The sequence below is a fragment of the Rhinopithecus roxellana genome, chromosome 6, assembly GCF_007565055.1.
Source record: "Rhinopithecus roxellana isolate Shanxi Qingling chromosome 6, ASM756505v1, whole genome shotgun sequence".
In the NCBI taxonomy this organism is placed as follows: domain Eukaryota; kingdom Metazoa; phylum Chordata; class Mammalia; order Primates; family Cercopithecidae; genus Rhinopithecus; species Rhinopithecus roxellana.
Window position 1 is genome coordinate 88,511,771 of NC_044554.1, and position 72,089 is coordinate 88,583,859.

Below are 72,089 nucleotides of genomic sequence, written 5' to 3' on the forward strand. Positions count from 1 at the left end.
AAATGCAAAAAAAAAAACTAGCCGGGCGAGGGCGGGCACCTGTAATCCCAGCTACTCCGGAGGCTGAGGCAGGAGAATGGCGTGAACCCGGGGGGCGGAGCTTGCAGTGAGCTGAGATCCGGCCACTGCACTCCAGCCTGGGCGACAGAGCGAGACTCCATCTCAGAAAGGCCCAGGGAGGGGAAATTTCTACCCCTTGGTTTCCATGACTCAGGTGACTCTGATGAAGTTAAGCTCTATTTCACTTGTGCTTCTTTTCTGTGGTTCGGATAATACTTAAAAATATACATCCAATTTAGATTTTAGGTCTGACTAGTCTTTGTTTTCTCTAAGCACTCTTATTTATAGTCTTATATTGCTTAATCACAAAATAAAATTATGAAGTCAGGAAATACTAGTGTAAAACTATATTTAACAAAAACACACAAATCTCTTTGAGACACACAGATTGGCAGAAATGTCAAAACAGTATGTATTAAAACAATCTTTTCATCCTGTTTGAAAATAAAATTCAGACACAGATTTCACCTTAGTAGACCAGTAAGTTATCAGGGTATTGAGTAGCATTATGTAAAACAGCATCTTTTGTTATTCCTGCTTTAAGCAGCAGTACTCTATATTCAAAGGAGCACTGGCAACAGGCCAGCTATTAAATAGTAAACCCCTATCCGAGCTCTTTGGATAGTTTAAACATTACTCATAACTGCTTTTTAAAGAAATGACACCTGTACTTTGTTTGAAAACAAACTACCTGTGGATACTACTACAGCATAACATGCAACAAGTTAAAAATTAGCCCACAGTGTTTGCTGTAGGATCGTGAGACGCTTTGTTAACACAGCCTATGCTTTTCTGTAAGTAAACTTTGGAGTATAGTGGAGAATAGCAAGTGCAAAATCCAACAACAGCATCACCTAGACAGGCTGTGCCATGATACCTTGTTTCATAGGCTGGAAGTGCCCAGAAAAGCATGTGATATGGAAAAGGCTAACATTACAACCACCAAATAAAATTCCACGGGAGTCTGATGTGACAAGTATATTGCATTTCTCCCAAAATACACTTCTACTGTCAGTAGAAATATTTCCTATCTCTTTTAACAGATTCAATACTTTTGTAGCAAGAAGAGTAGAATGAATATTACATACAAAAAATTAAATTAGAGTTTTGGAGAAATTTGCTAAGATGACAGGTTACATCCTGTAGTTGAAGTGCATTAAATCTGAAGTTGAAAAACTATTCATTTCATTAAATCTATGTTATTAGGGAAATAAATTGTTGCAAAATGCCGAATGTGTTACCCTGACTGTAAATGCTTATATATATATATCTATATATGCTGTTCAAAAACAATATATAGGTCATATATAACTAAAATATAATTTGTTGCTATTATAAACATTAAAGGAAGGTTTAAGAAGATAGCAAAAGTTGAAAATAAAGTGGAAGAATGCTTTAGTTGACTTAGAAGAACTGCCAACATTTCAGTTATGAAGCCATTATGTTATCAAGCAATTTAAGATTACAGACCTAGCAAAATGGTAAAGGAGTCACTAAATGTAACACAGTAAGGAAAAAGGCCAAATTAGATGTATGGACACATTTCCACTCAGGAGCACAGGTTAAATCATGTCTATCCTGGCATTTAGAATGGTCATTCTCAAATCCTTGTCAATCAGTGGCAGCAACAACAAGGCAGATTTACTGAAAATGAGAATTTGTCCAGATGCATTTTAACATCCACAAAGTCTCCCAAAACTAAAGGAAAATGAAGGGACCTCTGGCACCAATGGCAGAGAAATCCTTTTGGAATAGAATCACCATCCTTCTGTTGCAGCTGTAAGTGAAAGCAAGCCTCACATAACATCATGCCTAGGCTTTGGAGTGTTCCTCAGTGAATTAGTCAGTAGTGTGTTTAGAACGCAGCCCAGAAAAATCAAACTTTAGTTTTACCATGTAATATAGAGAGGCTCTTGCTTCAAAACTGTACATGGAAGATTTTTCCTCCATAACCCTAGCCCCAACCCTAACTCTGGCAAGTATTTGCAATAAAGAAAACTAAGAAAGAAGACTGTGAAAACCCAGCTTGTTGATTACTGGCCCTTCAGTATTACAAACAGAACTTTGTGAGGTCATTACCATGTATTCATCCACAAAACAGGATGCATCAGCATTATCTCAGCTCCTTCCCCAGCAGACTAACACAAAAGAAAACTAAACATGCTTATGCTACAGCACTACAAGTATTTCTCTACTGGCTCCCATTTTCTACAGGGATAAATTGACTTCAGTTAGTCATGATGGTCAGTATGCTATATAGTATGGCCTCTTTGAAGATTCTTTTATCCTGTGAAAAGCAGAAAGAAACCCTATACACAATGATTTTATACATTACCACATCAACACAGCGTTTTAACCACGAGGAATAATGCACTTCAAGATTCATCAGCCTTGTATTATTAAACTTTCAGGCTGGCTGAGAACTTTACATGGATTCTCTCCTGAACCCAAGAGCTGTCCCTCAACTACAGATGAATCCTGGTCCGTGGTACATTCCCTCAGTGGTAGGTTTTATTGTGAGTCCAGCTCTCCTCTTTGATAGGTCCTGTGTCTCCTGGAAAGCCCCTGCTCCAATACCCCACATCCCACCCGCCCAGCCCTGTCCTATATTTCCATACCCATTTGCACATTCTGGGTCTCCATTTTTAGAAGAGTCATACAAATGGCGTCATCACAGCAGAGGAATGGCGTAGTCCTTGAATGGCAGCATAGGGCCCCTGCTGAAAATAGTGATGGTATCGTGGCATGTGGAATGAAGGGAATGTGGGGCCACTCCCTTGCATGGAGCTGGCAATGGCCGATGGGGTCAGAGGCATTCCCAGTCGGCTATATGGTGGCAGAGAACCCTGGATGGGGTGAGGAATGGGTGTTGCTATGGATGCTGTGCTGGTGCCAAGAGCAGTCAGGGACTGTGGGTGCTGAAACCCAGGAAAACTGGAAGAAGATGATACCCAGGAGCTGAGAGACAAATTATCAGATGTTGTAAAGGCTGACCCTGTAAGGAAAAACACTCATTAGACTGGAAACACTGTGTCAATGTACAGATCAAGAATTAAATTATCTGTAAAGATCAATTTGTGTTTAAGAATATTTAATACATCTGTAATTTAGAAAGACAAACACACATGAGATCTGTCATGAGGCAAATCTACCTTTCTAGATAAGAAGATGTTATTTACACCTGCATGGAATAGAGAATTTACTAAATGGAAAAAGACAACTCATTGGATAGCCTGCAGACTCCCACAGAGTGGCCAAAACATTAATACCCTGCCTGCATGTAATGACCCGATTCTCTTAAAAGAAACTGCAAATACCTGATATCTGTTCTGACCTCTGTAATGTCATAAGAAAGACTGAATGTATTAAATCTCTTCCAAGCTGTCTGGTTTCCAAAACTGTTGTGAGAACCTAAGAAAGTAAGTTTTCTTACCACAGCAGCCAGAAATGTAGAATACAGTTGACACTGAATTTTCTGACTGTACACAGTTGACCCTTGAACAACAGGGGTTAGAACTGCACGGGTCCACTTATATGCAGATATTTTTAAATACAATTTACACTGAGTGTGCCTGACCCCTCTTACCTCACTTTCACCTCCTCCACCTCTTCAGCCTCTACAGCCTCCGAGACAGCAAGACCAACCCCTCTTCTTCCTCCTCTGCCAACTCAGTGTGAAGATGAGGATGAAGACCTTTATGGTAATCCACTTCCACTTAAGGAATAGTAAATATATTTCCTTTCTATGATTTTCTTAATAACTTTTTCTCTAGCTTGATTTATTATTAGAATACAGAATGTAATACATGTAACACACAGGATATGTGTGAATTGACTGTTAATGTTACAGGTAAGGCTTCTGATCAACGGTAGGCTATTAGTAGTTAAGTTTTAGGAAGTCAAAAGTTATATGCACATTTTGGACCACACAGGAGTTGGTTTCCCAACCACTGTGTTGTTCAAACGTCAACTGTAATACTAGTGGTTCACTTGGACTGAGTAATAAGAAATGTCCTATGTTTTCACAGATTATATAATTTCATATTAAGGACATAAAACAATGACAGAGGACTCTCTCCCCACACGAACTTCCCTGTTCCCAGAATGGAGCACCTCTGAGCTCTTTTCTCTGGACTCTCTTCCCAGATGCAGAGGGCTGCTCTCTAAGCCTTGGGAACAGAGAAACTTTGTTCACTTCCTGCTGTCAACATTGGAGCCACTGCCTCTATGTAATATCCTTCATTAGGAAAATCCTCTTTTAAAAGTGTTTTCTATTTTGGTATTTGATTCTAACAAATTATTCCTGACATAGATGGAACAGATATATTCCCTGATTTTCAGATTATGAAACTGAGGTTCAGAAGGACTTGGGGACTGCCCCCAAAGTTCAACACCTCTTATGTACTAAATCATGGACAAGTAACTCCTGATCCCTGACTCAAAGGCTCAGTTTCTTTCACTAAAAACAACCACAGGAAACCTGCAGGCAGCATCATCGCCTATGATTCAAAGGCAAAATAATGAGATGTGTGAGAATCAGTGTAGGGGCTCTTCCTTCCCAGGGAGGCTCCTGAAATCCTTTCCGGGCATCATGTACTCTGAGGACCGGCCGTGTCATCAACGACCTGCCCCCATTCTCCTTTAGGTGCTCTGGCTCCCAGCAATTGCATGGCCTTGGAAGCTACCTTACCTCGATTTGGGGTTGTCTGACTCTCATCCCCCAAGACATCTTCTTCTCCTCCGTAGGTACGGATGGGTGAGCGCGCATAGGAATGCTTTTGAATCAGGCTCTCCACACTTTCCCTAGGTTAGAGTGACACATCACAGGTTAACTAAAATGTAAAGGACTCAGAGATAGAAAGAGGTCTTAGAGGTAACTCACTAATCAGTAAAGCCATTTTCTCAGCCAAAAAGCAACCACTGCACAGAAAGATGAAATTCAAAACATGTACATTTATTCTATTGTACAGTGACTCCTCAGAGACATGACCTCAGGTGTATGACTGCAAGCAAACATGACTGACTAGGACATGGACAATCCCCTGAAATACTTTAAAATGAAGGACAAAGGGGTGAACAGGAGCTATGAAACCTGACCACAGGAATATGGAATTCCATGATGTGAAAAATAATGAGTGAATGAATTTACTACAAGGAGCTGCAATGACTCTTCTTACTGACTTCATGAGCTAACAAATACAAAACAAATACTCAGTTGATACAAATTGCACTGATCCAATAACCGATGAAATGTTGGCAAAAAGTTCAAATTATCATTAGTCATCAAAAGACTCTAATACTCACCAAGAAATCAAACAAATTCATAGATTATAGTAAAATATGGATAGTTTGGATAATGAACACTAAGATCCTTGTTGCTGTAAGACTGAAAATTACAAAAAACCCATGAAGAAAACACAAATGGCCAATTAGGAGTTTTAGCCTCTAGGTAAATTGGTACATTGTCTTGTAGATGGTCTTCCTCCTGTAACATAGTCTATCAACCAAAGAGTGAGGTTAACTTTAAAAAATAAAAAATTATTTTGGCATTGGACAATTTGACCTTCTGCTTTAAAAAAACAAAAAGCCAGTACAATTTTAGCTAATTTGTTGGCCAAAACTGCATACTGATAGCAGATTAGTCTGCATGGCACACATTTCTGGAACAGCTGTGGCCCAAAGACCAATGCCAAATTGACCACCGAAGGACAAAAGAGGACTTATACATGTTAAATAAGGAAGGACAAACAAAATACCACATTTCATATTGAGGTAAGCACAGCAAATAAAATGTCATAATAACTTTTTAAAATGTTAACACTTGTCAGTATTTCACATAAATATGCAAACTTTACCTGTGAAAAATTACTACCTAATTCATAGTAAATTTGGTGTTGTAGAAAGCTTGTATACCCACATAGATGAAGGCATTTTATAATATATAGTATGACTACTAGGACTTAAGGGTATGCCTAAAAGGAAAATTAATTCTGCAACTATGTAAGTTATATCTCTATTCTCAAATGGTTTTAGAGTAAGAAGAAAGCACCACCTTATATTGTCAAAATAACATAGCATTAACACATAGGTGTCAAAAAGAATGAGGTCATTCCATAGGTACAGATATGGAGTAATTTTCAAGATGCAGTAAGTGAAAAAAGTAAAATACAGAATGATATGTAAAGTATGCTACCATTTGTGAAGTTAGAACACAGGATATGTATGTTCACATATGCCTGCATGTGCATAGGATTTCTAGAATGTTCCAGTTTCCAGAACAAGAAACTGCCTAGAAGAGGTTGCCTCTGCAGGGTGAAACCAGGAACCTGAAGGATTGGAGTAGTGATTCTCAAATTTGTGTATATGTTTGAATTAACTAGGGATCTTGAAACAAACAAAAAAAACTATATTGAGATATGATTAAAATACAGAAAGTGGCACATATTTAAAGTGTACGGGGCCGGGGCCAGTGGCTCACACCTGTAATACCAGCACTTGGGCAGGCCCAGGCGGGCAGATCACCCAAGGTCAGGAGTTCAAGACCAGCCTGGCCAACATGGCAAAACCCTGTCTCTATTAAAAATACAAAAATCAGCTGGGCATGGTGGTGGGCACCTATAAACCCAGCTACTCAGGAAGCTGAGGCAGGAGAATTGCTTGAACCTGAAGGCAGAGGTTGCAGTGAGTCGAGATCATGCCACTTCACTCCAGCCTGGACAAAAGAGCGAAACTCCATCTTAAAAAAATAAAATAAAATAAAATTAAAGTGTATAGTTTGATCAGTTTGGACATATGTACGCACCAGTGACAGCATTGCCACAAGTAAAATAACGAAAATATCTAACACTTACGAAAGCTTCCTCAGGCTCCTATGCTCCATGGTCCCCATCACAACAAACCTTTCCAAGGAAACCACTAATATAATTTCTGGTCAGGCTGGTCTTGAACTCCTGACCTCAGGTGATCCGCCTGCCTTGGTCTCCCAAAGTGTTGGGAGCCACTGTGCCCAGCCCATTCTTACCACTGCTAATTCAACATTGTACAGGTAGGTGTAGCCATTGCAATAAGTCAGGAAAAATCAAAGTCATCGTGATTGGAAAGACAGAAGTAAAACTATCTTTGTGTATAGGCATCATGATTATCTATACAAAAGCCCCAAATCTCCAAAATCCACTAGAACAAATAAGTGTTTGGCAAGTTCACAGAATCCGAGATCAATATAAAAGATAAATTGTATTTCTATCTATTATAAATGAATATCAGAAATTGAAGTTAAAAAGCAGTATTTACTATAATACAAAGTAGGGGTAAATCTGGCAAAGGATATGCAAGATGTATATACTTAAAACTACAAAAACATTGCTGGGAGAAATTAAAGAAGACCTAATGAAATGGAAGGATATACTGGTTCATAATTTGAAGGATGCAATATTAAGATGTCAGTTATGCACAAATTGATATGTAGATCTAAAATAATCCTGATCAAACTCACAGGAGTCTTCTTTGTAGAGATTGACAAAGTAATATTAAATTTCATATGGAAGTGCAAAGAACTAGAATAGCCAAAACAACTTTGGAAAAAAAAGATAGAGTACTAATTCTAATGTCAAAAGTACTCATACTTTTATTCAGCTAGGATAGTCGAGACAGTATAGTTTTGGTGTCAAGTTCCACAAACACATCAATAGAGTAGAGAGTCCAAGAGCAGACCCACATGTATGTGATGGAGAAGGGACAGTCTTCTCAACAAGTAATGTTGAAATAATGGGATATTCATAAGCACAAAAATGAACAATTGATAACTCATTCATATATAAAATTAACTCAAGATGAATCATAGACACAAACATAAAACCTCACACTATAACACTTTCAGAAAAAAATTAGGAGAAACCTTTTGTGGTCTTGGGTTAGGCAAAGATCTTAAAATATGGCACCAAAAGCATGATCCATAGAATTATAAATGGATACATTGCACTTCATCAAAATTAAAAACTCTGCTTTTAGAAAGAAACTGTTTAGGAAAGAGAAAAGACAAGCCACAGCCTAGAAGAAAATATTTGCAAATCATATATTCTATAAACACCAGTGGCCAGAATAGAAAAAGAAATCTCAAAACTCAGAAAACAACCTGATTTTTTAAATGAACAGAATATTAACAGCTAGAGATATGGAAGCAAATAAGCACAGAAAAAGATGTTCAACATTATAGTCATTGGGGGAACACAATTAAAAGTATGATGGAATACCAGCATATGCATATTACAATAGCTAAAATTAAATGTTGACCATATCAACATTTGTATAACTTGAACTCGGGAGTTGGAGGTTGCGGTGAGCCAAGATCGAGCCATTGCACTTCAGCCTGGGCAACAAGAGAGAAATTCCGTCTCAAAAAAAAAAAAAAAAAAAAAGAATGGACTTATTCTTACAGAAAGCATTCAATTTTAAAGGTCAAAAATAACCTTTACCAGACTAAAGGTTCTCTTCTATTCCTAGTTTGCTGAGAGTTTTCAAGAATTGAGGTTGAATTTTGTTAAACGCTTTTTCTGTGTCTGCTGAGATAATCATATAGTTTTTAGTTTGTCAGTATGATCATTACATCCATTGAATTTCAACTGTTAAATCGACCTTGCACTCCTGAATTAGGCCCTAGTTATTTATGTCATATATTATCGTTTTTTAAATTCAATTTCCTAAAATTCTCTTCAGAATTTTTCCATGTATATTCATGAAGAATATTGATCTTTCTTTAGTTTTAGTATCAAGATAAGGCTAGTCTCATAGAATTAGTTAAAACTCTTCCCTCCTCTTCAATTTTCTAGAAGATTTCGGGTAGAATTGTCATTATTTCTTCCTTAAATGTTTGGTATCATTCACTAGTGAAACCATGTGGACATAGAGTTTTCTTTGTAAAAGGTTTTTAACTACAAATTCAAAATCATCAGAGTATCTGTTTTCTCTTGAATGAGCTTTGGTAGATTCTGTCTACAAGAAATTTGTCCATTTTGTTTAAATTGTTAAAATTTTAAGCGTACATGTTCACAATATTCCTTTATTATCTTTCCTTTTAATACCTGTAGAATCTGTAGTGATATTACTCTTTTCATTCTTGATTATGGTAATTTATATATTCTTTCCTTATTTTCTGGTCAGTTTGGCCAGCAAACGGTCAATTTTATTAATCTCTGCTTTTTGTTTCATGGATTTTTCTCTACTGCTTCCCTGTTTTCTAGTCCATCCATTTCTACTCTGATATTTATTATTTTCTTTTTTCTACTTGCTTTGGGTTTCATTCACTCTTGTCCTAGTTTCTTGAGATGGAAGATGAGGTTATTGATTTAGGACTTTTCATTTCTAAAGTAGAGATGTAGCACTATAAATTTCCTGGAAGTAATGTTTCAGCAGAATCCTGCAAGTTTTTATATGTTGTATTTTCATTTTTATTCAGTTCAAAATATTTTCTAATTTCCCTCTTGATATCTTCCTTCCCGCAAGGGATGTTTAGACATGTGTTATTTGACTTTCAAATATTTGAGGACTTTCGAGATATCTTCCTGTTATTTTTTCTAATATAATTCTATTACGGTCAGAGAGCACACTTTGTATAACTTGAATGCCTTTAAATTTATTGAGACTTCTTTTGCGTAGAGTGTATGATCTTTATAAACATTCTGTGTATACTTGCAAAGAAGGCATATTCTGCTAATTTTAGATAAATTTTCTTTTTTTTTGAGATGGAGTCTCGCTCTGTCGCCCAAGCTGGAGTGCAGTGGCACGATCTTGGCTCACTGCAAGCTCTGCCTCCCTGGTTCATGCCATTCTGCTGCCTCAGCCTCCTGAGTAGCTGGGACTACAGGAGCCTGTCACCACACCTGGCTAGTTTTTTTGTATTTTTAGTAGAGACAGGGTTTCACCATGTTAGCCAAGATGGTCTTGATCTCCTGACCTCGTGATCTGCCTGCCTCAGCCTCCCCAAGTGCTGGGATTACAGCCGCGAGCCACTGCACCTGGCCTAATTTTAGATAATATTTTCTAAACATCAATTGGGTCAAGTTAGTTGATACTGTTGTTCAGATCTTCTGTGTCTCTACTCATTTTCTCTCTACTTGCTCTATCAATTATTAAGAAAGGGATATTAAAATTTCCAACTATGATTGTATATTTGTGTTTTTTCTTATACTTCTGCCAGACATAAAGATGTAGGACTGTATATTACCTTGAAGAATTGAGCCCTTTATTAGTATTAAATTATCTACTTTATACCTAGTAACATTCTTTGCTCTGAAATCTACTTTGATATTAACACAATAACTCTTAATTTTTTCAAAATTATTGTTAATATGCTACTTTTTATCATTGCTTTACTTTCAACTTACGTCTTTACACAGAAAGCACATTTGTTACAGGCAGCATATAATCAGGTCTTACTTTTTAATTCAAACTAACAATCTCTGCTTTCTGAGATATTTAGTGCATTTATATTTAATGTGATTATTGATATAGTTAAGTTGAAGTCTGGCTATTTGTTTTCTATTTGTCCCATCTGTTTGTTCTATCTTTCCTCTTTCTTGCTTTCTTTTGGGTTTTCTTTAAATGATTTCGTTTCATATCCTTTGTTGGTTTATTAGATATAACTTTGTTTTATTATTTTCGTAAATGACTTAGGATTTATAGTATCTTTAAGTTGTCACAATCTGCCTTCAAGTGATATTAAACCTTTCAAGTTAGTATAAGACCCTCAAAATAATATATTTTCATTTCTCCCTTACAGCCATTGTGCCATTCTTGTCAAACATTTTATTTTTTACATAAACTGTATTCTAATTGTTATCATATTTGTTTAAAAGGTTAACTATCTTTTAAAAATATTTAATAATAAAAAATTAATCTACTTATCCATGTAGTTCTTATTTCTGTGCTCTTCATGCCTTTGCTTACGTCCAGATTGACATCTGCTATAATTTTCTTTCTGGTTGAGGGACTTCCTTTAACATATCTGTACTGCAGTTTGCTGGTGGTGAATTCTTTGCCTTTTGTATGTCTGAAAAAATCTTTATTTTGCTTTTGTTTTCTTGAAAGATATTCTTGCTGGGTAAAGAATTCTAGTTAACAGAGTTGATTTCTCTTTCAGTACAGATGATCCCCAACTTGCAATGGTTCAGCTTACAAATTTTCAGCTTCACAATGGTGCAAAAGCAGTAGGCATTCAATACAGTCCTTGGCTTATGATGGTGTTATATCTGGACTTAGACACTTTTGACTTACGATATTTTCAATTTATGATGGGTTTATCCAACCATAACCCCATTGTTAGTCACACAGCACCTGTTCTTTAAAAATGTTGCTTCACTGTCTCCTCATTTACTTTGTTTCTGATGAGAAATCTGTTCTCATCCTTATCTTTGTTCCTCTTATGTAATATGTCTATCATTCTCTGGCTCTTTTAATATTTTCTTTATATCACTAGTTTTGTGCAATTTGACTATAACATAATTTGGTATTATTTCTTCTTGCTTTTTAGCTTGGGTTTGTTGGGCTATTTTGGATTGTGTTTACAATTGTCATTAAATTTGAAAAAGTTTTAGATTTTTTGGGGGGGTATATTTTTTGTCCCACCTCCCAACTACCTTTAGGGTCTCCAATTACACAGATATTAGGCCACTTAAAATTTTCCCACAACTGACGTGCTTTCAATTTTTAAAAATTTATCTTGGCCGGGCGCGGTGGCTCAAGCCTGTAATCCCAGCACTTTGGGAGGCCGAGACGGGCGGATCACGAGGTCAGGAGATCAAGACCATCCTGGCTAACCCGGTGAAACCCCGTCTCTACTAAAAAATACAAAAAACTAGCCGGGCGAGGTGGCGGGCGCCTGTAGTCCCAGCTACTCGGGAGGCTGAGGCAGGAGAATGGCGTAAACCCGGGAGGCGGAGCTTGCAGTGAGCTGAGATCCGGCCACTGCACTCAGCCCGGGAGACAGAGCGAGACTCCGTCTCAAAAAAAAAAAAAAAAAAAAAAAAAAAAAAAAAAAAAATTTATCTTTGCTCCTTGTGTTTCATTTCGGATAGTTTCTATCACTATGTCTTTCAAGTTCACTAATCTTTTCATCTGCCATTTCTAAACTGCCAATAATCCCATCTAGTATATTTTTCATTTTACACACTGCCATTTTCATCTTTAGAACTGCGACTTTGATTTTTGGTAAATCTTCTACATCTTTCCTTAATTTCTGGAATGTATGGAATGTAATCATAAAAAGTGTCTGAATGTCTTTGTTATTAATTAGGATATCTATGTGAGTTCTGACTTAATTTCAACGGATAATCTCTTCATTATAGGTCATATTTTTCTGCATCTTTGCATTCCTGGTAATCTTTAATTAGATACTAGGCATTGCCAATTTTGTCAAGTACTGAATTTTTTTTATTCTATTTATAAAGGCATAGATATAAGACATGTGTTGAGGTTTCTTTTGGGATATAGTTAAGTTACCTGGAAATAATTTGATCCTTTGGGAGTTTGCTTTCAAGATATTTTAAGTAGGACTGGAACACTGTTTAGTTGAGGGCTAATTTTTCTTCCCTACTGAAGCAAAACCCTTCTGAATACTCTAACAAATGCCTTCTAAATCACAAGGTTTTCCAGTCCAACTGATTACAACAGGCATTATCCCTGGGTGAGCACAAGGTACTGTTTGTTTCCCCCTAATCTTTTCAGGTGCTCTTCCCTGCAGCCTCTGGTAGTTTCATCATATGGATTCCCTTAGCAAATCGCAGCTGAACACTCAAAAGGGATCCTCTCTAAATCTTCGGAGTTCTTTAGGATCCTCTGTAGATCTTTGAGTGCTTTTTCCATGTAGCTTTCACCTCTCCTATTGTCTGTCCTATGAATTCTCACTGTCTTGGTCTCTGCAAACTCAGCTCCGACCTCTCAACTCAGGGAGTCTGATGGACTCTGCCTGTATTCTCCCCCACTGCCCTCATTTGTTTCCCATCCCTCAGAGATTATTGTCTTTTGTTGCCTGATATCCAGTATCATAAAAAGCATTGTTTTGCATATTTTGTATGTTTCTTAGTTGTTTCAGGCAACAGGGTATATTCGGCCTTTGCAGCTTTACCTTTACTAAAAGCAATGTCTTTCCAGGGGAACTTCTAAAAATTCCAAAGCCGACACCACACTCCATACCAATTAAATCACAATCTTTGGGAGTGGGACACAGGCTTCAGTAATTGTTAACATTCCCCCCTGGTGATTCCAATGAGCAGGCAAGTTTAGAAATGGAAGAGAGATGTGTGGATGGATACTTTTCACCATATACTCCTGTATAACTTTTCAATTTTTGATGTATGTATTATTTATTTAAAATTAATTTCACATTACAAAATGAGACTGTGATAACCCACCAATGAACAAAAACAAAATAACTGCTGGTCTAACATTGGTACTTTGGGAACCCATTATGAGTTGGTTAAAAAATATAATTATGCTGATTTTTAAATCAATGTAATTTATGTATGGTCAGCTGTGCAATATTTTGGAAATATCATGGGCTTTAATTTCACTTATCAAATGCATGAATGAATAGATGAGTAAGTGGATCATCTACAACCATTTTCACATTCTGGCTTTGTTACTTTCTTAACCTCTCTTCACCTGCAAATTGGGGAGCATAACATCTGCCTCACAGGGCCACTCATTCATTGAAAAAAAAGTATTGAGTCACTGCTATGAACAAGGAATTGAAGAGATAGCAAAAAAAAAAAAAAAAAAAAAAAAAAAAAATCCCTGTCTAATGAGTGATGAGGGTAAAGGGAAAACTGGGAGTCGGGGTGAAAAGTGGGGGAGAGAATAAGAAAAACATGCAGTATATTAGATGTTGATAATAGTGCTATGGAAAATAAAAATAAAACAGAATAACAATAAGAAGTATTACTATAAGGATTAAATGAGAAAATGCATTTGAATTACCTAAAATAGTGTCTGGCACATAGAAGACAGTAAATATAAGTGCCTTTAAAAGTATATCTAAAACAAGTAAAAATATTTTATCCTCTTAGATTATATTTTTTCTGATATATTCTACCTGTCTGTATAATTCTAATTCAGAATAATGTGGTCCAAACAAGAGGATTTTTCTCAGTGACTGAATGCTAAAGTCGGTGGAGAAATTGACTAGGATATTACTTGCAGTTCTATTATAAAACTATATCTGACATCAAAGAGAAATGTTAGGCTTTAGTGAGTTCATTATCACTTGTTTAAAAGTGTAACCTATTTTTAAATATCCCTTGAACAGACTTATTGAATCCCATGAGTTAGGCTTGTTGAAGGGAAAACATTTTATCATTCACTGAGAGGTACTGGTGAATATATTCAAAGCAAAAGTTAATGGGGAGGATAATTTGGCATAACATGGACAGTAATTAATTTACCAGCTGCCATATATTTTAATCTTTATATACAAACACCTGATAATGTTGAAGCCCAGCAGCCTAAACAGCTGATATTATTTACTCAAAGGTTTAATTTACTACAATATTAGAGAGTGACTGTCTTTTGAGGTCATTAAGAAGAAAGTCAAGTGAGCTGCGCAACCCCTAGTAAAATGACAACTATAACATACATTCAAGCTGATGTCCTTTAAGTGTGAACCATAAGTCATATTAACAAAATTTTACATGAACATAGGAGAGAATTAGGTGGTGGTTGTTTTCACATGCAAATGAACTTGTTGCAACATCTTGGAAGGTATTTTTTTGTACATTTATAAAGGATTTGCTGTCCATGGGCCCAAATTCTGGATGGTATTTTTCTAGGGTGTATTCCTCTTCCCACAAATTGCATATAACTACTAAATTCATGCACTTAATATTTTTTTAGAAAAGAGTGTAATAGTTACATCTCTAAAAAGCATACTTAATAAGATCATTTAAATATCTTTCACATAACACACACAAGACAAATAATTTCCCAAGTAATACAGTGAAACATTGTGAAACATTTTGCTTTTCTATAAGAACATTATATTCATTTTGCCCTGGCTAGATCACTGGTATCATTACTTATGCTAGTCTCTAGGAGGGGAAAAGAGGGATTTTATTGAAATGATTTACTTGTGTCAGGCCTGGAAGTGAACTGAAAGCAATGGCAGTTCTTATATAAAGGACGGTATAATTGAATTATTGCCTTTTAAGTGATTGAAAACAGTGGTGCATATCAGGGCCATCTCTTCGAAGATGTTACAAAGAGAAGTCAGGCCATGTTGTTTACTTTATGTCTAATCCCTGTTTCCAGCAGAACAAAAAGTGCAAAGAATTTGTTTAGCCTAGAAGCCCACTGTGAGAATTTCTAAAATGCTGTACCCTGAAAAGTGAGGATGACTCACCAAACAGGTCAAGTGATTTCGGTATCACAAGCTATGACAGTATCTTGTAATGCTAGTTCTGTCACATCCCAATGGAACAGACTGTAGTTTTAGTAGACTTACCTTTGGATTTAATAGGTAGATAAAATGGGTACTGTTACTGAAAGTCAGTCTTTCTAACATCTAATGCTAAATATTTTTTCTAGGCAAAAAAAAAAAAAAAGTGCATCATTACTTTATTTGATCTTTAAAACATCTCCTCTGACTACTTTGTAACCATCAATTTCAGAAACAGTACACATGTCAGAGACGCAATCACGGCCAGAAAATTGGCAAAACAGGATCACTACAATGATTATCGTGCTCTGCCAAAACATTCAGAACCATTTGAAGTCATTTGGACTGTTTATTCAAACTCTAGACAAGCAAAACCAGCACTCTTATCAGTACTGAAACTGGTTGCCCTTCCTCTATCTTTGAAACTAAAGTGCAAATTTCTGAATGCTCAAAAAGCAAAACTTTCCCTTCCCCTCACATTCTCCTTTGCAAAACCACTGTTCCTAACACAGTCCTCTTTTACTGCAATTACTAGATTGATGGCAATTATATGTTTTCAGGTCTGTCTCCACTACTATGCTGCTGGCCCTTAATTGAAAATAATAATAATACTTTCTTAATCTAGGCTGGTGTTCTCAGACTTTAGTCTAAGAACTAGAAGCACCTGGGGGGGTTCATCAAAGGACAGATTGTCAAGCCCCATCCTAGAGTTTCTGTCTCAGTAGGTCTGGGGTGTGGCCTGAGAAGGTGCTTCTCAATATGTTCCAGGTGCTGCTGATGCTGCTGAGAACCACTGCCCTAGTGAAGTGGTCAGGGGCATGTTTGCTGGAGCAAGTCTGCATGTCTTGAACCCTGCCCAGCTACTTGCCAGCTGTGTGCTCACGGGCAAATTACTTCACTTTTTCATGCCTCCCTTTTCTCATCTGTAAAATAAGGATATCAATATGATCAAGTTCTTAGAGTTACTAAGATTAAGTGAATTAATACACGGAGAGCTTAATTGGTACCTGACACATAAGTGCCAATAAATGTTTATAGATAACAGAATTAAACTATCTTTACTGTTATTATTGAGCATCAAGATCACATGTTCCAGAAGCTGCTTACATGATCATAATCATTTTAGATGAACTTGAGACTACCAGTCTCTATAACTTGCCATGCTTTGTTTAAACCTTCCTTCCTTATACATGCCGGAGATGAAATTAATATTAAGTGTTATTTCAATTTACATTTCTCTCCTAAATACAGACCTGGCAAAACTGTGTTCAAGGAGAAAATGTCAAATCCATTAAAATCAGATATAATTCGTAAAAAACAAAATATATAAAGTTGTTTTTGGTCATTAATTTGTTCATTTTTATATCACATCTTACTGAGACTTTGTAAATAACTCCTTGTCACAACATTTTTCTAAAGATTGATGCAGATATATTATAAATTACTGGAAGACAATGTATCAATATTCATAACTTCCACAAAATACTTAATAAATGAAAACTTTAGATAATACAATTTAGGAGGTATTATAAATCATTAATTTTAATTTGAGAACTGAAATATACAATCCATTTTGGAAAAACAAAATGACTCTAACTTAATCTTTGAAAAAGCTTTTAGGTTTTAGTTTATTTCTAATTATTTGACTTAATCTTATTGATTTTTCTTTGCAGTAATATACATTTCGGGTTCTGTATAATCATTAGAAACTTAAGTAAACTGTACCACTGAAAAATCCCAAAAACTATTATGCTTAGTTTTCTAAGTTGTATGACTGTGACAACCAAATAAAAAGTCTGACAAAGTACAGATTATTCAGCTTAGAAAAAACATCAGTAAACTGTGAGGCACGCAAAAATATTCTTAATACACAGATAGAAAGAAAGACATAGCAAGAAAAAAGGGATAATTTACAACCATAAGTTAACTGTGAATAACTCTATCAAACTCATTGGTCTGGCACTTCCAGTTCATACCATTTTATAAAATAAATGCTTCCTCTAAAAAGTTGTGGATAAATGAGTAGCATTTTAAGTGCAGAAACACATCTTGCTAACTAAAAAATTTTGTGGTGACCCCTTCTATAATTTGAAACTAAATTAGTTCTGTTTAACACCATTCCTTCTTTCTTGCTGTTGTTGCCAACGGATTTTGATTTTATTAAATTAACATATTTTATTTAAAAGCAGACTTTTTTTGAGATGGAGTTTTGCTCTTGTTGCCCAGACTGGAGTGCAATGGCACGATCTCAGCTCACCGCAACCACCACCTCCCCGGTTCAAGTGATTCTCCTGCCTCAGCCTCCCGAGTAGCTGGGATTACAGGCATGCACTACCATGCCCGGTTAATTTTGTATTCTTAGTAGAGACAGGGTTTTTCCATGTTGTTCAGGCTGGTCTCAAACTCCCGAGCTCAGGTGATCCACCCACCTAGGCCTCCCAAAGTGCTGGGACTACAGGCGTGAGCCACTGCGCCCAGCCCAAAAGCAGACTTTAATCTGGCTACCAAACAAATCTGCTTCCATTATATGCATGCAGACTTTTATACTAAGTCTATCTTTGCTAAAGATTTAAAGAAAATTATTTCTTTCCCAAGAAGCTGTGCATTCAGATTCTTTATCTATATCTGGGCTTTGGTATCTTCCATACAGTAAGCAACTTCTATAAAATAAAGATGTGGTGGGATGGATTAGATGATCTTGAAGATTTACTATGGTTTTAATGATTTATAAATCTGTAAATATATAAACAAAAGTAAACATTTTATTTATTTATTTATTTTGAGACGGAGTCTTGCTCTGCCACCCAGGCTGGAGTGCAGTGGCCGGATCTCAGCTCACTGCAAGCTCCGCCTCCCAGGTTTAGGCCATTCTCCTGTCTCAGCCTCCCAAGTAGCTGGGACTACAGGCGCCCGCCTTGTCGCCCGGCTAGTTTTTTGTATTTTTTAGTAAAGACGGGGTTTCACCGTGTTAGCCAGGATGGTCTCGATCTCCTGACCTCGTGATCCACCTGTCTCGGTCTCCCAAAGTGCTGGGATTACAGGCTTGAGCCACCGCGCCCGGCCAAAAGTAAACATTTTAAAACAGCTGTTTTGAAAAATCCCAGTACTAATTGCAAAAAAATCTACAGTTCTAGACCCATGTCTTCTACTATTTGGGTGGCACTGGGCAAATCACTTGAGCTCCTGCGGCCCTAACTGGTGCACTGTTATAATGACAAGGATAAACTAGATTAACTCCTAAATTTCATTCTAACTTCAAAATAAATACTTCCTAGAAAACTAATTAATTGTATTCTGGAAGTTTAAAATCAAAATACCAGGGTATGCTTTAGTATATAATTTTAAAATATGTTTTTACTATTTATTTGATATGTGAGAAAGAATAAAGCACATACTAATAATTAAATATAAAGTTATTTCCATTTTTACAGGATTGTAATATTATAATATGTTGCTCTATATTCCAGAAATAAAATTCATTCAAGTTCTGTCTCTTTGTTCTGATATCTATTATAGTCTGAACATTTCAGACTAGAACAGACAGTGTTCAGTCTGAACACTGAAGATGCACGTGTTGAAACCTAATCACCAATGTGACAATATTGGGAGGTCAGGCCTTTGGGAGGTGACTAGGATGAGAGGGTGGAGCCCTCATGAATGAGACTAGTGCCCTTATGAAAGAGCCTGAGGAAGCTTACTTGCCCTTTCTACCAAGAAGGCACCATTTATGAAGCAGAGTGCATGTCCTCACCAGACACTAAACCTGCCAGTGCCTTGCTCTTAGACTTTCCAGCCTCCAGAGTTGTAAGAAATAAACGTTGCTTATAAGCTACCCTGTTTATGGTCTTTTGTTATAACAGCCCAGATGAACTAGGATACATCTAAGCACCATCGTAGTCCTGGATCCTATCCCTCCAAGCAGAGGTGATGCAACTGTCCTCCTCTATCTCAGAAGCCTAGTCTGCTCTGTGACTCCTCTTACAGAATGTGGGTCTCAAGGGGAACACTGTGGGTCAGTGGGAGCAGGGGGCAGCAAATGTTTTTCTGTAAAGGGTCAGATAGTAAATATGTTAAGTTTTACAGGTCATATGATCTCTGTCAAATATATACAACACTGTCATCGTAACACAAAAACAGCCACATATAATACTTAAACAAAACAAAACAAAAACAGACCATGTTCCAATAAAACTGTATTGATAAGCAATAAAATTTACTTTCATATTATTTTCACATGTCAGGAAATATTACTTTAAAAAACTTTTCCAACCATTTAAAGAGGTAAAACCCATTCTTAGCTTTGGGCTGTACCCAGCAGGTGCCAGGCTGCAGTTTGCCAACCCCTGCTCTAGGCTGTTTACTTGATTAGATGTGTGCCCCACTGACCCTGCACTGCTCCTAAGGAAACATGCTTTGAAAATTCTACAACCCAACCCAAAGTTGTGTTAGAACCAAATACCACTTTCTTTCCAGCACCCTAAATTATTAGGAAAGACCCAGGAATTATTCACAAACCATGAACTTCTTTAGCAACTATGCCAAAATATTTACTTCTTCATTATGCTGACGTAGAGAAAACTTCCCACAAATTCCCAGAATATTAGATTTGCAACTTCCTTTCCTAAAGTCTCCTTCCTCACCCAAACTAATAGAGTACACTTGAGCTCTGAACAAAAAGGGCCATATCCCACTGGGCTTATGTCCAAACTTCATGTGTTTGAAAGTTTTATTCAGTGCAAGTGGTTTTAAAATCACTTTTATAGAGACTTTTAGTATGAATTTTGGACCAATAGGGTGATATAAGCCTTTATATTTAATTCCCTGACCTACTAATATGAACAAGAAAACAAGAGAAACTCAAGAAATGAGGGAGGGTGCCAAGTATATATTACAATATTTCAGCCACACACAAGTAAGGAGTAAGGGCAGCACCAGTCAGCATGCCATCCATCAGCATGTAAGGAAGAAAGATACCTGGGGTGGAAACAAACAAGGCTTCTGTTGGAACTTCATCAAAACCCCAACTTGGAGTGAATGGGGTTAAAGATGAAAGCAGATCTTTGAGCAGTTCTTTGGTGAACAGGTTCCCACACAGCTGGAGTCTAGGAGGAAGGAATCCCACGGCAACCCTCCCACCCAGCACATGGTGTATTTGGCACACTGAACAGTGTGGACCATCACCATGGCCATCTCTGGAGGCGGACATGAGGCTGCCGTGCTGGGTGAGGGAACCAGCACTGCCCCAGCTGGTTTCTAGCTGCTGAGGCAGAGAGGGTAGCCACATCAATGGCAAGTCAACACTCCTTTTTCAGAAACGACTCTCTTATCTATCTGTAACAATTCTCTAACTTAAACAGAATTTCCACATTGGTAAAATGACAATAAATGTATTGCCCCTTCTTCAGTCTATACCTGGAAGATCTAACAAACAGCCTCAGGCTTTTACTCAGAATCAATTTCAGCTCCTAATATTAAACAGACATTCTATTCTACAGATGAGCTAGAGAAAAATAATTGGACATTACAAAATATTCAACAGTTCAAAAGAAGAAAAGTCATTAACAGAGCAGAACAAATGACTTCTTCTGAAGCAGACTTATTGCAAGAAACAGAAGGCCACATTTTAAAATCTCTAATTTGTGCTTTTAAAATTTTAGTAAGATTTAAGAAGACCCTCTATTAATAAAATAGGGACTATTAGCCATTTGTAAAGGAAACAATCTGAGCATGTAAAATTACACTTAGAAATAACACAACAGTAATTCTCACATTTTAAAGGAACTCAGTAAAGACAGAAGAGAGAATATTAGATGCTGCAGAAAACAGAATTAGCAAATTAGAAGATATAAGAAGTTCTCCCAAAATTCCGAGTAAAAATCTAAAGAGAGAAGATAAATGGGGAATAGATTAAGGAGATGCAACATACGTTTACATTAACATTAAGATAATTTCTAAAGGATGATAAGAAAGACCAATGAATAAAATTCGAAGTCCAAGATTATTTAAGCAAAAATTATTTGTTGAGGGAGGAGAAGTACAAAAAAAATCTCTATTTCCTATTGTATAGGACAACAAAACACACACTTTCAGTCTTGGCAAAAAAAAAAAAAAAAAAAAAAAAAAAAAAGAAAGAAAGAAATATCAAAAGGAAAAGAAAAGAAGAAAATTCTCCTGAGCTCAATTAAGACTTGAATTTTCAATTGAAAAGTCTCAATTATATTTAAATACTAATAAAAAAAACGACAACTGAACAGATACTGACACAATTTCTGAATTTCAAAAATTGAGAAAACGTTCTAGAAACATTTTATCCAGACAGAGAAGAAAAAAGTAAGTTTCCAACAAAGAAAGACAATGGGTTTGGTATCTTTTATTCCACAATACTTCAAAACTAGATAACAATACTTAAAAGGAAGGTTGAAAGAGTTCTAGACAAAAGGACTGTGACTCTAGTCAGGTTCATACATAATGGCAATGCAGCCTCTCAGTTATGCAAGAACTCATAAAGAAGATGACCCACTTATATCATTCCTCAACCAATCACTCAATGTTTACCAACAACTGACAATAAAGTCAGAACATAATTCCAATAATTGAAGAGAGTACAGAAGAAATGAGCAGTAAACAATGAATATGCCTGCAAGTAAATTTAAAATAATTGTGGCTAATCTATCACAATCCTGATGTTCATTAAGAAAATAATTTAAGAAAGATGATAAGAAAGACCAAGGGCTAAAAATCTGATTTTAAGTCCCAGATTATTTAAACAAAAATTACTGGCTGAGGGAGGAATAGTATCCTATTTTATAGGATAACAAAACATATACTTTAATTCTTGGCAAAAAAAAAAAAATTGAGAAATACCAATTTTACAATGATGTCCTATTAGAATTTAAGGGCAGTAATTATTAAAAAGAAATACAGTGAACATTAGAGAAAAGATTTTGGTTTCAGATGAACTAAACTGGGTTTAAGGTTCAGCTATCACAAATCATGTGAATTTGGATAAATTATTAGCATCTTGAAGTTTTCATGATCTCATCTACAAAATATGAATAATAGTTTCTTTGTTAGATGATTTTTTTGAAATGATATATATATATATATATATATATTATATATAGCCCATTGTCTGACACATGGCACATGTGAGTGTTGGCCATTATTGTTAATAATAAAGGGGAAAAAAACTCGATAAATATAACAAAAGACAGGAAAAAAAATAAAAACTAAAACCATAGCTATATTAAACAGAAAGCAGAAACGGTTCAAAGAAACACCACCAAACACATCAGTTATCATAATGCTTGAAGCTGGATTAAGTTTTTCTATTGAAAAATAAAGACCCTTAGATAAGACTTTAAAAATACAGCTACTCTGTATGCTGTTTTTATAAAGACACAACATTCACTCACTCAACACATATTTGGGTGCTCACTGTGTGCCAGACACTATTCTGGGATCTGGGGATATGGTTAGGAAACAAAATGCAAAGACTTTGACCATTCAGATAGGCAGCACAATCCAGTAGGAAGGTTAAAGACCCTTGGGTAAGCAGGTCTGTGTGGTGAAGCCAGCAAGCAGGGGAGAGTAGAGTTCAGAGAGGTAACTGGGACAGGTGGGGTAGATTCTACAGAACCTTTGAGGCCTTGTCTGGACTTTAGATTGTACTCTAAATTAGAAGGTGAGGAATTGGAGGGCTCTGAGTATGAGCGATGTGATCAAATTTCCTTTCTTTGGGAAGATTATTCTGATTGCTATATTGAATAAAAATAAGGCCAATATTGAATGAAGGCCACTAAGAGTGGAGGCAGAGAGATCAGTTAGAATATTAATGTAATAATCTAGGAAAGAAAGGACAATGGCCTAGATCAGAGTGGTAGCAGTGAAGACAGTAAGTAGTTGGACTCCTCTGGACTAGAAGGATTAGTTGACAAGATGGGTTAATTGTTTGGATGTGTAAAATATGAGAAAAAGAAGAGTCAAAGATGACTCCAAGTTTTTTGGCCAGAACACTGGGAAGGATGAGGTTATGAGCAGCTATGATGAGAACAGTAAGGGAAGAGGTGGTGTGAAGGAGTGTGGTTAGGCAGCCAGGTATAGGTACATGAAATCTGAGGTGCTTTTAGGGGGACAGGGAAAAGTAAAAGCAATAGCCAGTCAGATATTTGAATCTGGAGAGACCAGAACCAGAAATGTAAGTTCAAGAGTCATCAGCATATAATGGTACTTAAAGGCATAAAACCAAGACACAGCACCCAGAGACCAGATGTAGACTGAGAAGTACAAGGACTAAGGTCTGGAACACATGGTGTTTACAGATGAATAAGATGAGGAGGAGCGAATGAGGGACGTACAGAAAGCATGGTAAATGAAGTGGAAATAAAAACAGAAGACTGAGTGGTCTAGGAAGGCCAGAAAGGAAAGAGGGGAGAATGAACAACTGTGCCAAGGGCTGCTGACAGGCCAAGGAAGATGAGGTCTGAGAACTGACCACTGGGTTTAGCAATGAGGAGGTCACTGGTGACTTTGACAAAGGTGGACTAGAGGGTAGTGGGGATGAATGTCTCAGAGGCAGAGTAGAAGACAGAAAGGGAGGAAAAAAATGGGAAAAGAGAACATACAAAACTTTTTCTGAGGAACTTTAAGGAGTGGAGAACTGGGAAAGTCAGTAATTCAAAAGACAAATGGGGTCAAGAAAGGGTTGTTTTCTTCTTAATGAAAATGACAGGATATTGATGAGAGAGAGAATATTGCTGTAGTCCTACAGATTTTTAAAAATTAAAGGGTAAACAAAAGAAAGCAAAAATTTAAAAAGGGTAGCCATATAAGATTAAAGTAGAACTTGAGACAAAAACAATTATGTGGGACAGATATTAACACATATTTGACCAATAAACAATGGAACAGACTAAGAAAGTTGTTAAAATAGTATTCCCCAAAAGAATACTGCACCCAGGTGAATTTATGGACAAGATTTATAAAATCTTCAGGTAAATGATCATTTTTTTGCTATTCAAACTGATTCTGACAATAAAAGGAAGGAAAATATTTCAATTAATTTGAACAAATTAGCAGAAACCAATACCAAAAACTGACAAGAGAAGGTACAAAATCAAATAATTGTTTCGAGACTGATACAAAAGGTCTTAAATGAAATATAAGTAGTTTAAATCCAGTAACTTAAGAAAACAGATAAAAATCCAGGCAGGAATATAAGGATGGTTCAACATAGACAATATGAATATATTATAACGTCATTCAAAATTTTTAAAAAAGGAAATAATCTCAATAGATGTTAAAAGATCATTTAGTATAAATTCAATTAATGTTAAGATAAAAGTTATTAACTTAGGTATGAAAGTTATTGCTTTGGTATAATAAAGAATATTCTTCTGAAACCAACAGCCACCAAAAACCATACATAATGAATCAAGAACAAAACAAAAATGCCAACTATTATTATCTTTCAATGGTGTCCCAGAAATTTTAATCAGTGTAATAAAACAAGAAAAAGATATTTTTTACAGTATAACTATTAGAAAGGAAAAGAGGAAATCATAATTTTTGCAAATGATATAGCAATTTAACTAGAAAACCAAGTGACTAAAATGAAAATGTATTAAAACTGATTTTTTAAGTTCAGTAAAATGACAGAATGCCAAAGACACATAGGAATCAACAGCTTTTTGCAGACTAAATTAGGCAGATTTCTAATTTAAAATTCTATTTACAAAAGTAAACACCTCCAAAAAATCTCTCTAGTGGTTTCCAATAAAAATGTAATGTGAATCACATATGTAAGTTTAGATAAGCCCCGCTGCCACATTAAAAAAAAGTATTAAAAATATATTTTATGTAACACGATAACCCAAATTATTACAATATATCTAATTGATATTTTTAAATGATTTTTTTCATATTGAGTCTTCAAATTTTAGTGACTTTTGGTAGTTAGCTAACCTGTTTGTGTGTTTGCCACACTTAGCAGTGTATTTCACATCCTCACTAGCCACCTGTGGCCAGCAGCTATTGTATCAGAGCAGGTATCATAGGCCTAGATGTGTGCCTAAGAACATCTGTGCAGAACTTACGAACTCGAAAATGGCAAACTGCTACATAGCACAGGAGATTCCAGAAAGAGGACAAACATATTACATATTCATAGATGAGAATAGGAATGTGTGTCTTTGAATACTGATATCACTGTTAAGATACCAATTTTCCCTCCCAGGTTATTATATAAATTTAACACAAGTCTAAGCTAAATTCCCATAACATTTATGTAGAAAACCTGACAAAAAGATTTCAAAGACTGGAAGCACAAAGATCAAAGACTATCAAGAAACTTTTAAAATGACAAGTAAACAAAGATTGGAATTTGCCATATCAGATATTTAAATATCAACTATTTACAATTTATAAAAATTACAACAATATGATACTGGCAGCTCAACAAAGAGACTGTAAGAACTAATATGCATAAGAATTTGGTACAGCATATGACAAAGGGAGAATGAAAAATAAGTGGGAAATGAATACATTAGTAAATACATATTAATAGTATTCAGGCCACTTGTAAAAAACATAAAGTTATATGTCTATTTTATAATGTTCAACAAAATAAATACTACACAAGTCAAAAGTTTAAATGAAAAACTAAAAAGCGGTAAGGTGATTAAAAAATCTATAGTAAATGTTTTTATTATTTTGGAGTGAGAAAAGTTTTCTAGGATAGAAATCAAAGAACGAGAGCAACAGATTGGTGATAAAACCATCTAGGTACCAAAAGCATAAATAAAAAGCTAATTTTCAACCTGGTAAAATGATTCCAACATACATGAACAATAAAATACTAATACCCTTGATACATAAGTAGCTTTTATAGCTCATTTAGAGAACAAGGTGAACAATCCAAAAAAAAAAAAAAAAAAAGACCTAAGGACATAAACAGGCCAATTCCCAGGAGAAAATACAAATGTTCACCTATGAAACTGGCAAAGATGAAAAGACGATGATCACGTCTGACAAAGGCGTAAAGGAATGGGTAACTGCTGTGAACAACCTTTCCTGAAGGAAACTTGGCAGTATGCATAAAATGCCTTAAAAACACATACAGTCATGTGTCACATAACAATGCTTCAGCTCACAACATTCCACATATATGACAGCAGTCCCCTAACATCAGAATGGAGCTGAAAAATGTCTATCACCTAGTGACATCACAGCCATCATAACGCAGCAGCATAACACGTTACTCACATGTTTGTATAAAGTACATCATACTTGATAGTGATAACAATGATGTTACTGGTTTGTATATGTACTATGCTATAATTTTTATCATTATTTCATGGTGTACTCCTTCTACTTATCAAAAAAAAAAAAAAAAGTTAACTGTGAAACAGTCTCAGGCAGATCCTCTGGCAGGTATTCCAGAAGAAGGCATTATCATTACAGGAGATGTGTGTTATTGCCCCTGAAGATGTTCAGTGACAGAAGATCCGGAGGTGTAAGACAGTGATATTGATAATCCTGACCGACGGTAGGCCTGATGTGTCTGATTATGTCTTAGGTTTTAATAAAAATGTTTAAAAAGTAAAAAAAAAAAAAACTTACAGAATAAGGATATAAAGAAAACTGAAAAATGTTTTTGTACAGTTGTACAATGTGTATGTTTTAAGCTAACCTCTTAAAGGAGAGTCAAAAAGTTAAAAAAAAGTTAAAAAGTTTAGAAAGTAAAACAGTTGCAATAAGCACTATGGTTAATTTATTCTTAAAGAAAAATATTCTTTTTATAAATTTGGTATAGCCTAAGTGTACAGTGTTTATAAAGTCTACAGTAGTGTACAGCAATGTCCTGGGCCTTCATATTCACTGACCACTCACCCAGAGCAAATGCCAGACCTTAAGCTCCATTCATGGTGAGTGTCCTATACAGGTATACCACTTTTATGTTTTACACTGTATTTTTACTATGCCTTTTTAATGTTTAGGTTCATAAATACCTACCCTTGCATTACAGCTGCCTGCAGTATTCAGTACAGTAACATGCAACACAGTACGGTTTGTAGTCTAGGATCAATAGGCCATACCAAATAGCCTACGTGTGTAGTAGGCTGACCATCTGGGTTTGTGTAAATACACTCTATGACGTTTTCACAATGACAAAATCTCTAAACAATGCATTTCTCAGAAAGCAGCCCTCCTGTTAAGTGACTCATGACTATACATCTTTCCACTTATATGAGGTACCCAGACTAGATAAATTCATAGATGCAGAAAGTAGGATACAGATTATCAGGGCCTCAAAGGGACAGTAAATTGGAAGTTATTTTAATGGGTACAGAGTTTCTATTTGGGATGATGAGAACATTCTGGAAACGGATAGCAGTGATGGTTACGCGACATCATGAATGTACTTAATGTCACTGAATTGTACACTTTAAAATGGTTAAAATGGCCAATTTTATGTTATATATATTTTACCACAATTTCTAAAACCTCTATTGCATGGCTATGAAGTTTATTAAACCATTCTCCTATTATTGAATATTTGGGTTCTTTTTCCAAATTTTTAAACAATTAAAAATAATACTATGATAAAAAAAAAAATCCTTTGACTCAGCATTTTAATTTGTGGATATTTATCTTATGGTAATAATTAAGAAGATGTATAAAGATACGTGTTTTCCTCCTGGCACTATTTGTAACAGCAAAAAATCAGAAACCTAAATAACTAATGCATAGGATTAGTCAAATAAATTACAGCATATAATGGAAAATTAGAAAGCCAATAAAAAGTGTACTGCAGACATATATCTATTTATATTAAGGGGGAAAATTAAAAATAATATAGTTGGCAAGATAAACTTTAAAGGAAGTAAATGTTCACATGTGCATAAGAAAGTATCTGAAAGAATATATAATGGATGGCCGGGCGCGGTGGCTCAAGCCTGTAATCCCAGCACTTTGGGAGGCTGAGATGGGCGGATCACGAGGTCAGGAGATCAAGACCATCCTGGCTAACATGGTGAAACCCCGTCTCTACTAAAAATACAAAAAAAAACTAGCTGGGCGAGGTGGCGGGCGCCTGTAGTCCCAGCTACTCGGGAGGCTGAGGCAGGAGAATGGCGTAAACCCGGGAGGCGGAGCTTGCAGTGAGCTGAGATCCAGCCACTGCACTCTAGCCTGGGCCACAGAGCAAGACTCCCATCTCAAAAAAAAAAAAAAAATATATATATATATATATAATGGGTTTTGCCAGCGGTCATTTCTAAGGAAATGGGGTTTCACTGCTTTTTTATGCTCTTTTTCTTACTTGTCCGTATTTTCTGATTTTTTGGCAATGCACACAAACTCTTTTAGTAAAAAGAAAAAAAATTAATGAAAGAAACTTAATTTTGAATACAACATAGATAACTCCTCCCAGTTATTTTTCCTTTCTCAGAAGTGTACTGGACGAAGTTAACCGCACCTCCCCCCAAAAAAGAAACACAAAATGCCAAAGAATGACTGTCTAAAGCTTGTTATTATATGAAACCAGCCAATAATTGTTTCCCCAATCTGAGAAACCAGACATTAGATTATATAAAGATATCCCTTTGGGTTTTTGGTTTGCTTCCTGGTTGACCATGGTAGGTATATTACAAAGCAGTAATGAAAATACTTTTTATTTTTGCCAGTGAGGTGGGTTTTCTTTTAGAAATGAGGAAGACGGTGTCCCTGAAGAGTAAGTCTACACACAAAGTGAGACATTCAAGTACCTCAGTGGAACCTAATAAAATTAGAGCAAGAAAACTGAAACACCTTTAAGAGTATCCCAAAAGCTTGTGTAGCTGTAGAAGGATTAAAACTGTGAATTTTGAGGTATAAGCCAACAGATCCAATCCTAAAGGCATTTTTGTTTGGGTGTCCCACACATTAAGTTGTAAATCTGAAACAGGAAGCTTGAAATCATTAAGGTCACATATTTATAACATCATATTCAATTAGGTTAGAAAAGTGCAATATCTGTCATCATGTCATAAAAAGATGTGTTTTTCTCTCAGATCTCTTATAAAGAAAAGCTCCCTATATTGTTAAGGATAGGGCTGTTTTCAATCAGTTACAAGGAGCAATTCAATTACTAGATGGTTTAGTGCAGTAACTGACTCCAGACTAATTTAATTTCTTTAGGTCTCTAAAGATCAATTGATCTGATTTGTCCCATCCCCAAAGGCTGTTTATGAAAAATTCAGACTTAAATATCTGGAAATGAAATCCAAAACCTCGGCCAATTTCACACTACTTAGGTCATCTTGCAAACTTTCAGCTAGTCATGTAAAGAGTGCTGTCTTTGCCCTCAGACCATTGAAAGCTACTTAGCTTCGTGTACATGTGAGTGCTCCCACATCAGGATGCTTATTCAATAAGTGGAAAATGTGGCCGCATGCATTATCAAATCTGCCGTTCTAAAGAGCAGTCAGACTGAGTACCTCCTATCTTGTAAACCCATGTGCAACTACAAGGCTATTTTTACTCTAGGAGTAGTTTATTAAGACTATGAAACATAGAGTTACGTGGGATAAAAGTTATTAGATGAAATGCTCATATAACAAGATGAAGAACTTGTAATTATTTTACATTTCTAGATTTATAAAATGCTGTCATAAATGCCAGCTTATTTGATTCTCAGAATAAACCTCTGAGGTGAGCAGGGTTATTTTTTCCATTTTCTAGATGAGGGAACAGACTCAGAAGTCTGGTGACTTCTTCAGGATCACTCACCCAGGAGAAGGCAGAGGTGAGACTCTAAGCCCTAACTTTTTTTTCTCCCAATATATCGTGCGTACCCCCATGGTCTGAGACAGAAAATATGACACACACTATAAAAACAGATCACTATCACCCCACTGCATCACTGTCTCCATTCTTACTTAATACCTGAATAAAACTGAGAAAAAGTTCACTTATAACAATCCCAAATGCATAAACCCACTGCAGCAGGGCTTCTGGCCCTCAGAAACAGGAAATAAAGTCATGCCTAAATGAAGTTGCCTTTTGCAAGTGGACTCCTTTGTTGCCCCCTCACTACTGGTACCACATTCTCAGTGACTTGTATCCCACCTAATTTGAGAGTTACCACTTGCCTTCTCTCTGCACTTTGCAACGGATTTTCAATCACAAGCTCAAGTTTCTTTTCCTGATCTCGACACTTCCAACCAACTTGTCAAGCTCTCCAACTATTTAATCTTTCTTTTCTGCTCAAATCCCATAGTGCCTGCCCAACATTCAGCCTCTCCTGCTAGCTCCTCTATTTCCCGACTGAGCCTCTAAGTCTGTTCCCCTAAATCAAACCTCCACCTCACATTCTGCCACTTGGGAAGGCTTAGGAAGGCTGAGACAGGGGTTGTTAAAATATGTAATTATCCCTTAATTTGAGTTGCCAAGATAGGTTAGACAGAAGTGCTGAGGTCAGGAGATGTGGCTATGTGGGTAACAAAGAGTGCAGCAGAAATGTGCAGCAGTTAGTAGGGAAATTACACAAAGATGTAGAGATAAAGTAAATCAGTGGTTCTGGTGTTTAGGGAACTTCCCTGGTCAACCAAGACATTGGGCCACATAAAAGAATTAGTGTGTTTAAGAAGTACAAATAATCAGTCAGGTTTAAAAATCTTCTCTTTGAAAAACAATTTTTGATGTTCATACTGGGCAAAATATGTATCTCCATATAGTCATTACTCATCACCTCAACGGTCTCAAACTGCGTGAACCATTTTAATTGAGTAAAAAGTAGGGTAAGTTACAGGCACATGATTTTCCTTGTCTTCTTAGAGGTCCTGAGGCCTGCCTGATGTCTCTCCTATTAAATATATGCAGTCTACTATATTGGTAAAATTATGTGACCTTGAACTAAATTACATCTCATTGTTTTAAAATTCCAAACTACCCTTACACTCTTTGTGTTAGCAAATATATCCACTTGGGAAGGTAAAAGGCTATCATGGTTCTGTTTCTCTACAGACTGCCACTCATTGAGACATGAAGCTTCAGAATATCAAGAGGACTAAGTCTTTAATAACAACAAAGCCCTATTTTTTATAGTAGAATAAATGTCCTGACCAAAGAAACTATTTTACACAGAAATTAAGCATATAATAGATCCAGTCACGGTAGCTGTCAGACTTAAGCAGTTGCATATGTACCAGGAATGGGGCACAGAGAATAGAAGACTACACATAGTAAGGTTATGATTCTCTGGTGTCGAAAGGAGTGTGTTGTTACAAACTCCCTCTTCTCTTGATCTTATCTGAACAAGAAAGTAAACAGAAAATTCTCATTACCTCTCAATGTCAGTGAGCCTGGAGGAATCCCGGAATCCTTTGGCAAAAGGATTGCTATCTATTTTCAGCTTCGTTATCTGGAGAAAGAATGGGTACAAAACAGTATCATTTCTGAGGTCAAGGAAGTAAAATCAGAAATAGTTTGTTCATTTTCCATAGCACACCAAGAATATCTTAATGTTTCTCAGTGTCGTGAGAAGGGTGGAAAGTGCTACACATGTTCACGAGAGGGACAAATCCCACCCAGGTGGGATGGGAGGGGAAGGCCTCAGAGAGGAGTATTGAAGACAGGCTGGAGGTCGACAGATAGATACAATTAGGGATGGGAGCCTTTGAGGCAAAAGTAGATGTGAACTGGGGTGTGTAGTATTTAATATATTATATAATATGTCAAAGGCTAGGGCTGAACTGAGGAATGGGAGAGCCACCTAAATGGGATAATTATGCAGAATTCCAGCACCGATAGGGAATGAAAGTAAGAATGCAGTCTCATTTGACTTGGTGACATCTTTTTTAGTACTGTGAGTACATACACATACCATAATAGATAAAAGGTAAAATGGCCAATAATAGCCTCATGTTCAATATGATATTGATATACATGACATAAAGCCTTCTGAATAGAAATTTTCTCCTATTTCCCTTTCCATTTGACTAAATCAGAATCAAATTAGTCCATCTTTTGTTATCCTTCCATGAAATGTTATTTATAAATTCTACGTTTTTATGGAAAAATACATTCTAATAATAATCACAGTCTGAAATATTAAATGTCCATGCTGTGGTGTTCAGAATTCCCATAGTACTACTATTAGTGTAGAAAGATTCATGAAATTATATGCACCATGCCTCTGAAGGAGAATACATTAAGTTGCGACAAAAAAATACAGGAAACACTGATTAAAAGATACTCAACATGGAAAATCCTGGAATTGCTAGAGCTGAATGGAAGCTGAGAGACCATCTAGCCCATGATCTTATCCGACAGATAATCACACACAGACTCAAAAAGCACAAGGGCCAAGATTCAGCTGGTCAGTAACTGAATTAGAACCAAGAAAACCTTTAAGGAATCATAGCTTCTCAGTATCAAAATTAGAACCCATGGTCACCTTTAGAGAGAAATGCATGCTAAAGATTCTTAACATGGGGAAAAAAAGTTACAGGCATGTCTTCTTCTTTCAAAGTAAGGAGTACACAATCAAAACAGATAGTTTGAAATACCTCTTGCCAGGCCGGGCACCATGGCTCACGCCTGTAATCCCAACACTTTGGGAGGCCCAGGCAGGCAGACCACAAAGTCAGGAGTTCAAGACCAGCCTGACCAACATGGTGAAACCCCGCCTCTACTAAAAATAAAAAATTAGCCAGGCATGGTGGCATGTGCCTGTAATCCCACCTACTCAGGAGGCTGAGGCAGGAGAATCACCTGAACCTAGGAGGCAGAGGCTGCAGCGAGCCGAGATCACGCCACTGAACTCCAGTCTGGGCAACAAGAGCAAGAGCAAGACTCTCTCTCAAAAGAAAAAAAAAAAAAAAGAAAAAAAGAAATACTCTTGCCAAAAAGCAACTTTCTCCCCAGTCGGAGTATATCTATAGAACACTTTAAACTGTTAACACGTGAGGAATTTCTTTTTTCATTTCAAAAGAAATGTGGTTTTTTTCTTTTTTATGGTTTCTGAAAGTGATCTAAACCAAGGCACAAGCTGCAAGAAACTATTTATGCCTCGCTTAAAATGAAACCCCCCATACTAACCCAGCCAGAAAGACTCCTCTATCAATAACACTGGCAAATTATAAGATTAACTCTTTGATAATACTAATTTTAAAAAACATTTGCTCACACCTGTAATCCCAGCACTTTGGGAGGCCGAGGCGGGCAGATCACAAGGTCAGGAGATCGAGACCAGCCTGGCTAACACAGTGAAACCCCGTCTCTACGAAAAATACAAAAACATTAGCTGGGCGTGGTGGCGGGTGCCTGTAGTCCCAGCTACTTGGGAGGCTGAGGTGGGAGAATGTTGTGAACCCGGGAGGGAGCTTGCAGTGAGCCGAGATCCTACCACTGCACTCCAGCCTGGGCGACAGAGCAAGATTCTGCCTCCAAAACAAAGCAGAACAAAACAAAAAAAAAAAAAACACATTTGCCTCAGAAATGCTCATTTTTAGCCCATGAACATTCACTGTTGAGCAGCTAAAGAAAATAGCTATGCTATGGCATTGGTAAGGAAGTCTTGTTTCATCCACTCATTCCGACTAGGACTTGTTTTTGAAGGTCAGTTTTGGGAGGAAGGAGAAAGTATTTTTTTGTTTGAAATAAATTACAAACATCTTCTAAAGCCCAGGCAATCAATATAGTCTACAATTACAAATATCAACAAGATTTTAAAATCCTCCAAGACATGAGCTATGCCTCTTTGTAATGAACAACTATATTTAAAATACGTTCTACTCCTGAAGTACTTTATAGTTCATTAATATGCTTTCACAATAATTCATCAGCAAATAATGAGGATTAATCACCACGCACATGCACTGCGCTAGATGTCGGGATGACACACACAGCTAATCAGAGCTGGAACTGCCTCTAAATGATGTTAAAGAAGGTGACACCACCTCCAACACACAGTTAGAGACATTAAAGGTGAATCAAACCCACAGGAAATTTTCAAACTGAAACTGTGAGGTGGAGCAATAAAGGTAAGGCTGCCTTTAAATAGCACATTTATAAAATTGAAAGTAAACAGGCTTGCCAATGGATAAAATTTTCTACAGACAACAACAGATAATATATCTGATGAAAAAATCATTTTGAAAGAACTGTTTACAGCCATCTCTCTAAGATATGAATATATCAAGCTTTTTCTGAGTCTTTACAAATGAAAAGGGTAGAAGGTATTACCTATCTGTTCTAATGATTAAAGATGGACTTTTGACATATTTTATCTCTGAAAAGAATTCTGAAAATCACATTTCTTGTTCTTTTTTCAAAAGATAAAGACTATTGGTTCAGAATACGATTGAGAAGTTATCTTAAATTCTTCAGTGCTCTAATACCACAGAAAATACATACTCTCAAAACACGTGTTGCTCAACTGATGTGTCACCATATCTAATAATACTGCCATACTCTGAGCAAAGGAGTAACTTAAATTCAACATGAGTTTTCAGATTTCTTCGAATTTTCTCTCATTATGAGAATTATCTACTTTGAATATCATTTTAATCCAACTTTCATAATTCCTAGGAGTATCAGTGGAAATTTCTTTACATTTTGATACAATTTCAAACTTCAGGAAAGTTGCAAGAATAGTACAAGGTGCTCTTATACACCCAGATTTATCAATTAACTACAGCAATGATTTAATTTTAGTGCACTAATTAGAAAAAGAATTCAAAACAATTACTTTCTCTATTTCTACTTAATCTAATTCTAGAGAAAATAATTGCTTTTGCACGTGAGAGCAGAAAAAACCTGAACGGATTTATATCACTAAAATCGTATGGGAGCTCTGGGTTGATGCTACACATTTCTGAACAGCTTTTATGGGGTATTAATAATTAGCAGCACAGAGATTGTGGATTAAACTTCTTTGTGAGCCCACCATATTCCTTGTAGCCCACTGTCACTAGACTCTGAATCTACTAGGGTGTCCACAATAAGAACCCCACAAATATTTGTTGAGTTTTACCTCAAGAACAAGCACAGTCAGAAATATGATCTCACCTTTTCACCAATTATGAACTAAGTGAAACCATGAATTCACAGGAAAAGTATTTCATTTTTTAAATTTAAAGATAAAATAATTTTTAAATAGCAAAATTTTAACATTCTAGGTAATCATACATTTTAAAAGGTCAGATATAGAGTTTATGCCACAATATTTAAATAAAGGCCAGTAGCTACAAAGAAATTCATTTTTTAAGGTGTAGTTTTACATCTCTTTATGAAATTTGGGATAAATGAAAAAAAAAAAAAAACACTTGAGAACTGATGAGAAAAAGAAACTGAGTTACAGACAGTGATTTCAGTTGGACACCATTTCATTCATGTCCAAAGAGAGGATGCCTGCAGTTTGTAATGCTGTTGAACAAATCACCTGTATCAAACGTAATCCTAAAAGAAGTATCAAAAATAAATCAGCTACCAAACATTGTATGTACAGAAACCAGAGGTATGGCTCCTTTATAACTCAAAAATTCTTAAAAGCAGCAAAGTTTCTCACTTCATCAAGAGAAAACACTAACAAGCATGGTTAGTAGTATGTGCTTAAGAAATGCTGCTGTTTAGTGTGGGTCTACATATATCCAAATTACTAATTCAGTCCAAAACACAACCCTGCTTTTTCATGTATTGAAATAATACAGAAGAACATAATGCAATTCCTAACCAGAATGTTCACTCTTTTGGCATCTCTATTATTTTTAAATAAATGTGTGGAGGGCAAATGGTGAAACTACCCGCTGTGCAAAAGAGAAGGGGACCTTTTGCAGTGTTTATTCTGTACAGTATCACTGGACTCTGAATCCAGCTAGGGTTCCCAGCCACAAGGTAAAATTGGCCCTCAGAGACCATTTCTCCAATTATCAGGAAAATATCTGACCAAAGGCATTTAAAAATGAAACTTGACCTACACTTCAACTCTACAGCAATGTTCTGCCTGCTCAAAAACAATGTATGACCTTTCAATCTTAAATTATAAAATAGTTTGTTGAAAGTGTAATGTATTTAGCTTTTATCCAATAATGTAAAGAAATGCAATCATTCCCTTGCAAAAACCAGAGAAAGAAACAGCAAATAAAAGGTCCTATTTTCATTACTTATAAATGAAACTACAAGGCACAATAAATGAGGAATTTTTTCACAAATTGTTTTGGAAACTCTGACTTGGATTTCAATAGACATAAAAATAGCAGTCATATCCAAAGCTTAAGATATATGAAAGTGGTCCTAAATGTGAATTTTTAAATCTTCCTCTCTTTTCTCCTCCCTCTCTGTTCTTTTTATGTGAAAAAAATTATAATACTATACGTAGTACATATTTACTCTATTTCCTATATATTTATTATATATTATAGGCTATTATATGCTGCAGGATAATTATTGTATGTTATAGGAAAATTACTACACAAACTTGGCAGAGCAGTGAAGTCAAAGTAGATGGTAGAAGGTCTAGAAAGAATCAAGGATAACTCTAGAAAATGACATAGGACTAATGAGAATGCTAACCCACAAGTTCATTTATTCACTAAACATATGTTTACTGAGCGCCTACAAGATGAATTTTGATTGGTCTTACGAGGTTTATAAACCATTTGCAAAACTGGCCTGTTAGGACACCAAATCAAATTGTTGACTATTAACTGGATTTCTATTTTAAAGGCCTATGGCTTTGTGCAAGGAGCTATAGTTTTAAAGGTGGACAGAGAAAAACTCAGACATAGTAATATCTATGAGAAAATTAATTCTGAATTTAGTCACTTTCATTGTGGTTACTCAGCAATGAAATGACACACTAATCCTATTTATACTTAATGCAAGAAAGAATAGCTGGGCACTGATGGCTGGATTTTGATGTCATTTATGATATTAATTAGAAATAAACCTTTGCAAAAGGAGCAACTTGTGTTGAAATGTGTGTATTAGTATCTTCACCTATTTCCATTACCCATATTTTCAAAGTCAGTTTTCGATGACACTGTCAGTGCTCACCACTTCCTTGGCCTTGCAATCTATCATGATGTCACCAAAAAGAAGGAATTAAAACCCAGAAGATCAAAACCTCGTACTGGTTCTGTCGCTTACCAGATTTGTGACCTTGGGTGAATGTCTTAACCACTCTGACCTCAATTTCTAATTCTACAAAATGGGACTCATGGGGCCTTCTTCAAGGCATCAGTGTCAGAATTGAATGAGGTGTTTAGAAAAAAATGTGGAAAGAGTTTTCTAAATTAAAAGAAATGAATCCAAACCATGAATTTTAGCTGGATCCTAGTTCAGAGGGGGTTTGGGGACAGTTGGTCTATCCTGAAAATTTTAATATAAACTGAGTATTAGGTGATAAAAAGAACAAATTCTTATAAATGTTCTTAACTGTGATAAAGATGTTGGTATTACAAAAATAATGTCCTAATTGTCAGAATAGGCTTACAGAGTGTTTAGAAGTGTCATGAGGCATGCAACTTAGTTTTAAAAGGGGAGGGAAGAAAATGGGAAGGAAGAGGGGAAGTACATATGCATACAGAGAGAGGAAGAGGGAGGAAAGAGAAAATTTGGGGGAAAAGCAAATTTGGCATTGCTGAATCTGGGTGGAAGGCATGTGAGGTTCATTTTACTATTTGTTTAGTTTTTTGTATATCTGAAACTTGTTCTAAATAAAAAATTGAGTGGAAAAACAAGAATTAAATGAGAAAATGTCATTAAATTTAAATTTACGCTAACTTAAGAAACCTTATTGATGTTTGGGAATGACATAGACACTTGTCATGTGGAAACCTCATTCCTTTTATCATAATTCTTTTTAAAGAGGGCCAAAGCAAGAAGAGGTAAATTGTTTTCTTCTTTATTTTTTTAGTGAAAATTATAGAGACAAAGAAAAATTAAAATTTCTAGTAAACTTTAAAGTATAATGCCTGAGATGTGGCTCCAGTTGGATGCAGTGAGTACTAGCAGATGTTCTGACCTCCTGTTTAAGATGCTCATCATCGTGTTACACTTGCTGATGTGTGGTGTGAGCAGCACATTTGTTTAAAAAAAAAAAAAAAAAAGAGCATAAAGAGTTGATGCCCTCTAAAATTGATGTCTCAGAGTCTATCAGGGCCAAGAGCTAAGAGGGGGTGAAGTTCTGCTTCTGCACTCACAGCTTAGAGGTTAAGGGCACTCCCTCTTGAATCTTAACCACCTGAATGCAAATCTGCAATGGGAGGAGCAAGGTCACTTCAGATGACTTCAATTTTAACTCGTGCCTCAATTATCCCAACTGTATGATGCTGAATAAAATTATGATTGTTCCTATCTCACAATATCGTTGAGAAGATCAAGTATGATTATGAATTCAAGTAGTGTCTTGCACATAGTAAGTACCCAAATGGTAGTTATTGTTATTTGTATTATGTAATTAAGACCCTCCTATGATATGAGAGGTCCCACCAACACTTAGGCAGGCTTGCTGTCTCACCTATTAAACCAAATCTCAGGCATTATACTTTAAAGTTTACTAGAAATTTTAATTTTTCTTTGTCTCTATAATTTTCACTAAAAAAATAAAGAAGAAAACAATTTACCTCTTCTTGCTTTGGCCCTCTTTAAAAAGAATTATGATAAAAGGAATGAGGTTTCCACATGACAAGTGTCTATGTCATTCGCAAACATCAATAAGGTTTCTTAAGTTAGCGTAAATTTAAATTGTGGAATCTGGGTGGAAGGCATGTGAGGTTCATTTTACTATTTGTTTAGTTTTTTGTATATCTGAAACTTGTTCTAAATAAAAAATTGAGTGGAAAAACAAGAATTAAATGAGAAAATGTCATTAAATTTAAATTTACGCTTATTTAATTAAATTTAAATTTAAATGTCATTAAATTAAATTTAAATATTAGCTTGGTATATATTATAAAAGCTATAAAATCAATTAGTGTAAAATGAATGGAATGTTTTAGGAATCTTTTTGGAGCCTAAGATATTTGCATTCCATGTGCCCTCAAATAAATTAAAAACAGGATTGCTGGTTTCAGTGTTCCAGATTCTCAGAGAAATAGCATTAGTGCTTTAGGCCTTTGAAGGCTTCCATCTAACCCCTAACTTTTAGCTTGGGTATTCTGTGAATGTTTCCACTCCTGTGTTATCATGTTGGAGATAATTCAAAGGTTACAATACTTGTCTTTACTATAAGATGACCAGTGTGATAATAATTATGCCTTAAATTATCTCATTAACTAATACACCACTAAAATTTTAAAATCCAAATGGTGACAAATTCTCTTTTGACATTTCTGAGATAGCCCAATCATAACCACATGCCGTATTTACAGAGCAACTTACAGCTTCCAAGGGCTTGTTTGGAACAAGCCTACACACATCACTATGTTTGATCTTCACAGCAATCCCCTAAAATGGTCTGGTCAGTTCTTGGCCCTAATATATAGGTAAGGAAAATAGCAGCCACTGGTGAAATGAAATCTACTCAAAGTTGTACAGAAATCCTAGGAGAGTAAGCCTTCCATGCATCCACTCTGGCCGCCTGCCCACATCCCTTTTCCAGACTTCTACTATCTCATCTGTGTGAGGCTGGCTGTGATGTCAGCTTCATCTTGCTTTTCCCGAGAGTCTCCACACCACCTCACTTCCAAGTGACCATCCTCCTCTGGACTCTGAGCCATTGCCAGGCAGCATCTAACAGCTACTCACTCAGAACCCAAAACCTAACAACATCAAGACAAGAGGAGAGCAACAGTCTTGGCTACCTATGACCAATGTCAAGACACAAAGACACAGAGAGGTCATGAACAACTGAATGTGTCAAGTAAACTGAGCATGTGACTTCCTTTTATACTGAAGCGTATGAAAAGGAATTCTACTGCTGGTCCTTTCTGACAGAGAGAAGTTACTCACCCTCTCTTAGCTTCAGCTTCCTCACCTATGGAGTGTTAGTACTGCCACAGCCCCTAAAGCTTACACTAGGCACAAAAGAAGAAAATGTATGGGGAGTATCTATCAGTACATGGCCCTTAGTATGGCCTTGATAAATATTTACTAAGTTGGAATAAGCCCTGTGGATGAAGAAATGCATTAAGTTTACTTTTTTAAATTTTATTTTTTTGAGGTGGAGTCTCGCTTTGTCGCCCAGGCTGGAGTGCAGCTCACTGCAACCTCCACCTCCCAGTTTCAAGCAATTCTCCTGCCTCAGCCTCCCGAGTAGCTGGGACTACAGGCACCTGCTACCACGCCCAGGTAATTTTTGTATTTTCAGTAGAGACAGGGTTTCACCATGTTGGCCAGGTTGGTCTTGAACTCCTGACCTCAGGTGATCCACCCACCCTGGCCTCCCAAAGTGCTGGGATTACAGGCGTGAGCCACCGCACCTGGCCAGAAATGCATTAATCTTAAATGTGATGTACAACAGAGAGTAAAAAATATAAGTTGAGTATCCCTTATCTGAAATGCTTGGGACCAAAAGTATTTTGGATCTCAGATTTTCTCAGATTTGGGAATTTTGCATTATACTTACAGATTAAGCATCCTTAATCTACAAATCTAAAATCTGAAATGCTCCAATGAGCATTTCCTTTGAGTGCCATGTCAATGCTCAAAAAGTTTCAGATTTTGGAGCATTCAGATTTTGGGTTTTTGTATTAGGGATACTCACCCTGCATATAACTCAATAATATAAATCAGATATCTTGATGTTACGTACTACTATAGTTTACTATCTAAAAAGACATTTAAAGTCATTTTGCCAGAATTATCTCACCCTAAACTATAGCTGAATAAACCTCACAAAATATCACAAGTATCAGCAGTTTGGACAGTTGGATAGAATAGGTGTGTTTAATTCAGCAGAGAAACTGAGCCTTTAAACATTATGAAGCAACAAGAACATGGTTATACATGTTACCAGAAGGAGGAAAAAGAGGCAAGTAACTTTCTGGAGAAGAAAATGTGAGAAGACAGATTGGGATGAGTGTGGGTGGGGAAGTGGGCAGTTAAAAACCTCACCCATAATATAGAGATTCTAGAAAATACTGTATAATACACAGTCATTCAACACACTCTTAGAGGTCCTAGCACTGAAACTCAATAGCTCTCTGCAAAGTGAACATCCATTTTGAGTACTGGGATATCTCTTCTCTCCAAGGAAATGTAAGAACCTCCTAAATCCTTCTCTTATGCAGGAACTAAATTGTGAACTGTACACTCACCAGTTGATTCTGGTAGGCAGTGACTGCCGTAAAAACTGTTTCTGGAAAGATGAAAGTTCTAAATTCTTCAGACTTCAGGTTGAGCAGTGAGGCTGTGTGGTCTTTCTTCTTAATGATGTGCACCCTTGGCTGGTACTTATGCATTGAGTTCAAAATTATCTACAACAAAAAGATGGCAAGTACTGAATTTTACATACTTATACTGCTAAACAGGTGAAATTACAGTGAGGCAAGAAAGAACGAAATGGTCTACAATTTCAAAGTCAATTTTAAGATACAGATCTACCCTTTCCAGCCTTAAGGCAAATCATTTTCACAAGATCCTGCAGAGTCATTGTTGTGAATCACATTTTACCAAAACAACTGCAAACCACACAGGTTGTTTCAAGTGTCCTTTCTAAAATGGTAGGGGGAGGGGTCATCTGAAAGATAAGTTTCACCTATTTTTAAAAATAGTCTTTTAAATACTTTTGGTTTGCTAGTCAGGTTAGACCAAAGGACGCAAATCTAAATGTTCTAGAATAAGAAATCATGTATTCTAAGAGGCCAGACTATTATTTATGGAGAAAAAAACAAAAGAGTTTAGAAAAGCAGTGTGGTGTTAGACAGACTTGGGTTAAAATTTTGAATCTGTCAGTTTCTAGTCCTTTAATCCTGAGCCAAGTGATCTCATCTCTCCAATTCCTAGTTTTCTCATATGCAAAAACAGTACTAACCTCATAGGGCTGGCACACAGGAAACAGGAAGTGCTCAGTAAATGTGAACTGTATTATTAGTAGTAATAGAAGGAGTATTTATGACAGCTTCCTTGATTTCTAACTTCCAGTTATTAAACCAAACTTGAATCATGATAGCCATCTTCCATTCTGTAGCCAGTAAAAGTTGCCAAGTACTCAGAAATCATAAACACACCCTCGTTAACAAGGCAGCCAATAGATAGTATTTTTCATATATCTTTTAAATAAATTTTAAATAAAATATAAAAGCTAGCCATTATGAATCAGGGCAATAAAATTCAATTTCAGATAGAAAAGGTTTCTCACATCTTCTCTCCTGCCATCCAGACAGCTATCTAAGTCTGCAAAAGTTGGGGGTATGTCTTCCTGGGGATGAGAGGGCTCACACTGTATGCCCTCCTCTCCAAGGAGCTAGCAGAGAGTGCAACTCTCGGTGACATATGATAAACAGCCTGGCAGGACCAATGGCACTCTGCTGGTTGCTGCTGCTAGTCATGCAACTGATGGCTCCCCGGCTTTCTTGGCTAACCTGGGTGTGGGGCATGAGTGTTTCTGCCGATTGACTTTAGCAGAGTTGAATACTAGTCACTGTGGGATAACTGATACATAATCGCTCGCTCTCTGTGCTGAGATGTAAGCCATCCTAAAGTTACAGGGTTTCAACAGCGATTGAATTTTGAACATGCTGCCTTTTTATGATCTCAAACTGGAACAGGAATAACTGGAACAAAGGAGATCTTTAAATGAATCAAAATAATGTTTTTGAATGATAATATGATCTCTTTGCATAATGCATTTATTCCAAGGATTTCAAGTGATTGATCCTCAGCCAAATGCTTGAATAAAGTTGAAGCAACAAAACCAAACATTTTCCTCCTATCACTAATATAAGAAAAAAAATTAACATTCATCATATATTCTACTGAGAAGATAGGAAGAATTTTCAAATCACACCCACTCACCCATACATACACATACCAAAATGGAACATGCCCTAAGCTTTAAATAAGCTTCTTCTTTCCCCACTTCTACCACCTGAAGGTTAATTTCCTTTGGGGAAGATTACTGGACAGACTCAGACACCAGACTGAGCCTCTGAGACCTCAGGGCTCCCTGACTCTCTGCTCAAGCCCTCCTGTGACTTGAGGACTAAGGAACACTAATAGAAATGTGGACTCTGCTTCACTCAAGAAATAATTCTTGAGAATAAAAAAGTTTCCTTTTCTGAAACTAAAACTGCATCTGTAAGACAGCCTTCTTCAGAACCTATTCAAAGAAGTTAGCTTAACAACACAGGATCTAAAAATCTTTCCTTGTATTAATAGTTTTCAGAATACACTAATTCTGGTGATAAAGGATTATATTAAACATAATTTTTTTTTTGAGACAGGGTCTTGCTCTGTCACCTAGCATGAATTGCAGTGGCACAATCACAACTCGCTGTAGCCTCGACCTCCCAGGCCCAAGTGATCTTCCCACCTCAGCCACCCAAGTAGCTGCGACTAGAAGTGCATGCCACCACATCCAGCTAATTTTTTGTTTTGTTTTGTTTTCATAGAGATGGGATCTCTCTACGTTGCTCTGGCTGGTTTCAAACTCCTCAGTTCAAGCAATCTTCCCAGTTCAACCTCTCAAAGTGCTTGGATTACAGGTGTGAGCCACCGTGCCTGACCAGTATAAAAGTTTTAAAGCTAAAATGCATATAAGCAACCATCTAAGACTAACCAGTTTTTTAGGTATAATCTTGGTATATCCAGGCTAGACCCTAGAGCTTCTGAGATCTACTTTAGAGCTATTACTACCCAACGAAGCTGATGCTAAAAGAAAAGCATTTCAATTATGGACAACTGATCTCAAAATGACTCTCAAGTATTTTTGGAAAGACTCAAATAATTCCTCTAAAAGCTTCATAAATAGAAAATTCTAGAATCATAAAAGAATTTCACTTTTCCCTGCAAAAATTTCCATTAAAGTTCAAGAAATTTTAATATAAATGACATTAAGAATGATCATTGACCTACAAAAAAATCACTCCATACTTCATAAATTTTAACCTGTAAAAAAAGTTTGTAAGTAGAAGCATGTTTAAAAAAAAGAAAAGAAAATTATGCCAATAAACTTAAAGATCAACTTTCTTTTTCAACACATAAAAAAAAGAAGCATATTAAGCTACTTCCAATATCCCAACAGCACCACCAGCAGAGTCCTGAGTTAAGTGGTTACCCTGACTTGGTTGTAATAAACACGATCTCCTGTGGGCAGAGGGGTAGTGCTAGCGCCTAAAGTGATTTATTTGGTTCCAGGTCTAATCCAACCATTTGAAACCAAACCTAGAACTTTCTTATTGTCTACTTATGACCATCTTTGTTGAGAAGGTCTTCAAACACTTCCTCTAAATTGCACAGATTTGATCCTTACACATTGTATATATGTATCCAAATATCACACGCACCCCATAAATATGTACAATTATTATGTATCAATTAAAAATTATTAAAAGAAGAAAAAATTATGGAAGTCTATCTAAAGTACTCTTAGCATAAAATCTAAGACAGAATTTTTATGTGAATCTTTATTTAAGAGCATGAAGTAACATTCCAGCAGTGCCTTAAAAAGGCATTTTATCAAATACGTAAGGACCTGCATCAATGACTATTTGTTCTATTAAACTACTGATAAGAACACAGAGTTAGTTTTTCTTTTTTCCACATTTTCATAAACTTTATACTGACATAAAATCAAATTGTTTTGTTTTTAATTACAGGGCTTCTTTATGCTTTAATATTCACGAAACTCTCCAAAAAAAAAAAAAAAAAAAAAAAAAGGTTACATAATGAGTAAACAGCACTTTCCCAAACTGATTTGGTCATAAAATCCTTTTGTTATTTCATCTATATGTTCTATAGAACACACTTTGGGAAAGCCCCATCAGAGGTCCTAGCCCTATTCTCTTTAGGTTTTATTATCTGATATGTGGCTGACAGAAATTAGATGCTTAACCCAACAACAGGCTGTAGTAGCCTCCAAAAAATGTATATTCCCTTAGTTTAGTTGGCTCGGGTGGTACAGCAATTTCAGAAGCCTTAGGAATTCCACGAGACATAAGATCCCTGACCCTCTTGCATAGAAATGGCACACAGCATAGCATCCCTGTAAATGACCTATTGACAAAATCAGTCAAGGTGCCCTGAAGAACACATAAATGTTCCCATAAAATGACTCAGAGACAGAAGGTGGGAAAAGGAGAGGGAAGGCAGGAAGGGACTCAGAGAGAGACAGTTTTGTGTGACTTGTCCATTCCATCTCAGGGAATCTGCACAGTTCAAGGCACGGTACTTACATGGCCATGTTGATCCAGTTCATTGTTGGTGAGTTTCACCTTTTCAAAAGACACCATCTGTTTGAGTAGTTGTTCACCGGTGAAAGGAGAATCTGGGTGCACATAGAGCCTAAGAAAGTTAGGAGAAAACTTCATTGAGCTTTTTTAAAAAGTCTGTCTCTGTGGGTTATAAAATGTTCTAATTCTAAGGGAACACATAAACCATGTATAAGTGGTACATTTTATTGCCCCATATATGTCAAATTTATTACTACTGCAATGTCAAAACAATGTCTAATGTATTTCTTCATGTACCAATTATCTAAATGAGATAATACTTAACAAATTTTCTATTAAAAGCTGAGCAAGCCATTTTTTAAAGGGGTGTGTGTGTGTGTGTGTGTGTGTGTGTGTGTGTGTTTTCATCTATCTAGTCCACTACTAGTCTGCTTCGATCAAATGCAAAATCTTCTTTTTGAAAGTGCTTTCAAAAGAAAAACTAGCTTACACTAATTGCGTAAGTTCCTATTATAAACGTCTCTTAAATAACAATGAAAACGTAATTTAAAAGAGAAAATAATTTTAGAGAATCTATTTATTTAAACTTGAAGGTTTAACGTTTGTGTTCTTAGTAAATACAAGATGGAGTAATTTTAATATAGGGACATGAAGAACTTCCAGTAGTCCAGAGACCAGCTGGCATTCTGTTCTTCCTGTTACATTAAACACTACCACTTTCATCATTATCTGTTTATGTGCTCACTAAATGAGAGTTAAAACAAGCTAGACACACTTCACATTATTCAATTTATTTATTTGTAAACAGTGCAAGCCAAAAAAAGCTCTCACTTTGATGGGAAAAATTTATCATTTATTGATCAGTTGCTACATGCAAGGCAATCTTTTACTCACTCACAGTTAAATGCAGGTCACTTTTTCTACCTGTGACAATCGCCTTAAATGCAGCTCTTTGTAAGTCCCCATCCTGGTATCTTCTTGACTTAAGTCTTTCTGAAGTCAGAGAGAGACTACAGAACTAATGAGGGGGAAGCAAAATCCTTGATTTTATAGGACAAATTCCTTTATCCACGTAACAGGTTATTTACACCTAAATTTTATATAGGATCCTTATAACTACAATTAAACATAAATATTTTTACTAGGGCAAAAGCAAGGGATAGAAGTCATAAAATCTTCCTTGCACTATTCATGTAAAGAACAAGAAATCTGTGCCATGGTTTGTCACACAGAAGACGAAGAATAGAAGAATTCTATACAAATGCTTAAACTCACAAAGCCCACCAGGAGCAATGCACAAAAAGGTTGACAGCACCAAAGATTCTTACCAGACCTACAGAGAAACTGTAAAGGCTTCAGGCATTTGTCTGCCTGTTAATTCCACTGTTTTTAGGAGGAGTGCTCACAGTTGCCTTTCAATTATTCTTTGATAACACAATCACTTTTCAAGTACCATCCTTCCAAGACTGTAGCTTTATAGGTGCAGTTGTTTTACTGATCAGAACCACATTCCTCCCTCTAAAAAAATTCAACATTATTTAAAGTCCTAAAGTTGACGAAATGTTCCCTCTTTAAGGATCACATTCATCACATGTTATAGCTATCAATAAAATATTAATGTATTTAAATATACGTACTTTAAAGAAAAGGAGATGTCCTATATGAAAATGTAACATTATTTTAGATTGTAAGTAATATCTTGCTTATTATTACAATCAAGTGATACTGTCAAGCATTATTTCTTCTGATTAGGAATGACTGACCAATGAACTTCAGCCTGAAATAAAACGCTTCAAAGTCCTAAAACCACGGGAAATTTTTGCCATCAGTACAAAAATTATCAACTCCCAAGTTCTTCGCTTTTCTCTTATGGAGATAGATAAATAGCAAACTATTTATTTTAATAATAATAAATAGTTGCTTAATTATCTATAATATTTTTATCCCACAAGCTAAACATTTTTATTTAATATTAATCTTAAAAAGCTGAACTAGGATGAATGAAAAAAATATATAAGAAGCCCCTCCTCTCAAGTCCCCCAGGGACTTAAAATTCCAGCAATAGCTTAAACATGCTTCAGTTAAGATAGTGTATTGGTACACACTTTTCTTCTCCAACCAGAACAGATTAGTAACATAAACAGGGCATGTCATATTTCCAAAGTCCTGCTGGCCTGCATCAGCTCCCCATACCTTCAGATAGGAAGAAAATGTATGTTTAATAAGAGTGATTAACTTCTTAGAGGAAAGACTGGAAGACAAAAAAAAAAAAAAAAAAAAAAGGAGGGTTTGCTTGTAGAAAATGGTTAGGAATCTGCTAAAATACTCTCTCTGGTTTAAAATGATATTGAAAAGTTTGGAAGGAAGCTCAAGAAAAATAGTAAACTACTTAATAGTAAATAGAAGAGAACATTAATTTTATTAATTTTAATATCTATTATAAACTGGTGAATCTTGCTCAACTAAAAAAAAAAAAAAAAAAAAACCAGCAGCAATTGTTTTTTAGATTTTCTTAGTCTTGACAGTTATTTAATATACTGATTTGAAAGGGCTGGGAAGACGCCCTTTCTAGTCTCTTCCGAGAATGGAAAACTCTTAAGAGATTGCTTTTAATCTCTTTTCTAGTGCACTTAGCATACGATAAGCTCAATAATACAATAAACTACTAATTAAGCTGAATATTCTATCTGAACCATATGTGTAATTGTCTGTTGATTCTCTGTCTTGACTGTGACTCCAGACCAGACACAAAGTACCAGCCGTAATTTAACAGCTCCCTAATCTGTACCTTTAAATAAATTCTTAGCTCTGATATGAACTTTCAATCAATCACAAAAAGTTACTCATTAAACAAAAATTACGCATTAAACATAAACAACAAAAAATAGTCATTAAAGAAAAGTTATGAGGCTGGGTTTTAAAATCCCAAACATAAAGTCAGTTAATATGTTTTGTTTTGTATTAAAGTAGGCAGTTACATTCCTGTAACTTCATCTATTATTCTTCCTATAAGCAAGTGTATGTTTTCCTGTTAGAATGCTCATTTGGTTAAAACAATAACAGTAAAGGTTTGCATGTGCTTTTTTAAGGATGGTACTCCTGGAAAAACTGTATTAGCAATGAATTTCACAAGAGTAAATATGCATGAGCCTTAATAAGTTAACTGAGGAATGTTTCATGTAAAAGAACCTGTTATTGAATTACATTCATCCACTAAAATTATAAAGGGAGAAAATAAAACTTAGCTTTTTTTTTTTTAACTTAAAAATCTCTGAATCTTTATTGGTCAAAAACAACTGAATTTTACCTAAATGGTGTTTATTATACGCAGTTATAACTATATGATTAACAAATAAAAAACCATTTTACTAACATACACTCTTTTAAAAAGAATTTTAGGACAACCATTTCATCAGTAGGTTTATTCACTCTGGTTTTAAGCAGCAATTAGAGAGGATGTCTATATTTATATTTATACAAAATGGGTCCACATTACTAACTGAAATTTATGAAAAACTTTGCAATGAATTGTTGCCTAACGAAACATAAACTTAAAGACAGTGTTTTCTCTATGCACAAACTACCTTTCTCAGAGCCTAGCCCATATTTTGTGTAGTCAATCCCGGAGTGTCCAGGCTTGGAATGCTCTCTTGCCAGAGCCGGCTGCTTTAAAAACACACTTGCTTAAAATTCACACAAGCCAGAAACATTCTGACAGAAGCGTTAACATTTTTCTCGGTGAAAAATCCGGACGCACGAACCTGGCTGGCAACGGCGGGTCGGCTTTGCCAGCCACCAGCCAGGAGGACCGGTGGTAGGCGTAGCGGTACCTCTTGTTGTCCACAGGGACGATGTCCATCAGGACTATGTACTTGGCCTCAGGATCCACCCCCGAAAAGGACACCCGGATGGTCGGAAACATCCTCCTGACAGAGAGAGACAGAGAATGGGCCCTGTTTATGCTGCCTAATAAACTGGCCTGAGTTAGGAAGAGAGGAAGGGAGGAAGGGAAAGGGTCTGACTCCCCTCTCTATCTGGTCCACAAACCCCTCTTTTGTTTTGTTTACAGCCTCAGAGAAGTGAGTACAGAGACAGGGTTTTCTTCCAAGCCTAGATAATTTTAAGAGTCACCTTTGCAAGTGTTAATTGCTAGGTGAAAAGGTGTGGGTAGAGGTGGGGGTATGTGTTAACTCCAGAAGGTCTGTGATTAGGGAAAACCCTATTCATTTTAACGATCAAGCACATTAAGTGTCCAAGGAACCGAAGTCCCTGGAGCTGGCCCAGACACATAACTTACCCGCATCCCAGCCAGAAAACTCTGCTCTTGCAAAACAAAAGCCAAAAGCGGAGGTTTCTGGGAAGGATTTCTCAGAGACCCTGCAGGTATTTTCTGCAGTCCCAAGAGCTACAGCCACCAAGTTTTGCCGGCCTCTGCCCCATCCCAACCTCCCTGCAGCCCTGCAGCTTCCTGCCTGGCCAAAGCCCGCCCAGCTCTGGCGCCAAGAGGCCCCGAGCAGTGCTCCTTCCTACAGGGAATTTTATCGTTTCAAATTTCATTCTTCCGCCCAGGTTTTAATTTCAGTCTTTAATGGGAGCTGGCAGCTTTTGCAAATTGAGGCTGATAAAAGGGAAGCTACTCACCTATCTAGAAGCACCCAGCAGCTCACCAGGCACCCCTGGCACAAATTCTCCCTCCTTCCAGATCCCGACCCTCCACCCACCGAACCTTCTCCAGCTCCAGGGAAAGCAGACCACACCCTTCAGGCTTAGTGTGGCTCCCTGGTCCCTGTGCCCTTCTCAACAAAGCCAGGGTGGAACTTCCCATGACCAAATCCTGGGAACGCAAATGACTAGACATCCTGTAGCTCTTAATGCAAGCTGGTGGAAAGAACTGCCCTGGAGCTAAGCTGTCTCTCTGCTCCATGACCAGCCAGCTCTCATCCAGTTCCTGGAAGCACCCTCAGCTCCCCAGGGAGTGTCCTGACTCTCCACCCCCAACCGCCAAGTCCCAACTACCTGCCAGACTTGGTGATGATCATCTCGGTGCCCAGCTCATGGAATTTGTCCCAAAGCTCCTTGGTTTCCAGGCTGCAGGCGATTTTGGCCATTTCCTCACTGGGGATGATGGGAGTGGTGGGGATCAGCGGCTCAGTGCACAGAGAGGAGGAGGACGGGCTGCTGCCACCGCCTCCACCAAACTCCCCATGAGCATCCAGGCTGGTCAGCTCACCCAGGGGCTGGGCACAGGATGACTTCTCCACAAATTGCTCTGGAGGCAAAGAGAATTGTGAATGACAGCTGACACTGTTCAACAAGGAAAGATCTGGAAAGAACAGCATAACCAAAATGGCCACTTGGATTTGACTCAGGAAAAGTTAAGCTCAGAAACTCCAAGCAGGGCTCTAGGGATGACCTATCACTGTATAAAATTACCTGGGATTCCCACGGAGTAGCATGCCCAGTGTTTCCTGACCAAACTGGTGAGTTCTAGAATGACTACCTGTCTCCACCAGTACTGCAACCGACTTTGGGAAATAAAAATGTAAGAGAGGAAGAAGGGAAAGGTGATAATCATGAGGGAAAGGTGATCATGAAGGATGCAAAGCAAATATTCCTATTGTCATCCCTCCCAAGTTCTGAACTTTGTAGCTCACGGAACTGATGCCAGTCCTGCCTCTTTGACAACCAGGAGAAATTTTTCTCCATGGAGACCAAGGGAGCAAAGAGATCAGCACCTTCCTCACTTGGAGAGGAACTTTCCCTTCCTTCCTGGAGCCCTCTCTCCATAAGAGAAAAGGAAAGGAGGATAGGAGGGTAAAAGAAAAATGGGGAATGTGGTTTACAAAAATCAGTCACTTCACCTCTGTGGTTGACTTTCAGTTTTGTAGGCTTTATGACAAGAGTTAGAACATTTTTATAATATTCCTCCCAGACCGAGATCTTATGAAAGATGCTAGCGTACAGCTTGCTAAATTACAGGAGCAGGTTCTGTGGGCCATTTTCAGAAGAGGCTTAGAAGAATTACTTGAGGGGTGATGTATAAAATTTTTCTGTCTCCCAAAAAGGTGTTTTCCTCCCTAGAATTGAGGAAAACAACCTCAAACCCAAGCCAGCAGTGTATTAAAGTGAGAAGAATGCTCTGCCATCCACCATCAGGCTGGAATACTGCTGCCTATGAACCAAGCATTCTCCCCCACAGCTGATAAGGGCCTTGGACTACACCAGTCACTTTGATGGAATACAGGGAGACTTTTGTAATTGTCCCAATTATCTTCCATCCCTTAAAAAAGAAACTACTTGAATCTGCAATGTGAAGTTGATCTCTTGAGTCCTCAAGAAATCAAAGCCAGTTCTAAATGTATGTATGTGCATGTATATGATGTGTGTGGGCATATGGGACACGCACAGATCATAAGGTGTTTTATTTCCTACATATCTTTGCATGAAGAAAACAGGAAACAGAATGGTTTTACTTTTACTTCTCATGCAATGATAATCAAACCTATAAAAATGTTTTAACTTAAGAATAATAAAATTAACTGCCATCCTGATTTCTTTTCAGATTAAAGAAAGGAAACCATACCATAACAAAATCTTATTTTCTACTAATATTTTCAGAAACACATTCACATAATGTCCTCGGAGAGAATTAAGTAGTCTTAATGATTTTTTTTTTTTTTTTTTTTTTTTGCTGATAACTGAAAGAGGCAAACTCCCTAAGCCACAGACTGACCAATGCATCAGGATGGGAAGTAGGAAAGGAAGAAAATGAAACAGAAATGATTCAGCGGACGGAAGCTGTTCTTTTCAATAGACTTTGTATGTTTAAATGGGCAATCCTGGGACACACTGGAATCCCCCTCCCCACTCTATAGTTTGCTTCAACAAAAGTCTCACATTCTCTCTTAACAGAACTTTTAGGTGTTTCTCTTGCTGGAGTCCTTGGCTTGCAGTCACCTCTGTTGAACTGGCCAGTGTAAGGGACAAGAACACCAGCGAGTTCTTTCAGAGCCCATCTCAAAAGCCAGGAGAGGGATACGCATTTTATAGACTAGTGCCTACGTGTGCGTGGGCATGAGGGTGGCGTTGGAGTTGTCAGCTTGGCATGGCTTTAAAGTTCCAGAGTCACAAACTTCGATATAAGGTGGTTTTTCTCAGAAAAATAGAGAAGGAAGTAATGTTGAAATGACAGTGCAGCCGGGGTTGGCATGTTTCCCAATTTGCTGTCTACACTTCTGTCAGGAATTTTCACCTGAAATCCTCTTTTCCTGCTATGTAACAAACTGAGATATTTACAAAGTATTCAGGGGCCCCAAACAGCAATACATAATGTTGATAAGTCGCACAATATAACTTTGAAATTGTTAGTTATATTTTTCTGAATAATTGGAGTTTGTTTGATTGATTGTCTCCATTCTTTGGCAGGTTTATATTTAGATGGGAGGTCAGTGGGAAGAACCAGGGGAAGGGAGTGAAAACTTGGAGGACAGATTTTTTACTTTTATTTTTTTGACATTCTGTTTTCTAGAAATCTACTAGTTTCTTTTTCCTTGGTTTCAAGTAGCTACTGGAATTTTACTTCTCTCTTTATGCCCAAGCACCTTATTTTTGATCTCGAATACTTCCTTTTCTTCATGTTATCATTATTTTGGATGTGATATGTTAAAGTGTTGGGAAGGACAGAGAGAAGAAAGGAAAAATTAGGGAGGGTTAAAAAAGAAAAACTAAGTTTGCTATCTGATTTTCACATTGTAGGGATACCAGATGATCAGGCTGTGTAATAATTATTTCCTGAGGATCCATGAGACAATGATGAGAACGCTTTTTCTTCTCTCAGTTGTGAAGATATTTTTAAATATTTGCCTTGGGCTGGTTCTCTTCCATGTAATTCACTAGTGTTAAGAAGAACATAATCCCTATTCTCCCTTTACTCCTAACCTAGTGTCTTCTATAAATGGTAAAGGTTGTTAAATAAACAATATAACTAAAAGTAGAGGAATGTGAGAAATGGTTATCGGTTAGTGTTTTTGCCAACCTCAACTGAAAATGACGCGTTATAAAATGATGTCTTGGTGATAAGTCTAGAGCTTCAGTGAATATAATGGTTCATGCAGGGAGAACTGGCTTTTTCTGCTTTACAGTGGTTTCAAAGAGCTTGCTTTGTTTTGTCTATTCAAGGCAGAGGAAAACCAAAATTAAACTGGTTTCTTATGAAGTCGTTTAGCGTCTTCTTGGTTTCAAACGCACAAGCAGGTGTTACATGCACAGTAACTCCTGTTGAGCCTTAAAAGCGGTTTTATTATTTTTTTTCCTTGAATGTTTTTATGCCAACAAACATACACACATACCATATGTCCAATCTGATATATGGATTCCAGAAACTGGGGAGCCCGACGGGCCCAGATATAAGATGCACACCCATAGCATTCAACAGACTGGAGCCTCCAAAGAAAATCTGAACCCAAAAGAAAAAAATCTCCCACCCGCGATGTATGGCTCATGGCTTGAGCATCAGACGCTGCTGCGAGCCGCCTGCAGCCAGGGGACAGGGGCACAGACGGATGCGCAGCACCCCCAGTCCTCGGTGGACAGCCGGGTAGCCCAACTTACCCAGGGGTTTGATTGTGTTCTCCGTCGCCTCCTTCTCCTTTGAGCCGCCGCTCGACATGAGTGCGGCAATGGAGAAGGCGTTGGCCCGGGAGGAGAGTTGGGGCTTGGGCGACGCCGTGAACTCCATGGTCCCCAGCACACGGTCCTGGCCAGGGACTGGGTCTTCCGAACTGCCGTCCAGATTCCCCAAGGGAGACAAAGACCCGAAACACAGCGCAAAGTTTCCGACACCAGTCACAGCGGGGCCAGGGACTCCAGACGTGTCAGCTCCAACCTCTCCAGAGCTGCACACTGGCCTCTATCCCCCACCGCAAAGCCCCAGAGCCGCAGAGACTTCGAGGGCAGCCGGAGAGGAAAGGGCCCACCCGGCACTACAGCGGGTGCGCACGCCCCGGGGCGCTCGGCAGGACGACAGTCTGCACAGCCCGAAGGCGAAAACAAGCATCAACTGCACAAAGTCCTGGGGTCCTGGAGCATCCCCTCTGTGTCCTTCCTCCCTCTGGGGCTGGGGACAGCCGGGACGTCTCGGGCTAAGGTAGCCACCAGCCGAGCGCGGCTGCTAGGGCGCGAGCGAAGGGAGCGCGGCGCGGCGCTAAGGACACTGAGCGCTGGCGTTTGCTGCCCTGCGCCTTAATTTGCTGGCGACGGCGATCCCGGAGGCCCGCAGCCAGTCAGCGCCTTTCCACGTCACCGCTTCCTGATTCCGCCGCCGGGGGCGGGGCCGCGGGCCGGGTGCTGAGGGCTCGCCTAGGGCGCTGCGTCCGCGTGGCCTGTAGCCCCGGCTGTACCGTAGCCCCGCACAGGCTCAGAGAAAAGGGTGCCTCCACTAGGCTGACGCAGCGGCCATGGACACCCCCGCCTGGTCTCGCAGCCCTGGGCGGGAGGGCGGTGCGCGCTGTCCGGAGAGGACCCATCATCGCGGCCTAACGCCCGAGATCCGGGCATGGCCCAGTTGGTGAAGCTATGACCAGACCAGAGGAAGCCTCGGGAGTTCTTGCTTTTTCCATTCTTTTTCTTACCTGCGCTCAAAGTTCCAAAAGAAAGTAGGGAAGCGCTCAGTAGAGCGGAATCCGGCGCCTCTGAACCGGCGCCAACTGGCCAGGTCCATACTCGGGGCAGATCCCAGGGCTGGGACTCTGATTCGATGGTCCCAAATTTGATCTCCTTGACAGTGGGGCTGAGCAAATGCAGCCCTGAAAAAGATAAGCTTAGCGAGAGCTGCGGGCATTTGGCAAAGGATGCTGCTCTCAGAACCGTTGCTTCTGCTCACCAGTGCGTCTCTAACCTGGGGCTCCTATTTTCCCTAGAGGGACCCTGAAAAATGGGGCGGCTGCCGAAGGGAAGGAGAAGGTCAGGGCGCGGAGCCCTAGGGTGACCACGCGACGCGCCGTGGGAGAGTGCGAACCTTATGGTAGCGCCGGGACTAAGCGGACACGGACCCCTCTGGTTTTACAAAGGCGGCTGTGACCAGGACTTCCCACGGCCTTGTTGGAGGGCGTCCTGTTAGCGTGCTCAGCCTGAATAACTCAAATTCTCTGAATTCGCAGGGTAATCCGCTTCGCTTGGAGCCATGTAAACTCAGGCTGACATACACACTCAAGCTGTACATGTAAATATTTGTTCTCTTTTCCAGTCAGTTGGTCTGGCTATTAGAAGCTTCTTCGTGGATCTTAAAATAATAATAATAATAATAATAATAATAATAATAATAATAATGATTTTTAAAACCCCAACTTTTCACTGCATCACCCCTTACTCCTGAAATAAATTTGTGGGGGAAAAACGGCAAGTTAAAATAGCTGTCGAAAAAGTTTGTGTGAACGAAATGACATCTGGAAGAGTCGTGATTTCAGCCTGTCTTGGTCATCGTGTATCAATAGTTTTTAACGAGGTGCTGGATGAAGGTGACTAAAAAATGCATCCTGATATCACTATAGAAGTTCGAAGTGTCGATTTATAAATGTTTGGGGAAATTCGTAAAACCATAGACTTTGGTGCTGGAAGGAATTTACGCTGTTGTCTAGCCGGTCTCCAGGTGCGTTTGAGAGAGAAAAACAGGGCCCTATGTGGCAGAGCGCCCATCTCCCCCCAGTCCACTCCAGCGGCTAAAAGCAGATGGAAGGGCAGGACTCACACTCCGGGCCCGACCCTGATCAGTCTCTGGCCCTGCAGCTGTGGCTGGGCTGTTAGCTGAAGAGCCAAAGTAGAGTTAACGATGGCTGGCAAGCAGAGGGCTTTCAGATTAAGCCGCAGGATGCGTCTGAGGATCCGTTTCTATTCTTGAATTTTTTGCTGGTTTTGGACAACCCAGACCCAATCCAGACCCCTTTTTTGGTTATTAAAGTCCCCCACCCCAACCCATCTCTCCCCAGACACACCTTCTCAATGTAAGTGACATTTCTTTGTATTGAGTGGAAGGAGCACACTGATTCCTTTCCTATAGCAAATGCTTAGGATTTGTCCAGAAAGAAAGATTTCCCTCAAGAAGGGGATTTGGGGAGGTCGGGGGATGTTATGGTTAGTCTAGACCTTTATATATGCTTCAACAGGGTGTGGCAAACCTTGTTAGCTGAATTTAGTTTTCAAAAACTTGCCGCAAAATTATACTTCATTTTTAAAAACTTGCGATCGTTTTTCTATACAGAGGAAAACTGTGTCCTTTCTTAATTACGTTAATGATTCTGACTGGTATCTGAACAATATCATGAGAGGAACATTTTCAGAAAATTTGACGAAGCAAGGGGAAAACTGAATTGCCACAAATCTGTTTCCTCCTTCTTTCCAAGTGCCTACTCGGCCTTAGCCCAGCTCTGTGTCTCTTGTGTGCAGGAACCCCCGACTGCTCATCCTACTACAGGTAAAACACTATACAAGAAAAGATGAGTGATCTTTAGGAGGCAGGCGGCAAACAAGAGGTATTGAAAAGGCCACTTTAAACAAATCCGGGTGACCCGTTTGGGGATCTCTAGGCTATGCATCTTGTTGGTGTTGAAACCTCGGCAGTAAAACATATGCTGCAACATTATTATCGGGAGCACACTCTCCCTCCTCCTAGATTTATTGCCTTTGCAAATCAATATGATGCCATAAAACGGGCAACCGGTTCTGGGCAGAGAGGTGCTGTGGAAGGATGATTCAAAGCCTTCCCAAAGCGGAGAGTGGGGAGTTCTGAGGTCCCTTCAAAACCCCACTGATAGCGCAGGTTAACAGGTAAAACCACCCGGGGGTTGAAACAAAACAAGCACGTTAACACATCTCTCTAGGCCCTTCTCAGGCTGACCGCTGGCAGCGGAGGCTGCTGAAGTCTGAATGTTAACTTTAACACACGCATTAGCCCGGAAACTTCGTGTAGGTTACTAAACCTCTCAAAGCTTCAGTTTCTTCATCTGCGTTAGAATAGGGCCAATAGCTCATTCCTACCTGGAATTTGCTATTCCTTTGGACTAATGCCCTAATGTGTATAAAAAGCCTAACATACAACACTCACAATAAACCCAACATAAGTAAAGCATAATATAGAATTTTAATCACATTTAATTTTGAACTGCAAATTCGCGATCGGAGAGACATGTCTCTCGGGTGCTCATATATAATGTAGTTTTGGAATGTACACAGCATTGGGGCCACAGGAGGGTATTGGATTGTTATTTACATCCCGTTTAAACTTTGGAGCCTAAGAATGTAAAATTTTGTTATACATCTGAGTTTGGTTATATGGAATTTGATTATATGGAAGACTGGAAGATGTCTCCTTATATACACCACTCTTTCAAATTCTCATTTGTAACTCCGGGAACTCAGAAGACAGTCGACCCCCAAAACTGTCCAGGAAGTAATCGGTTTCCGGCTTTGGACAAGGGTCCCTCGCTTAACGAATGCTAACGAATGCTCCCTTCCCTGGGAGCTGCGGGGACCGGTCCCAGCAGGTCTAACCAACCGTCTGCAGGCGCCGTGGTCGAAAGCAGGGCCAAGACGGTGGGGCAGGGTGCCAAGCGGAGGGCACAGCCTGGCAGCCACCATTGGCGGCGGGAGAGAAGGGGAAAAGGGAGACCCGCTTCTCAGCACAAGGGCATCTGTCTACTCCCGAACATGGCCAGAGATTCCCGTCCGCAGCCTCCCTCCAGCTCTTTCTGGTAGACGCTTTAAAAGCGACAGTAACGGGCTTCGGTGCCTTTGGATTCCTAAATTAGGTTTACGGAACAGGAAAGACTTCCAAAGCACAGTGGGGAGAGGAGCAGCAGCCCCTCCAAGGCCGCTGCGGCGCGTTCCCGGGGCGCGCTGAGAGCAGCGCGCGGCTCCGTGCCCCATGGGGAGCGCGCGGCGCGGCCTCGGATTTCACCGTTAGGCGGGAGGGCGGGTCCGAGCCTTTCCTCCGACGATCCTTCCGACGCACACCCCGCGGGTTTTAGTTTCTCGAATCAAAGTGGTCCCGGCGAGGCGCTGCCTCGCAGCCAAGCTGCAAAAAGTGGCCGGGAACCTCCAGGCCTCAGGCCGACCCAGGAAGCCTCCGGACCAGAGAGCTCAAGGCGCCCCTGTCCAAGTCTTGCTCGAAGGGCAAAGCAAAGAGCCAGTTCCCCTCAGTGCCCCTGAAGTTTCTGGGTGCGGTGTGCGTGCGCGCGTTCCGCCCGAGACCTCAGTCGCGCCAAGCTATAGCGCCGAAAAAGGGATGTTGTGTGGGCGTAAGGCGCATCGCGCGCGTCTCCAAGGCTGGTGTGGTTAAGAGGTGAGGGGAAATGTCCTTCTGGCAGAAGCCCGCGGTGCTGTGACGTTGACCCGCCTGGCCTCGGGCTCAGGGCGGCGGGCAGCCCAGGGCGCATGTAGTTTCAGCAGTCCCGCTACGTGGGCGCGGGACCCCAGGCCACCCCACGTGTCCGCTCTGGGCCTCCTCCGGGTCCCACGGCGCGGCGCCTCCAGGCCTCTTAGTGTCTTCCCGGGATCCCCGCGCTCCAGGTCCCGCAGCCTGCTCACAGGACCGCCCTCGGGGCTGCGACCCTCTCGCTCCTCCCCGGGGCCACTCTCTCCGCGTTCATCCCCCGCGAGCTCACTACCGCAGAGAACGGCCCTCAGAGCCCCGGGCCTCCTCCCGACAGTGGAAGAATCAGCGCGCTAGCACTGGGTGCAAAACTTGCAGCGTGATCAAGAACTGCAAAATAAAAAAGAAAAGAAAAATCTCTTCTGATCCTGTGGGTTTGGAAGCCAGGCCTACTGTCCTCACACCCCTGCACCCTCCTTTCTCCTCCTTCCCCTCCTTCCCCTCCTTCTCCTCCGCCACGCGTGCTCCCACCTTCCTTCTGCAACCTTCCTCTTGGGCCATCGCCGCCTTTCCAAGGGCCCAGCTGCTGATGTATACTATTTATTTTGCACATCGTGATTTTTGTATGAATTTTGACTTTCAGAATTACTGCATTAAAATATTATTTTCTTGACAACTGAGTTTGTTGGCATCTAAATTGTGGGTTCTCACCCCGGTCCTGGACCTGTCAAGAAGGTTAAGAATTTCATCGAAATTACACAGATCATAAGCAATAGAACCGGGCTTCCAATGCAGATCTGTGGCTTCGAAAGCGTCATTCCTACCGTTACATCGCACACGGGACTATTAACCTGGAACCCCACGAGGGGGAGAAAAGCTGACAAGGGACACATTTCCTGCTTCGAGATGAAAGCCTTGTTGGCTGGGTGCCCTGGCCTGCCCGGGCGGACGCGTGGGGCCTGCGTGGATGGCGCACGCTGCAGCCAAACAGGCGGCCCCAGGGCGCTTCCTGAGATGCAGTTCCTCCGGCGTTTAAAAATAAACTAAGTGAGAGTTTCAGTTTGAAATCGCTTCACTTGGGAAAATGATCCAGCCTTCCACCAGCAACTGTGCACTGTCCCCTCTGGTGCCTGCTAGAGCATCTCCGCACATTCTGTACTCACCTCTCACCTTCGCTTTTCGGGAGCCAGAGTCAGCTGTTTTTGTAAGGAGGTTTGAGAGATCAAGGTGGGGAAGACCCAGGCAGGAAGAGCCCCGCAAGGTCTCTGCTGCTAGCTCCCACAGTAAGTCATTCCAGAAGCAGTTGATTGAACCTCATCTTACTCCCAACAGTGGCAAAATTCGTACTGTAAGCACTTGGATGCCTATTCCCAAATGTCGAAGTGCTCCAGACGACTTGAAACATGTCTTAAGCAAGGAAACAAATATGTATGCGTGTAATAAAAGATAACGAATGCAGAGGATTTGTTCAGTCATCCAGCATTGCACAGCACCTACTCTTAGCTGGGTACTGTGCTAGGCTCTGGGAATAGAATAGACTAGAGATCTGGACGCTAAAATTCCTGCATTGTGGAACTCACAGTCTGGTAGGAAACACTGATAATAAACATATAAACAAATACAAGAACTGGAAATTGTGATGAAGACTTGAGGAAAATACGAACAGACATAAAGAATTCACATTTGTTGGCATTCATTCATCAGGCACTAGCTCATTGGGGGTGGGGACAGAGTTGGACAATTTGCACAATTCATGCCTCTTAAGAGTTCAAAGCCCAGCTGGGAGATGTATTTAAAAAGTGTCCATATAGCAAACATACATTACATTTCCCTCAACATTTTGCTGAAGAACTCTTAGACTGTATGGGGTGTAATGGCTTAATGGAAATAAACAACTTTAATAAAAATCTTTGTGGAGGAAGATGTTGGGGTCTAGCACCAGGCTATGCTGCCTCTGTTTTTACATCTGTAAAATATGTTTGCTGACAGTCATATGTCCTTACATCAAAGAGTTTGTTGTGAAGATTAAATGCAACAATGTCCCGTGTAAGGGCAAAGGACTTCACAGACACTACTCTCTGCCAACCCTGGAACTGGGGAAAGCTTCCTTTTCGATTTAGGGATGATGTAAATTCGATCTTATCAAGGAGGTGTGTTCCAGAGCCACAATGTCAACCCTGCACTCAAGGAGTTTGAGAAGCAGCCTTCTCTGGGGTCTGTAAGTTGGTCTCAGAAGCTCTGCAGTGGGGGAAAAAAACCGTGTGCCACTAAGTAGAAGAGCAGCTTTATGCAGATGCACAGAGAGTGGGGCTGTTTTCTGTGAATGCCCTGGCTAGAACTGCTGGAGGCCCACAACAGGCCTCACGACTGGATTTTCCTTCTTTAACTCATGTACTTTGAGGGTGTCTGCGTGCGTTTCAAGTCCTGATGCCAGCTTTTCAGTGCATTATAGAGAGCATTGAGCCACGCTTAGCATGTGCCAGAAACTGCACTAGAGGCTTTCCATGAAATATATAATGCTGATAATAATATAAGTCGGGTAGCATTATTGTGTGCGTTTTTAAGTTGCAGAAAATGAAGCTCAGACGGCTAAGGAACTCACTTGCTTAAAAGGGCACACAGAGAGACAGTTTCAGGGTGGAGCAGGAAGCGATCCTGGTCTGTGTGACCGAAGCCTGTTCGCTCCTCAATCTTCACCTCCATTTCTATCTTAACCTCGAGTAATCTTATTTTCGGTTTCTAGTACTAACTTGGTCAGATTTCTGTTCTAGAAGAAGCTGTTCGCAGGAGAGGACTGAATTTTCTTGGTGAGTTTGTAAATAATATTAGCAGCCCCAGAGCCCAGAAACACGTGCATTTCTTTGTTGTCGGCTCATAGGGACCCTGGACTTTAGAAGAACACAGGCAGCTGTGACCCCCAAGTTCAGCCTTCACTCTCCCGGGGAGCAAAGCGGAAGAAGGCGGCGGGCCAAGTAAAGGTCTTTCCCTGCAGCACATGAACAACGGGCCCGGGCGGCCTTTATAATGTTCTTTTTTCTTTTCTTATGATAATTACCTAGTATTCTGCAGGTTCCTCTGGTGCAACAGACTGTCGCGGGGCAGGGGAGAAGGTGGTCCGGGGATCGCGCATCGCTCAGGGCCGGTCTGTGCTTTCTCTTGGCCTGCGCTCAGGTCAGTGCGCCCCTCCCCGCAGCACCCATGGCCTCCCGCGTTACCCCCAAATTTTGTAGGCAAACTGTTAGGGTTCGAAGCCAGCTCTGTCTTTTGCGAGCTATGTGACCCTAGGCTATCTGAGCTGCCTGGAGCCTTAGTTTCCCTAGTTGTGAAGAGGGAGGGTGTGACCATGGCCTGGAGCTCTCCGAAAGGCTGCGCCGATTGCTGGGTGGAGGGATGTGAAGCGCGTCTTCTATGGTGCCAGGTGCTGGCCAAGCGCTCGGTGCAGGCTGCTCCGGTTAGGTCGATGCGATGGCGGGAGGTAGACACTTTCCTCTGCAATGGAGAGGCGCCGACACCCCGAACCCAAAGGCTTGCAAGGAGCGCTCTCGCCTCTGGGGTCGGGGATCCGTGGGTTCTCTATCCCGCTTACCCACTCCAGCCTTAGCAGCCGTTGTCGGTCCCAGACCTCTACCTTGGAGAGGCCAAGGCGGCCCAGAGCCCAGGGGACTACTGCGCCGTACGCCAGGATCCAGAAGTGGATTCTGACTTCTAAAGACCGCTCCCAAGCCAAAGCTATCAGGGTCTTTGCAAGCGGTTGACTGTGGTGGGGGAGGGTGGGGGGGGGTGGGGGGGGGTGGGGAGGGGTGGGGGGGACGGGGCAGAACCAAATCCTTTGCTCTGCCCACGGCGCTCTAGCCTCTCACCCAGGACTGTGCTCTGGGCTCCAGTCACTGCAGTCCCTGGGGTCGGAACACAGACGCCGAGTTAGAGGCCCCGCCGCTGCTGGTCCCTGCTTAGTCGGCGCGGTGACGGTGTCGCTGGCGGCGGCGGGGGCCTTCCTTTGGCTGCCCCGCCATTTAATCAGAGCTATTATCAGACAGGGCTTGCAGGATGGCGCCGGCCGAGCTTTACCCCCATTAGCACAGGGCAGGCTGGGGGCTGGGTCCTGAGGCCACCGCCGGTCCCCTCCAGCTGCAGCGTTTCTGGGGAGCTATGAGAAAGGCAGGCCTGGCGGCTCCCGCCTTCTCTACTCGGCCACTCTCAGGTTGACGTGTTATTAGAATTTTATTTTCTAGCTTCCCATCTGACCCTGGCCAACTTCTGTGCCATTGGAGCAAATCACTGAACTTGTCTGAATCTCGGTTTCCTCATCTGTAAAACTGGTCTGGATAGATACATAACTCGAGGTTGCAGAGATTAAATAAGATGAGGCTTCTGAAGTGTAATGCGGCGGACCTGGCGCGCTAAATGGTGTTACTACTACCAACGCACTGAAATTGTATCTGCTTTTTTTGTTAGGCCTCCCTTTTTAATTAAAAAGGAAGGGAAGAGAAAGACCACAGTCAAATGTTTCAAAGAGGTCCAGTGGTTGAGGATTTGCTGGTTTTCCCCACAACTGACTGGGTTCAAGTTTCACCCTCAGCATCCACTACCTGTGTGACTTTGGGCAAGGCATTTCAAAGGATGAGCACTAGAACTTCATTGGACCGTAGTGCAAGATTCACGGGGTGCCAGTAGAAGAGTAGAATGCTGGGCACAGATTGGGATCTCTATGTGTGTTATTAGCAAAACGTTTATACAAACCACAAACATCAGACTTTTTTTTTTTTTTTTTAAACAGAGTCTCACTCTGTGGCCCAGGCTGGAGTGTGGTGGCACAATGTAGGCTCACTACAACCTCTGCCTCCTGGATTCAAGCTATTCTCCTGCCTCAGCTTCCCGAGTAGCTGGGATTACAGGCGCACACCACCACGCCTGCCTAATTTCTTGTATTTTTAATACAGTCGGGGTTTCGCCTAGTTGGCCAGATGATCTCCAACTCCTGACCTCAAGTGATCCACCCACCTCAGTCTCTGAAAGTGCTGGGGTTACAGGCATGAGCCACCGCTCCAGGCCAACATCAGACTTTTGAAAGAGCTACAAGCAGGCAACTTGACTCCTAATCCTAAAGAGTATTTACCTCAGGAAGGGGAGATCATCCAGCTTTAGGCTTAGAGGAAAGGGGGTGCGATTCATCAACAGCATCTTCTGGTCCCCATTTTTCTCTTTGCATTTCCAGTGCAATGCCCTGTTGATGTCCCACTTAAAGATAAAAGTTTAGCATCAAAATCAGTCACTATTATTTTCAGATGTCTGGAAAAAAAAAGAAAGAAAGAAACACTCACAGCAACCCCAGTATTGTCAGCGGTAGCTTCTAATCAGTAAAGTGTAATTAGCAAAGCAGGGCTAATTATTAAAGTGACCTTCTAAGTAGTGAATGTTTGTGAATGATCCTTAAGTGGGATGTGCTGGGCACAGGGCCCAACCCTAGGAACTGCCTGGGGATTCTTGTCATGCTCAGCTTGAGCCAGGATTGGCTCCAGCTCTCCAGTGTCCCCCAAAGCCTAGCCCTGTTTTTGGATTGACTCTCTCCCTCTGACATGTAAAGCAAATGAAACTGATAATAATAAGAGCTTGTATGTGTCAAGAAGTAGCTTAAGCACCTTTCCTGTATTATCACATCTGATGCTCCTCATTTTATGGATGAAGAAACTAAAGCACAGAGATGTCATGTAACTTACTGTAAATTATACAGCAAATATGTGGTGGAACACAGACTGAAATTAATGTCTACCTTTCTCCCAAGGTTCTTATGTTCCTATCCCCCAGCTCTATTAGCCCCTACTCTTCTGCACCCCGAAAATACTTTGAAACTGATGGCAACTCAACTACTTGGCAGGAAAACAGACAGGAAACCTCAGAACATTCCTCTGCATCTAACGAGGCACCTAGGGGTGGAGGCTACCATACCTGGTAGGGGTCTGAGGACATTTGCTAGTCAGCATGACTTCTTGTCATTTACCTTTGGGTCACTTCTTTTGTTGTATAACTGTTAAATGTATCATATAACTAACATCTGGTGAGATCTAATGTATATCAAAGCCTGTAGGAGGGGTTTTTATATACATCATCTCATTTTCAAATAAATTTCATAAATTTTATTTTATAAGAAATACTGTCTACTTTGCAAGGATGATCCAATGAGCCACATTTTTGTAAGTATTTAGAACAGAATTTATTAGAAATGACTACTGTTTATTCTTAAAATTCTGAAGAAATACATTTCTCAGGACAGTGATTTTTCGATGCGTGATTCGAGGTCTGTCTGAATCCACTACACCTAAGAATTTTGTGTATTTCTTGGCTCCACCCAGAGCCCCTCGACTCTGGGCCCTAGGAGTTGAAGTAAAGAGTGGGGGGAATTTACATTTTAACCAAGCACCCCTAAGAGGCTGCTGAACTCTGTCCTGGTGTGTTGGCTCATACCTGTAATCCCAGCACTTTGGGAGGTTGAAGTGGGCGGATCATCTGAGGTCAGGAGTTCAAGACTAGCCTGGCCAACATGGTGAAACCCCACCTCTACTGAAAATACACAAAAATTAGCCGGGTGTGGTGGTGTGTGCCTGTAACCCTAGCTACTCAGGAGGCTGAGGCAGGAGAATTACTTGAAACCAGGAGGCAGGGGCTCCAGTGAGCTGAGATTGTGCCACTGCACTCCAGCCTGGGCAACAGAGCGAGACTCCATCTCAAAAAAAAAAAAAAAAAAAAGAAGAAGCTGATGAACTCTGAATCTTCCTTATGGTACTATAGTCTTCCTACTGGCCACACTTAGCTTTCTACTTGACTAGAGAAAAAGAGAAACAGGAACTTCCCATCTCTGCTGAGAAGCTTTTGGGAAGACACAGAAAACACCACATTGCAACTTGTAACTATCATCATTTCTTATCACACCCTTAACCCGAAAAGGTACCTTCTGGTTCTGATGCGTCTGTTGTTTCTCTCAAGAATGCATACTGCAGGAGCATGAATGACTGCAGAAAAGCTATGAAGAACACCCCGCTCCCTGCCCCCATATACACTCTACATAGAGGGGACTGTTGAGGTGACTCTCCTTAGCTTGTCTTGCTACAGAGCAAGGACCAAAACATTTCAGAATGTTTGAAAAGACTGGAAGGGTCACTAAAATCCACCCCACCTCTCATCTTATGGATGAGGAAATTGCAAATTGAAGCCTAAGTCAGGAAGTGATACGTTCAAAGTCATACGGTTGGTCAGGTCTTTGAATCCTGACTTCAAATTAATGCTTGACATAAGCCCTTCTACATGAGCTCTCCTTGGGAGAAGCAGAAAGCTCTCTCATTTTATTTTTTTTCTCTCTTTTTTTTTTTTTTGTTGAGACGGAGTCTCGCTGTGTCACTCACGCTGGAGTGCAGTGGCCAGATCTCAGCTCACTGCAAGCTCCGCCTCCCGGCTTTACGCCATTCTCCTGCCTCAGCCTCCCAAGTAGCTGGGACTACAGGCACCCGCCACCTCTCCCGGCTAGTTTTTTTTTTTTTTTTTTTTTTTGTATTTTTTTTTTTTTTAGTAGAGACAGGGTTTCACTGTGTTAGCCAGGATGGTCTGGATCTCCTGACCTCGTGATCCGCCCGTCTCGGCCTCCCAAAGTGCTGGGATTACAGGCTTGAGCCACCGCGCCTGGCCGCTCTCTCATTTTCTTCTCTGGTTTCCTAATTTGTGCAACTATACCTCTCCTGTGTGGTGGCCCACACATATTGGGCTTTTTAGTGACGATCGTGAAGATGGAAAAACTGCTCTGATAACTGAAACTGAATTTTGCACCATGGTTTTATTTGGCCTTGAGCAGGGAAGAAAATTTGGAGTCTTGTCCTTGCTTGCCTTCAAGGATTCAACTTCTAGTGGAGCTTCTTATTATCTGGGTTGTACCAGTCATCTTTGGATTTTAAGTTTGCCAGAACTCCACTAGGAATTCCCTCTTTTGGAGGGGAGAAAATGGGGCAACATTTACATATGATCACATAAAATGTGAGTATTTGAAACAAAATTTTAAGGAAGAGGAGTTAGTTGAGATAATGTGTACATCAATTAGGATTCTATATTGTGAATAGCGAGATATTGTTTTCAGTCTGGTTTGAATAATACAATAAATTTGTTGGTCCATCAGCTGAAATAGTTTAAAGATAACTTCAGGTGAAATGTGATCCAAGGATCAAAGGAAATCCTATTTCTCATCTCTGGCTTCTTGGAGTTGGTGCTATTTTTAGTTAGGCTTCTCTCTGGGGTCACAAGATGGCTTCAGCAGGTCTCATGACCGTATTTCTCCTTGTTTGTACCCATTAGAAAATAGTTTCTCTCTCACAGAAGCACCAGCAGAGAAAGGAATCCAAGAAATATATCTTTATATCTTATCAACCCTGATTTGGGATCAAATCAAATCAGTGCCGCACCTAGAATCTGGGATAGAGGAAGTCCTCCAAAACCACAGGACTGAGACCAGACAAGGGGTGGATTCATTTAGGAGAAATGAGATCACTGTTGACAAGAGAAGGGACAGTGGTCCTGGGGAGACCATCGATAGTGGTTAACCAGCATGTGCAAGGGAGGTGGGAAAGGCAGGAAAGAATATCTTTATTTACCAGCATAATTTCCAGCTTTTGTAAAAAAGACTGGAGTAACAGACACAATGCAAATCCCCACAATGACCAAAAATGGCAGTCAGTGAGGATTTATCACAGCAGATTCTGTCCTCCAAACCTTATTTATTTCTGGAACAATTTAAATGGCCCTTTGCTAGCAGGAGAGAAATTAGGAGGCTGAGAATTAAAGCAAGGTGGGGGAGGTGGTAGGAAGAGAAAATGTCTGTGCTGAAAAGGGATCTCAGAGATAATCTGGTGGGTGTGGGGCAAACAGTGGCTCACACCTGTAATCCCAGCACTGTGGGAGGCCAAGGTGGGTGGATCACCTGAGGCCTGGAGTTCGAGACCAGGCTGGCCAACATGGTGAAACCCCGTCTCTACTAAAAATACAAAAATTAGCAGGGTTTGGTGGTGTGTGCCTGTAATTCCAGCTACTCAGGAGGCTGAGGCAGGAGAATCGCTTGAACCTGGGAGGGAGAGGCTGCAGTGAGCTGAGACCATGCCATGTAATCCAGCTTGGGCGACTCAACGAGACTCCATATCAATCAATCAATCCATCAATAAAATAGAGATAATCTATTGTCAAACTCGTTTTAGAAGAATCTGAGGCTCTGGAAGGTCACAACCATATCCAAGATTGAGAAACTTTGCATAAAAATATTTTTTTTTCTTTTTAGGAAACCTGGACTGTATTTCTCAAACGAACCTTTGCAGAACACAGGTTGGTTCAGATGTTGCCTGTTCCTGTACAGCTCAAGAACTAAAAATGGTTTTGACATTTTCAAATGGTTAGGAAAAGAATCCAAAGAAGACTAATATTTTGCGACATATAAAAATTATACAAAATTCAAACATCAGTGTCCACAAATAAAACTTTATGGGAGGGACTGGCAAACCTTTTCTTTAAAGGGTCGGACAGTAAATATTTAGGTTTTGCAAGCCATATGATTTCTGTCACTATTGTCTGCCTCTGTCTTTGTAACATAAAAGCAGCCATAGACAATATGTAAACAAATGAATATAGCTGTGTTCTGATAAAATTTAATTTGCCACATAGAAATTTAAATTTCATGTAACATTCAAATATTACAAGGTATTAGTCTTCTTTTCATGTTTTTTTCAGCCATTTAAAAATGCAACAACATTTCTTGGCTGGTAACCTGCACAAAAACAGGTGAGTGGCCAGAATTGGCCTGCATGAGCCATGCTTTGCAGGCTCCTGTTGCATTGCCTGCCTTGGCACCACAGTGGCAAAGCTGAGTAGCTGTGACAGAGACCACATGGCCTACAAAACCTGAAATATTTACTAGTTGGCCTTTTACAGAAAATGTTTGCTGACTCTGACTCCAGAAGGGTTCTTTTAAACTGTAATTTACATGCCATGCAAAGCACCTGAGAATCCTGTTAAAATGCAGACTAAGTCTGGGTCAGTTCAGAGATTCTGCATTTCAACAAGTTCTCAGGTGATGCTGAGTTGTTGGTCCACGGACCGCATTTGGAGGATTTTTCATTTACTCTTCTAATATCCTGTTATCAAACACCTCAGAGTATCTCCTCTCTGGGCACAACCCACTTGTTGAATTAGAATCATTTTTGCAGGGGGATAAGAATCTGCATGTGAAATAAGTTCTCCTCTGATTCTTTTGAGAACCATTGATACATTGATCTGGATTTTTATTTGTTTGCTTGTTTTTTGGGTTTTTTTTTGCGATGGAGTCTTGCTCTGTCACCCAGGCTGGAGTGCAGTGGCATGATCTCGGCTCACTGCAACCTCCACCTCCCGGGTTCAAGGGATTCTCCTGCCTCAGCCTCAGTAGCTGGGATTACAGGCTTGCACCAGCATGCTCAGCTAATTTTTGTATTTTTTAAGTAGAGACAGGGTTTCACCATGTTGGTCAGGCTGGTCTCAAACTTCTAATTTTGTGATCCACCCGCCTTGGCCTCCCAAAGTGGTGGGATTACAGGCGTGAGCCACCATGCCTGACTGATCTAGATGCTTTAACAGAGATTCAATGACAAATTCATGGAAGACTGGGTATTATTAGCCAGACAGTTAACCTTGGTGCTGATGGGATTTGGGTAACTTTTGTTTGACAAATAATTAATAGCATATTTTAAAAAGTCATTAACATCTAATTATTATGGCTGAAGGATTATTTATTCTTTGGTTCATCTCCAGAGAATGAATGCTGCTTATAGCATCTTGATTTTACATGAAGGCAGTGACTTAGGCATGCTGATTGCAAGCAAATTGATACCATCTTTCCCATTTGAATTGTGCATTTAGGACCTGCCAGATCTATTCATGTACAGATAGGTTTAAAGAGGAGAGATTGGGTTTTATATCCTCCATGTAATAGCAAACCAATCCTTTCTATGAAACTCCATTAAGTCCTTTTACTGTTTCCTTTCTCTTTCCTTCCTCCCCCCATTTTCTCCTTTCTTTGATGGACAATTATCTCAAATTTTTTATCTTTATTTCCAACTGTGGAAAACTTCTGAAGAAATAACCTTTCAAAAACATGCAACTCTTATATTAGAGCTAAGAAAGAGAGGAATGAAGGGCCATTAATGAACATGAGGCTTGGGGTTGACAGAATGTGAATCAAAACTTTGGTTTCAGTTACAGCAAGGAGCAGACAGCCTGAGAACCTGGAAGGATGGAGAACTGAGCAGCTGTGGACACAGAACACTCATGTCCCTAATTGAGAGGGAAATCTGCATCATGACGTGTGATGTGTCAGACACCCTGTTCAAACCACATTCGTGACGCTGTGGATCACATGACTGGAAAAGCACTACTGGTTTTCCTCTTTTTTATGCTTGTGAATGACTGAAAGCCAGCTCTCTCGTTGATCTGTGCACTTGATTGTGTAAGCCAGGACTGTAAGGACCATCTGCTTCTTACACGACAGAAGGTAAGCGGAGGGAAACATTTTATTTAGAGGCTACATAGAAGTTCAAGGCATGTTGAGGCATTACCAATCTAGGTAATCTAGGAATTACCATTAATCTAGGTTCTAGTTACTTCAGATGAGGCCTTCATAGGCATTTTTATTTTCATTTAAATCAGCAGAATTTCTTTGGAAAAGAGAAAGTCAAGTAGATGAAATTTAATGATGACAGTCTTCCTTTGGAAAGGGAAGACTATCTTGAATGTTCTCAAATAGTTGGTGATAGCAAAAAAGTAATATTCTCATACACACACACACACACACACCCCTATCTTGTCAAGGCTGGGAATCATGAATACAGAGAGCCTTCTATTCTTGACTTGATGCTTACCACAATGCAGAATGATTAGCCTTCTGGCTTAAAAGGCCTCAGAGTAAAAGAAACCTGAAAATGAAAATCCCCTTAGACCTCTGAGAATAAATTATGTGGATTTGCTAAGTACACAGACTGGCCCTCTTAACAGGGAGATAACCAGTTTAACTATCGCTTTGGCAAGAGAATCCAGGAGGCCAATTACGAGTCCTATTTTACATTAGTGATTTTACGCCAATAAATAGAACCACCTTGAGTCCTTTGTGGGGTGTTGTTTTAAAACAAAAACCAAACAAATTTGAAATCTGTTTACATTTAAAAGATAAAGTAGCAAAGTGTAGTAAAGAGACTGCCAGACTAGGAGTCAGAAAACTAGGATTCTCCTGGCTCCTTCTGAGTGATCCGAGCAGGTCTGGGAACCTTAGTCTTTTTCATCTGTGAAAGGCAGAGAAAAACATCTCGTAGCCTTCCTCATGGTATTTTAAAAATTAATTGTAGTTAAAGTTCATGGCACTTTTGTGAGGCACAAATGAGATAACAGATATAAAGTTCCCCTTTGGAAATTATAGATGCTAACAAAGGATATTTTGGAAGGTTACAATAGACATACAGAAACTTTAGTTAACAGAATTTACATGACTATTTTGACATCAAAGCACGTTTCATTTATCTTTCTCCTACTAGCCTCAGTTTTCTTGATATAAAAAATTATATATAATGTCAAAAAGGCTTAGAGATGGATCTTTCTTGATGACTAATTATAGGTTCTGTAGTTGCCAGCCTCCAAGATCACGTCAATGAACGCACTTCCTGGTATGACATCCTTGTGCAGCCTCCTCACCCCTACATTGTACTAAGATTGGTTTGTGTGACCAAAACAATATAGTAGAGGTGATGGCATGTCGCTTTCGGCATCAGGTTATAAAATACTGCAACTTTTATATATATATATCTCCCTCCCTCTCTCATCTCTACCTCTGTGGGAAGCAATCTGCGGTATTTTGAGCCGCTCTATGCAGAGGCCCACGTGC

At 39.4% G+C, this 72,089-nt stretch overlaps 1 protein-coding gene across 1 annotated transcript; it reads right to left on the reverse strand.

Moving 5' to 3' along the window:
- Positions 1-392: 392 nt before the first annotated feature.
- Positions 393-55,062, reverse strand: TBX20 (T-box transcription factor 20). The gene is made up of 8 exons (XM_010361125.2): positions 54,409-55,062; positions 50,815-51,067; positions 49,560-49,724; positions 45,802-45,910; positions 41,725-41,883; positions 31,807-31,883; positions 4,751-4,863; positions 393-3,055 (listed from the first exon to the last, which is right to left on the reverse strand). Exons 1-8 carry the CDS (start codon positions 54,533-54,535, stop codon positions 2,715-2,717), a joined length of 1,344 nt encoding a protein of 447 aa, XP_010359427.1. The 5' UTR covers positions 54,536-55,062; the 3' UTR covers positions 393-2,714.
- Positions 55,063-72,089: the final 17,027 nt, after the last annotated feature.

Excerpts from the sequence above, each read along its gene's own strand:
- TBX20 (XM_010361125.2), bottom strand. The coding sequence starts at position 54,535 with ATGGAGTTCACGGCGTCGCCCAAGCCCCAACTCTCCTCCCGGGCCAAC. Across the intron at positions 45,911-49,559 it reads GACCCGCCGTTGCCAGCCAG|GCTCTATGTGCACCCAGATT; the intron begins GTTCGTGCGTCC and ends TAACTTTCTTAG. Across the intron at positions 4,864-31,806 it reads AGGCTCACTGACATTGAGAG|GGAAAGTGTGGAGAGCCTGA; the intron begins GTAATGAGAATT and ends ACTCTAACCTAG.